A 72,089-nucleotide genomic window follows, 5' to 3' on the forward strand; every position below is an offset into this window, starting at 1 on the left:
TCATGCAGCCTGTTGTATGAGAACATAGCCCACATACCAGCCCTGGGCCCGATGCACCTCAGCCCTGCCCACCAGAAGGTTAACACCCCACTTGGTGACCTTGGACCCCTTAGCCAGCCATCCCAGGATCCATCTTCACCCACCAGCCAGATAATGCAAGCCAGAGACTCTGTGACCTGGCTCTGCCCACCAGTTGGCCAAAACTAGCCTCTGGACCCCCAGCCCAGGATCTGGCCCCAGTTACTGACAGTTGTAGACTGATATAACCTCCAAGACACCTGGACCTCTCAGTCAGCCAAATCTGCATCCAGCGTCACTCACCAGTGGGCCAGCACCGGCTTTTGGACACACTAGATCCCATACGCAGTCATGTCAGGAAGGCTGACACTAGATCCAAGATCCCTCACACCTAAACTCTGCAGATACCCACCCTAGAGCCAAGCTACGCCCACCACTGGGCCAGCACTAGCCTCAGGATCCCCTGCACAGTACCTCTGCTTGCCACCTTCTGACCTGGCACTTCCCACTCACAACTGGCAGGCTCTACACAAGGCAGGGCTTGGCAACCAGCGGGACTGGGGCCTAGTCCTGCAAACCAGACCACCCACAGTAGTCAGCCCACCACAACAGAGGATACATAGTGCCTAGAGGGCAAACCTAGATCATATAGCTCTGATAACCAGGGAGGGGGAATGAACTGCTGGAATGCATAGAAAATCTCTTACCAGAGGTCACTTCTCCAAGGTCAGGAAATATAAATGGTCTGCCAAATACATAGAAATAAAAACAACAAATTAGGCAAAATGAGTTGACAGACAAATATATTCCAAATAAAGGAACAAGATAAAACTGCAAAGCAATATCTAGGTGAAGTGGAGGTAAATTTACCCAATAAAGAGTTCAAGGTAATGACTGTAAGGGGGTTCAAAGAACTTAGGAGAAGATTGTATGGACAAGGAGAAAAGTTAGAGGTTTTAACAAAGAATAAGAAAATAAAACCAATATTCCATTTATAAATATGAGAAGCAGACTCTGTCCTAAGAATACTCTCAGTATTTTATACATAACATTAACCCTCACAACATCCCTAGGAGTTAGGTATGCTTAAGAGCCTCATTCTACAGATAAGGAAGCAGACATACAGAGTGGTTGTGTATGTTACCAAAAGTCTTATTAAACTTCAAATAATTTATTGAAATACATGTTTCAAATTAACATTACATGTCTCCTTTATACTTGTTAATAATGTTAATAGTACTTTTCGTACAGACTTTCAAAACATAAATCTCTTTGATATTACTGTCCTGAAGATCAACCAAAATTGTACAAATAGCCTCCTATAGTTTTAGTACATCATTGAATTACCAAAAATAAAAAATATAATTAATCCAGAATTTATTTTAAAATATGGTATAATATAGAGACAATTTTACTTTACTGAAAGACTATAAATACCATTAAGCTAAATGCACATTTCTCTGCTAACACAATGTCATTTAACTTTCATCACTTTATATCATATTTTTATAAATTAAGAAAATCCTTTTGTTGTTTTTAAAACTGCTTTCCTAATGTTTCTTCTATATTCATGGGCCTGAATGAGTTTTAAAATCAATTTATCAAAATCCATTAAAAATAACAAAACGTTTTTCAATTTAAATTCCTTTTAAGAGTTGGTCACTTTATTATATCGTCATCCTAGTCAAAGACATTATCTCTCCATTTATTTGCCTAATATTTATGTTCATATTGCCCACACTTGGTGAAGCTAGTTCTTAGTTTTATTTTTCCTCTTTTTATTACACACCTGATTTTTAATTAAATGTAAAGTCATTACCAATTTTTAAGAAAGAAAATTAATTTTTGAGAAATTTCTGAGAAATTAAGAAATGTTACTAGCATTGCAGAAAATTATGGTATAAACTCCTATACTCAGACACATTCTGCTGTTCTTTTTTTTCTTTAATTGCTATGTAAATAACAATGATGACTATGGTCTTCCATTTTTCTCTTTGATTTTACGGATTAATACGCTCCGAGTTTTTTGCCACTATGCACCATTTTAGCTCTTGATTTAAGAAAGCATAGGGAAAGGGGCAGCAGGTGCCATTTTAGACCACGATGGTGGCAAGAGGTCCCTGAAGCAGCCCAAAAGCAAGTCAAGGGCATGGGTGACGTAGATAAGGCAATCAAACAGAAACAAATGGAGAAGCACAAGAAACACAGGAACTAAACGCAAAGGCTGTAGAGAGAGATCCCCTAACCATAGGTGGAATTAAGAAGTCTGGCAAAAAGTGAGCTGTTCCTTGCACCTGAGGCAATGATGATCCTTAATTCTATTTCTGATTAAACATCTGGGTCCTCTGCCATAACATCTGTTGCCACCAATAACTAGAATGAAGTGTTGACTTGGAACCTAATATACATTTAAGAGTAAACCTTTGTGAAGAAAAAAAGTCATACAGTGGCTCATCTTGTCATTAGTTCTTCTCTACCTTATCATTATTTCTTTCTGCCTTAGCTATGAGATAGACATAAACACCAACCCGAATCCTGACAATGTGTTCTTAAGTCTTTGATCCATCCTGAATTCTGTATCACCTGGAATGAACCCAACTTATTTGAAAAAGAAAAACAATACATTATTATTCTTTAGTAACATTTATATAAATAAAATGTATATTCTTATATAATAAAATATATTTTATTGGAAAAATGAATGTTATGAAAAGTTTTTGAATCTATTAAAACAATTATATGTTAGTTTTATTTCCATTATGTATAGAACATGTTACATACTTTTGGTAAATGGATTAAAAATGAATTCAAGATAATTTTCTTCCATGATATCAGTGATTATCATTTAAATTTCCTTTGATTTCTTATCCTCCTTTGGGACTAGTATTTCTCTACATCTGAGCATAGATAAAGATCTCTAACTTCTCATCCTAGATGAGACAAGTTTGTTTAAGTCTAGATGCCCTAGACAGACTGAGTGCAAGGACCATATTGATAGCAGAGAGCATTCCCATTTCTCAGTGGACTGGAGATAATAATGAAGTCTGATAAGAGAAGAAGTGGAATAAATGTATCAGTTCAGTTCAGTTGCTCAGTCATGTCCGACTCTTTGCGACCCCATGAACCTCAGCGTGCCAGGCCTCCCTGTCCATCACCAACTCCCACAGGCCACACAACCCATGTCCATTGAGTCAGTGATGCCATCCAACCATCTCATCCTCTGTCATCCCCTTCTCCTCCTGCCCTCAATCTTTCATAGCATCAGGGTCTGTTCAAATTAGTCAACTCTTCGTATGAGGTGGCCAAAGTATTGCAGTTTCAGCTTCAACATCAGTCCTTCCAATGAATATTCAGGACTGATCTCTTTTAGAATGGACTGGTTGGATCTCCTTGCAGTCCAAGGGACTCTCAAGAGTCTTTTCCAATACCACAGTTCAAAGCATCAATTCTTCGGTGCTCAGCTTTCTTTATAGTCCAGCTCTCACATCCATACATGACCACTGGAAAAACCATAACCTTAACTAGAAGGACCTTTGTTGGCAAAATAATGTCTCTGCTTTTTAATATGCTGTCTAGTATGGTCATAACTTTCCTTCCAAGGAACAAGCATCTTTTACTTTCATGGCTCCAATCACCATCTGCAGTGATTTCGGAGCCCAAAAAATAAAGTCAGCCACTGTTTCCACTGTTTCCCATCTATTCCCCATGAACTGATGGGACCAGATGCCATGATCTTAGTTTTCTGAATGTTGAGCTTTTAGCCAATTTTTTTACTCTCCTTTTTCACTTTCGTCAAGAGGCTCTTCAGTTCCTCTTCACTTTCTGCCAATAGGGTGGTGTCATTTGCCTATCTCAAGTTATTGATATTTCTCCCAGCAATCTTGACTTCAGCTTATGCTTCATTCAGCCCAGCATTTCTCATGATGTACTCTTCATAGAAGTTAAATAAGCAGGGTGACAATAGACAGCCTTGACATACTCCTTTTCCTATTTGGAACCAGTCTGTTGTTCCATGTCCAGTTCTAACTGTTGCTTTCTGACCTGCATATAGGTTTCTGAAGAGGCAGGTTAGGTGGTCTGGTATGCCCATCTCTTTCAGAATTTTCCACAGTTTATTGTGATCCACACAGTCAAAGGCTTTGGCATAGTCAATAAAGCAGAAATAGATGTTTTTTCTGGAACTCTCTTGCTTTTTCCATGATCCAGGGGATGTTGGCAATTTGATCTCTGGTTCCTCTGCCTTTCCTCAAACCAACTTGAACATCTGGAAATTCACGGTTCACATATGTATAGTAAGGAACAATAACCACTTATTTTTACTTTTAAATCACTACCATTGCCAATATGGTAGACGTTATAAGCAAATGAATATTTGTTTTTTCATGCTAATTCTTTTTAGATTTAGAACCAAATGACTAAACTTCATTGTTTTTAATAGTTCAGCTGAACCCTGGAAGTCCAGCAACCTCATAGAGTGAAATTTCTGAATTATCTCAGATTCATCAAGACTAGAAGATCTCATTTCTATAATTTCTTTTTAAATTCCATATATAATGGATGTCATACGATAAAGAACGAACTCATGGTTGCTGAGGAGAAAGGATAGTTGGGGAGTTTGGGATAGTCATGTACAAACTGCTATTTTTAAAATGGGTAACTAACAAGGACTTACTATTTAGTACTTAGAACTCTGCTCAGTGTTATGTGGCAGCCAGGATGGGAGTGATGCTTGCAGGAAAATGGTTACATTTATATGTATGACTGAGTACCTTCACTGTAGACCTGAAAACATCACAACATTGCTAATCGTCTATACCCCAACACAAAAAGTTTCTTAAAAAAGACTAGATGATCTCATTACTTATCTAGTCCCCTTTGTGTCACATGTCTTCAAAACAAACAGGCATTTCCACCCAGCTGGAATGTGTCAATTCATAAACAATTGTAAATCTATTGGTATACAAGAAAGTTTCTCTGCTTTATAGGCTCCTCTCTCAGGAAATGTGAGCTGTTTCCTCTGGGGCAGTGTCAGAGAACTGTAAATGACAGCTTACAATCAAAACTTTTTCATGTTAAAATCCATAATATAGAAGAACATTAGTAATAATGGAGGACTTCCCTAATGGCTCAGATCGTAAAGCATCTGCCTACAATGAGGGAGAGCCGGGTTCACTTCCTGGGTCATGAAGATCTCCTGGAGAAGGGAATGGCAACCCTCCAGTATTCTTGCACCCCCCCCCCAATAAAAAGGGGGTCAAAGAAATAATGGAGGGGATGCAACCAAATGTGTGGATTATAATTTCACTGTATATCATTTTACTCTAACCCATATCTTATAAAGCCATTTGAATATCTAACACTTTTTACTCACCTTCTCCACTCTTTCTCATTCCATTTACTGTTATGCTTAATTTTGTGTGTCTAATGCTCTTTCTTCTGCTATTGAATTAAATGGCTTCAAAATGCAGTTCTCTCTATTTCATTCACTACTGCCACTGATTATCTCACAGTGTCTACTACGATTTCTTTTGCTTGTCTGGAATGAAGATTTCTCTCTCCACCAAAGTCTAAATTTTTGTTCATTTCCCAAAGATATGTGAAATATTTCTGTGCTTTATAGACTCTTCTCTCAAGAAATGTGAGCTGTTTCCTCTAGGGCAATGTCAGAGAACTGTAAATGACAGCTTACAATAAAAAGTCTTCCATTTTTAAAACAGTAAATTGGTTTTCCAGGGACAGTTCAGGAACCCTGTCAGTACCTGACGTATGAAAGTATTTTCTTAGTATCTACCTTACTCATGACATCTGCTATCTCTGAATATCTGCTGTAAGCCTTGGAACCTGTCCCCTGCTTCAGGATCTTAATTTCTGTGTCTCAGTCCATAAACATGAGTACTAGTTTTCTTTTGCTATTTTTTTCATTAAACCTAGTCTTCGTGTGTGTATACCATGTATTGGTCCACTAGGATAGCTTCATATTCCCAAAGTGGATTTACCAATTAAACTTCTTCTTTATTACCAATATTTAACCTTCTATTTATCCTGGTACACCTTTGAGTTCATTTCTGCCTTCTACAAGTATTCTAAAGGTACTATATATCCATCAGTAGACTAGGAGGTCCAAAAAAGTAGTATGGTTTGTAGCTTTATCAGAGCCATGGTTAGTTTAATTATGATATGATTTTACTGTTGGAAAAACAAAAAGTTTGGAAATGATATCATCTGAACTTTACAAGAGCACAGAAAATTGTATTTCATTTTACAACGGAAGATTAAAGTAAGCCTCAAAAAATACCCTATATGACCTGCTTTTTGCCTGGAGAATCCCAGGGATGGGAAAGCCTGGTGGGCTGCCGTCTATGGGGTCGCACAGAGTCGGATACGACTAAAGCAACTTAGCAGCAGCATAGTCACACTGTAAGTGAATAAAACAACTAGTGTTTCTCCTCCGGCTTTTTGTCTTTCACTGCTAAGAAATCCAATTCTCAATGTTGATTTTGGGGCATGAGGCATTGTCTTGACTAGTTTACACATGTCTTATTTGAACCTAGATTTTTTTAAACCAATGCATCCTTCTTCCAAACTAATTCCTTCTCTTATATTGTCAATATTCTCCTAGAGATCAGGGAGGTTTAATTTAACCCATTACTATACCCATCTCTACAACACACAGCACATATCCATTTGTCATGACCTAATAATGACTCTGCTGCTGCTGCTGCTGCTAAGTTACTTCAGTCGTGTCTGACTCTGTGCGACCCCATAGACGGCAGCCCACCAGGCTCCCTCATCCCTGAGATTCTCCAGGCAAGAACACTGGAGTGGGGTGCCATTTCCTTCTCCAATAATGACTCTAAACCTAAGTATTTCTTGAATTTATCTTCCAACACAGCAACCTTACTTTCTTTACCCTAGTTCAGAACTCATAACTCTTCATGGAGGTCACTGCAGTGTCTCCCCAACTCACCATCTTATTTCCAGAGATTTCCTCTCCTGTGCAGATCACAGTCAAAGCTTATTAAAATAGATGCAAGATTACCTATGAACTGACTGACCTCTTTCTTCCTCACCAGTCCCATCATGTGATATTCCCTGCCTCATGGTCTATGCTTTTAGAAACCCTGAGTTACGTCTTTTCTGCTCAGGTTACCAAGCTTTCTCTCATCTGTGTTCTCTCATATTCTGCTCCTTAGGTTAGAAATTTATTTTCTTCATCGTCTTCACATGCCTCAGTCCATTTTGTTCATGCATTGTCTTCCTTGTGCAACCTTCACAGATACCTCAGGTATCTCCAGTTATGATGTAAGGGACTCCTTGGTGCTCTTACATTGCCACAATACCCTGTGCATCCAGCTATGACTGTACTTAAAGCAATGCTTGATGAGATTTACATTATCTTTTAATTGACTTACATTATCCATTTATCTCTTTAACTGATAATTAAATATTAATATCAGGTATCTATCTTCTCATATTTTCTCTTCTCTAATTAAATTGCAAGCTTTTAAAGGTGATTGCTGTCACACACTCACTTGGTCCACTACACTATAAAGGAACTTCTTTGTGGAGATAATGCAAAACAACATGTTTATTTATTATTTATCTACCTCGTTAGGTCATTTATGAATAGAAACCATGGTCATTAGTATATATACACATATATCCATGAATATGAATATGCACAGATATGCATATATGTACCTATGCAAACATATACAATGCAGACCTACACGACACACACACACAAAACATACAGATGTATAGGACATACATTTGTCTTTTCTCTCTCTGAGAAAATATATTTTTCCCTGAATTTTGAAGTGCAAAATATTGATTTGTAGAAATGTTATCCGAAATTCAATATCTGTTTCTAAAATTTAAAACCTTCCCTAGGGATATTGCTTGTGTGGGCCAGCAAAGAGGAGCTGACCATAAATTAGGATAGAGAGGGGTGGAGTGAGCTGCATATGTTGCTCAGCTCTTTTGCATTTAGTATAAGTTTGAGGGTTGCTTTGCAGATCCAGCTGTCTACAAGGTGATGTGCTTTCTGTCATCTTACCTGGATTGTTTTATATCTACTAATGCAGGTGAACTTCAGTTCAGTCGCTCAGTCACATCTGACTCTTTGCAACCCCATAAATCGCAGCACGCCAGGCCTCCGTGTCCATCACCAACTCCCGGCGTTCACTCAGATACAAGTCCTTCGAGTCAGTGATGCCATCCAGCCATCTCATCCTCTGTCATCCCCTTCTCCTCCCACTCCCAATCCCTGCCAGCATCAGAGTCTTTTCCAATGAGTCAACTCTTCGCATCAGGAAGCCAAAGTACTGGAGTTTCAGCTTTAGCATCATTCCTTCCAAAGAAATCCCATGGCTGATCTCCTTCAGGAAGGACTGGTTGGATGTCCTTGCAGTCCAAGGGACTCTCAAGAGTCTTTTCCAACACCACAGTTCAAAAGCATCAATTCTTCAGCACTCAGCCTTCTTCACAGTCCAACTCTCACATCCATACATGACCACAGGAAAAATCATAGCCTTGACTAGACGGACCTTAGTTGGCAAAGTAATGTCTCTGCTTTTGAATATACTATCTAGGTTGGTCATAACTTTTCTTCCAAGGAGTAAGTGTCATTTAATTTCAACAACTTGGATAATGGATAAATGGATAATGTAAGTCAATTAAAAGATAATGTAAATCTCATCAACTGCAATCAACACCTGCAGTGATTTTGGAGCCCCCCAAAATAAAGGCTGCAATCAACACCTGCAGTGATTTTGGAGCCCCCCAAAATAAAATCTGACACTGTTTCCACTGTTTCCCCATCTATTTCCCATGAAGGGATGGGACCGGATGCCATGATCTTCGTTTTCTGAATGTTGAGCTTTAACCCAACTTACTCACTCTCCTCTTTCACTTTCATCAAGAGGCTTTTTAGTTCCTCTTCAGTTTCTGCCATAAGGGTGGTGTCATCTGCATATCTGAGGTGATTGATATTTCTCCCGGCAATCTTGATTCCAGCTTGTGTTTCTTCCAGTCCAGCATTTCTCATGATGTACTCTGCATAGAAGTTAAATAAGCAGGGTGACAATATACAGCCTTCACATACTCCTTTTCCTATTGGAACCAGTCTGTTGTTCCATGTCCAGTTCTAACTGTTGCTTCCTGACCTGCATACAGCTTTCTCAAGAGGCAGGTCAGGTGGTCTGGTATTCCCATCTCTTTCAGAATTTTCCACAGTTTATTGTGATCCACACAGTCAAAGGCTTTGGCATAGTCAATAAAGCAGAAATAGATGTTTTTCTGGAATTCTCTTGCTTTTTCCATGATCCAGCAGATGTTGGCAATTTGATCTCTGGTTCCTCTGCCTTTTCTAAAACCAGCTTGAACATCAGGAAGTTCACGGTTCACGTATTGCTGAAAAATTTTGAGCATTCCTTTACTAGCATGTGAGATGAGTGCATTTGTGTGGTAGTTTGAGCATTCTTTGACATTGCCTTTCTTTGGAATTGGAATGAAAACTGACATTTTCCAGTCCTGTGGCCACTGCTGAGTTTTCCAAATTTGCTGGCATATTGACTGCAGCACTTTCACAGCATCATCTTTCAGGATTTGAGACAGCTCAACAGGAACTCCATCACCTTCACTAGCTTTTTTCATAGTGATGATTCCCAAGGCCCACTTGACTTCACATTCCAGGATGTCTGGCTCTAGATTAGCGATCACATCATCATGATTATCTGGGTCATGAAGATCTTTTCTGTACAGTTCTTCCGTGTTTTCTTGCCACCTCTTCTTAATATCTTCTGCTTCTGTTAGGTCCAGAACATTTCTGTCCCTTATCTAGCCCATCTTTGCATGAAATGTTCCCTTGGTATCTCTAATTTTCTTGAAGAGATCTTTAGACTTTCCCATTCTGTTGTTTTCTTCTATTTCTTTGCATTGATCACTGAAGAAGGTTTTCTTATCTCTTCTTGCTCTTCTCTGGAACTCTGCATTCAGATGCTTATATCTTTCCTTTCCTCCTTTGCTTATCACCTCTCTTCTTTTCATAGCTATTTGTAAGGCCTCCCCAGAAGCCATTTTGCTTTTTCACATTGGTTTTCCATGGGGATGGTCTTGATCCCTGTCTCCTGTACGATGTCATGAACCTCCGTCCATAGTTCATCAGGCACTCTATCAATCAGATCTAGGCCCTTAAATCTATTTCTCACTTCCACTGTATAGTCATAAGGGATTTGATTTAGGTTATACCTGAATGGTCTAGTGATTTTCCCTACTTTCTTCAATTTAAGTCTGAATTTGATAATAAGGAGTTCATGATCTGAGCCACAGTCAGCTCCTGGTCTTGTTTTTGCTGACTGTCTAGAGCTTCTCCATCTTTGGCTGCAAAGAATATAATCAATCTGATTTCGGTGTTGACCATCTGGTGATGTCCATGTGTAGAGTCTTCTCCTGTGTTGTTGGAAGAGGGTGTTTGCTATGACCAGTGCATTTTCTTGGCAAAACTCTTAATCTTTGCCCTGGTTCATTCTGTATTCCAAGGCCAAATTTGCCTGTTACTCCAGGTGTTTCTTGACTTCCTACTTTTGCATTCCAGTCCCCTATAATGAAAAGGACATCTTTTTTGGGTGCTAGTTCTAAAAGGTCTTGCAGGTCTTCATAGAACTGTTCAACTTCAGCTTCTTCAGCATTACTGGTTGAGGCATAGACTTGGATTACCATGATATTGAATGGTTTGCCTTGGAGCCATACAGAGATCATTCTGTCATTTTTGAGATTGCATCCAAGTACTGCATTTCAGGCTCTTTTGTTGGCCATGAGGGCTACTCCATTTCTTGAGGGATTCCTGCCTGCAATATTAGATATAACGGTCATCTGAGTTAAATTCACCCATTCCAGTCCATTTTAGTTTGCTGATTCCTAGAATGTCGATGCTCACTCTTGCCATCTCTTGTTTGACCACTTCCAATTTGCCTTGATTCATGGACCTCACATTCCAGGTTCCTATGCAATATTGCTCTTTACAGCATCAGACCTTGCTTCTATCTCCAGTCACATCCACAACTGGGTATTGTTTTTGCTTTGGCTTCATCCCTTCATTCTTTCTGGAGTTATTTCTCCAATGATCTCCAGTAGCATATTGGGCATCTACTGACCAGAAGGAGTTCCTCTTTCAGTATCCTATCATTTTGCCTTTTCATACTGTTCATGCGGTTCTCAAGGCAAGAATACTGAAGTGGTTTGCCATTCCTTTCTCCAGTGGACCACATTCTGTCAGACCTCTCCACCATGACCCGCCTGTCTTGGGTTGCCTTGCGGGCATGGCTTGGTTTCATTGAGTTAGACAAGGCTGTGGTCCTAGTGTGATTAGATTGGCTAGTTTTCTGTGAGTATGGTTTCAGTGTGTCTGCCCTCTGATGCCCTCTTGCAACACCTACCATCTTACTTGGGTTTCTTTTACCTTGGGCGTGGGGTATCTCTTCATGGCTGCTCCAGCATAGTGCAGCCGCTGCTCCTTACATTGGATGAGGGGTATCTCCTGAACTTCAGAAGACTATAAATGGCCAAACTGTTAGAAATATAATCATAAAGTCTGTGCAGTAGAAACTTCTATGCATTGAATCAAAATGCTATTTCTTTCTAGTATTGTAGTGAATTGTTATGTTCTAAACACAAACATATCCACTAGAGTCTCTAGGATACAGATGAAATTGGTAATGGTGTTTCAATACTGAATATACACAAATATTTTGAGAATTGTTAAATAAGAGACTAAATTGAATTTCTTGAAAAATATGTCACACTTTTGGATGGAGTGCCTGAGACATTTGACTCTTGTATATGTATGGACTTCCATGGCTCAGATGGTGAAAATCTACCTGCAATGCAGAAGACTCAAGTTCAATCACTGAGTCAGGAAGATTCCCTGGAGAAAGGAATGGCTACCCACTCCAGTATTGTTGCCTGGAGAATTCCATGGACAAAGGAGCCAGATGGATATGGTCCATGGGGTCGCAGACTCAGACACGACTGAGTGACTGAGCACAAAGCATGATAAACACATGACTATTTTTCTCATTTAAAATAAAAGCATATAGAATTCCACAATCTAAAATTTTACTGACACCTTTTGGTAAAAATCTATGTTTGTACATTCAGAGGAATATGCACACCACACACACACACATAATTGCATACATTATATATGATCATACATATTATAATAGTTCATATATGATCATGCATGTTTACATACATATGTGCATATACATGTGTTTACATATGAATATACAAAATAATATATAATGCACATATGTGTATCATATGAGCCAGAGCTGTATTATAATCCAATTCTTTAATACTATTTTTCTGATTATATGATATGGATGACTTCAGTGCAACTTAACTCCCTACTTATTAAATGAATCTATATTAGAATATTGTTCCAAAATTTCTTTACTTTATATTCTAATCATATATTAGAATGTATATACCAATCATATGTTTCTATCTGTATCAATTTAATCATTTTTGTAGTCTCTTTTAATAACAGCCTCCATCCTATGATCAAAACATCTCCTTTTAAATTATATGTAAAGTATCCAAATACAGTCTTTTTGAGATTATTTAAGGCTGTGGGCTGGGGTATTATGTTTAGGAGAATGAAAGGGTTGATATTTCTTATTGTCTTCTATATATCTGTAGCTGGGACCTACAAAGCCTTCCAGGTTTCTGAAAGGCTAGAATAATGCATATCAAGCACCACTTTCTCCAAGTCAAAATTCTCACTAAATCTGAATGCCAAGCACCTCATCTGCTAATTAACACCATCTGCAAATTCCAAGTCTAGAATTTCCTTTGATTTATTTCATGTTCAGGCTTAAACTATTCTGTAGGGAAGTAAATATCCTCATTTCATCAATCCTAATAAAGCTCAATTTATTCAAATCCCTTGAAAGAACTTGAGCATCTCATATTTAAGACATAGTGATTATTCCTAATCCTTGTTAAGCAAATCACTATAACTGCTATATTGTTGACTTCTACAGAAGCATATTCAGGGCTGAGAGAATTCTTTTTCTCCCACATGACAGTATCATAGTATTGGATGCAACTCTGGATCAGTAGTTCTCGTACTCAACCTATAAGCAGAAGCATCAGAATCACTTGGAGCCCTTATTAAAATGCAAGATGCTGAGCCAAACCCCCCAGGCTGTCAAATTCAGTAAGTCTGGGGTGCAGCCAAAAACGTGTATTTCCAACAAGTTCTTAGGAGATGCTGACCTGCTTTTCTGAGACTGTTCTTTGAGAACAGCTCCTCAAGGTCAAAAATCTGACACTCTTGTCATTCTTTACTGTTTTAAAATTGCTTAAGTTGATCCCTTATTTTCATGGAGCTTCAGGTTTCTCATCAGCACTTGAAATGTAATATATGCTCATTAAAACCATATACTGCCAGGTAGCTAAGAAGGAGTGGACATACAAATGGACAATGATCAAACCATATATAACAACAGGACTCTGGAAAGGACTAAGTGTGTCCCTCTCAAGTTATTGTATTTAAATTTTAACCCTGAAAGGGATGGTAATAGGAGGTGAAGTATTTTGGAGGTAATTAGATCAGGAGGGTGGAACCCTTAGGAATGGGACCGCATGCATGCTAAGTCGCTTCAGTTGTATCCAACTGTTCATGACCCTATGGACTGTAGTCACCAGGCTCCTCTGTCCATGGGATTCTCCAGGCAAGAATACTGGAGTGAGTTGCCATGCTCTCCTCCAGGAGATCTTCCCCACCCAGATATTGAACTCATGTCTCTTATGCCTACCTCATTGGCAAGTGGGTTCTTTACTACTAGTGCCACCTGAGAAGGCCATAAATGGGATTGTGTGTGTGGGCAAAGTTGTTTCAGTCATGTCAGCTCTGTGCAATCCTATGGACCACAGCCCTCCAGGCTCCTCTGTCCATGGGATACTGTAGGCAACAATACTGGAGTGGGTTGTCATGCCCTTCTCCAGGGGATCTTCCCTGGTAAAAAGGAACTCAGTGAACTCTCTCTCCCCCTTCTGCCATGTGAGGACACAGGGAGATGACGGCCTGTGAAGAAGTGGGCCCTCAACAGACAAGAGGTTGTCAGCTTCTTGATCTTGCACTTTTCACCCTCCAGATCTGTGAGAAATAAATGTTTAAGTTACCCAGTCTATGATACTTTTATTGTAGCACCTGAACATATAATGATAAACTTTGACCCAAAACCTCCACAACAATCACCCCAGGAAATCAAATCACAACTTCTGCACCAATTAGTGCCGAATGTCAAGATTCGGAGAAAGCAATGGCCCCCCACTCCAGTACTCTTGCCTGGAAACTCCCATGGACGGAGGAGCCTGGTGGGCTGTAGCCCATGGGGTCGCTAAGAGTCAGACATGACTGAGCGACTTCACTTTCACTTTTCACTTTCACGCATTGGAGAAGGCGATGGCGCCCACTCCAGCACTCTTGCCTGGAAACTCCCATGGACGGAGGAGCCTGGTGGACTGTAGCCCATGGGGTCGCTAAGAGTCAGACATGACTGAGCGACTTCACTTTCACTTTTCACTTTCACGCATTGGAGAAGGCGATGGCGCCCACTCCAGCACTCTTGCCTGGAAACTCCCATGGACGGAGGAGTCTGGTGGGCTGTAGCCCATGGGGTCGCTAAGAGTCAGACATGACTGAGCGACTTCACTTTCACTTTTCACTTTCACGCATTGGAGAAGGCGATGGCGCCCACTCCAGCACTCTTGCCTGGAAACTCCCATGGACGGAGGAGCCTGGTGGGCTGTAGCCCATGGGGTCACTAAGAGTCAGACATGACTGAGCGACTTCACTTTCACTTTTCACTTTCACGCATTAGAGAAAGAAATGGCACCCCACTCCAGTACTCTTGCCTGGAAAATCTCATGGACGGGGAAGCCTGGTGAGCTGCCGTCTATAGGGGTGCATGGAGTCAGACACGACTGAAGCGACTTAGCAGCAGTCAGGACTTGGGGACTTCTCAGATGGCACTAGCGGTAAAGAGCATGCTTGACAATGTGGAAGGCGTAAGAGATGCAGGTTCGTTCCCAGGGTGAGGCAGATTCCTTGGAGGAGGGCTTTGCAATCTATTCCAGTATTCTTGCCTGAAGAATCCCATGGATAGAGGAGCCTAGTAGGCTACCATCCATAGGGTCACAAAGAGTTGGACACGACTGAGCACACATGCATACATGTCAGGACTTGGGCAACAACTCCAAGCTTTGCTATGTTTTGTCCCTGTTTCCACTGCAGGTCTAACTAAAGAAAGATGATCTCCAAACCAATCACAGAAGATGTTTGCTTTCTGCTTAGCCTACTTCAGCTTCCCCATGCCAACAGTCTCCAAACTGCACATAGCTAAAACCTCCTTTATTCTCTATAAAACTTTCCCACTCTTCTGCCTGCCTTTGGGTCTTTGCCAAACACAGTTGGTGGTGGCTGACTCTCCTGCTGTACTAAGCTCTGTATCAATAGTCACTTTTTTCTTCACATTTGGGTGGTCTTCATTTATTTTCACAGCTAGAACTGAACCAATTATACCTCAATAAAAAATTAAAACTTAAAAAAAATGGAGCTACCATATGATATGGCTATTCCATTCTTAGGTCTCCCCACGGAGAAATGAAAGCACATATTCAAGTAAAAATATAAGAATGCTTATAGAATATTTATTTATTCTTTCCCAAAACAGAAATGCTCCTAATGACCTTCAACAAGTGAATGGATAACAAATTGTGCTATCGCTATGAAGCGGAATAATGTTCATAATAAAAAGAAAGAGTCTGAAACATATAACATGGATAGGATAATTATCAGTTGAGTTGCTCAGTCGTGTCTGACTCTTTGCAACCCCATAGACTGCAGCATGCCAGGCTTCCTATCACCAACTCCAGGGAACTCAGGTATAACTACACTGAGTGAAATAAAATCAGAGGGAAGTAAAAGAATACATACTTTTATGTATATGAAATTCCCTGCATATGAAATTCCAGAAAATGCAAAGTAATCTATAGTGACAGAAATTTTACTTGCTATTGTATGGAAACAGAACAGGTTGGAGGTGAAAGACAAGAGGGAGTGATTATATCAGGTACCTAGGAGAACTTTAAGGGTGATATTTTCTTGGTTATGTTGATTGTGGTGATGTTTTCACCTGTGTATACATATGTTAAAAACATAGCAAATTGTGTATTTTAAACATATGAATTTTACTGTTTATAAATTATACCTCAATAAACAAATAATTACAAAACAAAACTAAATATGATGGGGACTCCAGAGACTCTTTCAAATTATTTGTTTGATCTTGACTTGAAACACTTGAACACTATTTTCTCAAATCTATAAAAAATTTCTTGCTACATAGTTCAGTCTTCTGTGTTGTCGTGGGTGTATTTTCCAGGGAGCTTTTGGTAAAATCCCATACGTTACACCCCCCTGCCGCTGGAGAAAGGGAGAAAGGAAAGAAGAGGGCAAGAGACTAATTTAAATATTTGAAATTTACATACATGTGTACAGACAGACTGCTTGAGATATATAGATAGGTAGATGGATAGAGAGATATGAGACATATTTCAGGAGCATGGAGATCAAATAGTGGGACAGAAATTAGCTTCTTATTTTGTAAACTCATTATGGAAAAGTTCAGAATGAAGACAGATATTATCTAGTAATTCATGGTCTTTAACAGGATAAAAATAATTACTCTGATTAATTACAGATATAAAGATATCAATTTACCATAAAACTCCACATAACCTCCCCTTCTCTAAAGTAATGTCTACCATTAAAGCACATATGCTGCTAAGTCACTTCAGTCGTGTCTGACTCTGTGCGACCCCATAGATGGCAGCCCATCAGGCTCCCCTGTCCCTGGGATTCTCCAGGCAAGAACACTGGAGTGGGTTGCCATTTCCTTCTCCAGTGCATGAAAGTGAAAAGTGAAAGGGAAGTCGCTCAGTCATGTCTGACCCTTAGCCACCCCATGGACTGCAGCCCACCAGGCTCCTTCATCCATGGGATTTGTCAGGCAAGAGTACTGGAGTGGGGTGCTATTGCCTTCTCCAAAGCACATATAGAACTGGGTAAATACCAATATATGTTACTTAAAGATGCAGCATGTTTCCCACCATAGAAGCCAATGAACACCATACAGCATTCAAGATTTCCTCCAAGGCTGTTGTTAAAAATTACATCCTGCAGCTTAAGCACTGTAAAGATATCAAATAAAGAAAGGAAGCACAATGTCTCTTTTTCTGAATTCCTCCCTCCCCATCGTGATACTGAGGCCAGTGAAAAGTGTTTTAATTAAGTTGGCTTGTGTGAATAATCAGCCATTCCTTTTCTCTGCCTTCTGCACTGGCACATGAGATGTACTTGTCTCAGAGTGGATTTCAGATTTCTTTTTGTCAACATGACAAAAGATGTAACTTGAAACCTAAGGCTCTTCCATGGAATCAAAAGGTGTAAACCAGTGTGTGGGGAAGGAGACAGAAAATGTTGAGGCTCTAAAACTTATGTTTAAGTCAATGACCTTTTGATACAGATGAGGTTTCCTTCCTGAAGAAGGAAATGACTCCCAAGATCACAGAATACATTAGAGGAAAGTCAGAAATGGAATTTAGGGACTTCCTTGGTAGTAAAGCGGCTAAAACCCTGTGCTCCAATGAAGAAGCCTGGGGTTTGATCCTTGGTTAGGGAACTAGATCCCACACATTGCAACTAAGAGTGTGCATGCCACAACTAAAGATCTGGGACATACATATTAAAAGAGTAAAATAAATGGAATTTATGTTACCTCCTGGAAGGCACCTAACTCAGGTCAGCTAGAAGATGTCTCCTGACAACCTGGCCTCCAGTATTCTCTATCCAGATAAAGTGAAAAAGAAAGCCTAAGAATCAGCTCTTAGCCAACAGTGATACTTTGGCTTATTCAAACAAGCACACGTAGTATAAACTCAGCAGATTTGCCCAGTTTATGAATAAGATGCTTTGAACTCTATCCAAAAATTGGCCGTTCTTGAGAACTGCAAATTGTTAAGAGTCAAAGCTAGGTTTCTCAACCCTGGTATTATTGACATTCTGGACCTGATAATTTGATTTGAGGAACTGTCCTGTGCATTGTGAGACATTTAGCAGCATCCCGGCCTCTACCTTCCACACGACAATAACCTCTCATTTCATTTGTGACAACTAATAATGCCTGCACACATTGCCATATAGCCCCAGAAAAGGCAAAACTGCACCTAGTTGAAAATTAGTGAGATGATGTGTGTGTGTGTGTGTGTGTGTGTGTGTGTATGTGCACACTCAGTGGTGTCCAACTCTTTGCAACCCCATGGACTGTAGCCCACCAGGCCCCTCTGTCCATGGGATTTCCCAGGCAAGAATACTGGAGTGGGTTGCTACTTCCTTCTCCAGGAGGATCTTCCCAACCCAGGGATCAAACCAGGTCTCTTGTGTCTCCTGCCCTGCCAGGCAGATTCGTTACCACTAGTGCCACCCGGGAAGAAGCCCAGACATGAATAATATGTAAGTATTTATTTTTGATATGGCTTATGCCCGTTAGTTTAAGTTCAGAAATATCTTTGCTCGTTTTGAGATCTTATATTTTTTTTCTCATCTATTTTTAAATGACTTGATTTTTTTCTATATATGACTGTAATTCTTTTCATGTACAATTGTCTAAATGCAAATTCACAATTTTGGTATAAATGTAAAATGTTTGTTTCTTTCAATCATTGCTTTCAACTATCTTTGTTGATCACTCCTTTCATGAAGAAGAAAGAGTTACTAATAAAAGCTTAAATCTATTCCACAAGTTTTTGATCATTTTTGAAAAATTATGCCTTTATATTTTAGAGCACATTTAGATTAACAGCAAATTGAAGGGGAGGTATAGAGATGGTCTGTATAACACCTGCCCCTAAAGTCGTAGTCTACATCATTATCAACAATTCCCCACCGGAGTGGTATACTTGGTTCAAGTGAAAAGCCTACACTGATACCTCATAGTAACCCAAAGTTTATAAGAAGCATTAGGGTTCACTCTTGATGTTGTGTAGTCTGTGGACTTGGAAAAAGGGGTAACAGCATTTATTCATCATTATGATATCATATGAAATATTTTCACTGCCTTGAAATTACTCTATGCCCCATCTGTTCATCCCTCCCTTCCCCCAGTCCCTTGCAATCACTGATCTTTTCATGATCTCAATACATTTTCTTTTTCCAGAACATTATTAATTGGATCATACTATAATAATGTACATAACCTTGTCAGACTTGCTTCTTTCACTTAGTACTATGCATTTCAGTTTCCTATGAACCTTTTCATGGCTTGATAGCTGTTAGTGCTGACAAATATCCCATTGTCTGGATGCACTAGAGCTTATTTTGTCATTTACATACTGAAGTACGCCTTGGGTGCTTCCCAGTTTTGGTGATTATGAATAAAGCTGCTGTAAACTTGCATGTGGAGGCTTTTGTGTGGACATGTTTTTAATTCACTGGGGTAAATACCAAGAAATGTAATTGCTGGATCCATCAAATGGTAAGGGTGTGTTTAGTTTTATAAGAAACGGTCAAACTCTCATCCAAACTGTACCATTTTGCATTATCACCCACTAAGAATGAGAGTTCTTTTTGCTCCACATCCACACCAGCATTTTTCATCAGAGTTCTGAAGTTTGGCCATTCTAATGTGTGTAGCAATGCCTCATTGTTGTTTTAATTTGCATTTCCCTAATGATATAATATAAAAAATGGCTCCTTACTTGAAAAAAAAAAGAACTTTCACTTCTCCACAGTTGCCCTAATTTATGTCTCAAAAAGATGGAATGTAAGTCCTTGTGTGGGTCTCTTAATTAAAACAAATTAAGCCATTCCCTTGCCAACATGGGTTTCTTAATTATTAAGTCCTATTTGCTCTCGAACCATAGTTGGCAGTCTAACTTGATAACTAATTTTTGTATTGCTGGTCCTTGTTGCCTTTACAGCAAGTCTGTATTGCACATTTTGACCAATTCTCCATGACTCTCAAATCAGAACTTAAGAGCATAAGATTGATCCACTTTCTAAGAACCACAGAAATTAGAGAATGATCTCTTTTAGGCTGTCTCATCAGGCATCTTTCTTTAACATCTTTCTCTGATCCTCAGAAACATTAGGCATCTGCCAGGTCAATGAATTGCCAAATTTTATATAGAAGATAATTGCAGTCCTTTCTTTGGCAACGAAGAGGCATTGTGTACATTATTAACATAAAAAGTGAGTTTCTTTACTTTTTCTCTCCCCTCATTTTTGGTAGGGGATTTTGATGCTTTGTATTAGAATTCAATATATGTATGTTAATACAAATGGGCTTCCTGGGTGGCAGCAATAAAGAAAAAAAAAAAATCTGCCTGCAATGCAGAAGTGGCTGGAGTCACAGGTTTGATCCCTGGGTTGAGAAGATCCCCTGAGAAGGAAATGAATGGCAACACACTCCAGTGTCTTGCCTGGGGAATCCAATGGACAGAGGAGCCTGGTGGGCTACAGTCCATGGGGTCACAAAAGAGTCAGACACAACTTAGCAACTAAACAACAACAACAACAAAAGTGCTATGTTACATATCAGTAGCTTCTAAATGGGCTTCCCTCGTAGCTCAGTTGGTAAAGAATCTGCTTGCAATGCAGGAGACTTAGGTTCGATTCCTGGGTCAGGAAGATCGCCTGAAGAAGAAAATGGCAATCCACTCCAGTATTCTTGCATGGAGAATCTCACGGACTGAGGAGCCTGGCAGGCTACATGGGGTCGCAAGAATTGGAATTGACTTGGAGACTAAAACACCAGCTATCTAAATGGTAAACAGTACTTGAATTACATTGCTCTTAAATATTTGAAAGTCAAGTAATTTCTTTTATTACCTCTGTGATGACCATGTTTCAAATAATACTTTCAGTTCAGTTCAGTTCAGTCATGCATTTGTGTCCGACTCTTAGAGACCCCCTCTTTGTACTGCAGTACACCAGGCTTCCCTGTCCATCACCAACTCCTGGAGTTTACTCAAACTCATGTCCACTGAGTCAGTGATGTCATTCAACCATCTCATCCTCTGTCATCTCCTTCTCTTCCCACCTTCAATCTTTCCCAGCATCAGGGTCTTTCAAATGAGTCAGTTCTTCGAATTAGGTGACCAAAGTATTGGAGTTTCAGCTTCAGCATCAGTCCTTCCAATAAATATTCAGGACTGATTTCCTTTAGGATGGACTGGTTGGATCTCTGTGCTGTCCAATACTCTATTTGATTATTTTTATAATCTGCCTTTTCTAATATTTTGTGTTTCATGAGGATATTTGAACATCTAGCACCAAACACAATTCCTGGAACATAATATGTCACCAGTTATTGAACAAGTAAATACATGAATAAATGATTGATATAGTCTGTGTATATATATATATGTATGTTATTTGTCTTAAGTTTTGTTTCTATTTCTGATTTTCAAAATAGTACTATAGTGATTTTATGTATTTATTTTAACATATGTTTGGGATTCTCTGGTGGCTTAGCAGTAAAGAATCTGCATGTGATGCAAGAGATACTGTAGAATGAAGGTTCGACCCCTGGGTTGGGACCATACCCTAGAGGCAGGCAAGGCAACCTGCTCCAGTATTCTTGCCAGAATAATCCCATGGACAGAGGAGCCTGGTGGGCCACAGTCTACAGACAAAGAGTGGCAAAGAGTTGCACATGTGCGACTTAGCATGCAAGCAAGCACTATTCTTTTAGAGGTTTATTCCCTCATGAGACTCTATTTTAACATAAATGACATCTTTTTTTCTTGCTGTTTATTTTCTAAGTGATATATTGATTCACTTTATCATGTTATAAAAGTGAATCAAAATAGCAACACAAAGGCAGATAAAAGGTGGAAGTAGTGATAGATTTCCTCTTCTTGGGCTCTAAAATCATCCCGGACAGTCACTGTAGCCATGACATTGGAAGATATTTGCTTCTTGGCAGGAAAACTATGACAAACCTAGACAGTGTGTTGAAAAACAGACTTTGTTGGTTTACTCTGCCAACAAAGGTCCATTTAGTCAAGGCTATGGTCTTCCCAAGTGGACACATAGGGTTGTGAGAGCTGGACTATAAAGAAAGCTGAGCACCAAAGAATTGACACCTTCAAACTGTGGTATGGGAAAGTGGACAGCAAAGAGATCAAAGAAGTCAATTTTAAGGGGAATCAACCATGAATACCCCTTGGAAGAACTGATGCTGAAATTCCTGTATTTTGGTCCTCTGATGCAAACAGCTGACTCATTGGAAAAGTCCCTAATGCTGGGAAAGATTGAGGGAAGAAGGAAAAGAGGACATCAGAGGTTGGGATGGCAGGATGGCATCACTGATGCGATGGACATGAACTTGGGCAAACTTCAGGAGATGATGAGTGACAGAGAGGCCTGGAATGCTGCAGTCCATGGAGTCACAAAGAGTTGGATAGGACTGTGTGACTGAACAACTACAACAGCAAGCCATACCCATAGGGGAAAACAAAATTTTAAACAAAGGGAATCTCGAAGGCAAACCTGTGTGGTGGTGGGAAGGTGCCTGGTGTATTTGAAGGACAGTAACAAGGCCAGAGAGGTTGGAGTTGAAAGAGGGAAAAGGAAATGAGAAACAGGAGAGTCAAATTCCAAGAGTTAACACAGGCTCTAATGGAATGTGTCTTGTAGGCCACGGTAGGGACACTGAAGGCAACCTTTCATTCTGAGAGAGATGGGGTCATTAGAGAATTTACAGCAGAGGACTGAAAGATACACTCTTATATAAATCTTTGATTACATATTTAATTAATTCTTAGAAGAAGTCTCATTATAGTATGATCATTTCTAAGACTCTTAATATATAACATTAAATTAATTTCCAGTATTTGTTAAAGTTACCAAAAAATGCAAAGTTATAATATCCATTGTGTTCCTCATTTTAATTGTGACATCTGTTGCTTTTAACCAGCAAGTAAAATGTTACCTTTTGCTTTATAAGATTGAGAAGAACATTTTTTTCCCTTTCCTAGACATTATCATTAGTGGAATCTTTTATTGCATGGAATTTGTATTGTGTTTTTACTCAAATATTAATCTAATTTGTCAAATTCTTTGTGTTCATACTGAGAAGTAAATCTATTTTTTCAAGGTAGATTATTTTTTAAATACCATGATAATCTATTTTTTAGTGTTACATGTATTAAAATATTTTCATTTATATCCACAAATAATGTTTTTTGTTTTTGTTTAATACTTCCTTTGTCAAGTATAAATGTGCTTCATAAAATAAAGCATACAATATCCCATCATGTTTAATTATCACAGTTTATAGAGCATACAAATTAAACTTTTTAAATAAAAAATTTAAATATCTCACCTGTAAGTTTTCTTAGTTTGCAATATTTAGAAAACATTTCTTTGATAATTTTGGATTTTCTTCTATGGCTTTTATCTATTCATGTTTTGAAATCTGTTTTTGGTTCACTTTTAGTAAGTCTTTTCTCAAAAAAAAAAAGCTGTAATTCCATGAAATTTTCTAAAAACAAGTAGTTGTGCAAAGTATTTTCTCATAGAAAATTAGGCCATGATTTATATTTGTATTTCTTTTCTAGTATAATTTTCCATACTTGTTTTCTTTCTCTCTTAAATTCCCTCTCATCTCCATTTTATATTTCTTTTCAAAGAACCAGCTCTGTTTTCTTTTTCCTTTTCTATTTTTCAAATTCCTGCATTTTTTATTATGACAATTGCATTTATTTTAGTTTTTTGTGATTATTTTTATCTCTTTCCTAAATATGGAACTGAACTTAAAAAAATTACAGACTATTTAAAAATCATAGAGCAATAAATTCTGCTAAGGCCATGGTCATGAGGAAGCATTTTTTGAGTTCATGACTATAATTCTTACACTCTTTTTAAATAAGGAAGTGGAGTATTGCCATTATTGTGTCTGCTTTGTTCTTATTTTGGTGGATTGGGTGTTGAGGATGAAACTTTTAGTAGTGGAGTCCCAAACACGTTTTTTTCCTTCACTCAAAACCTTTGTATATTTTCATGGTTTCTTGTAAATAGGTAGAACACAATTTCAAGTAGATTTATAGATTTATAGACTTTGACCTAAATTATTTGGAAAGATAGGAAATAAATATATGTTTATGTCATCATTACTTAAGAGCTGTCATATCAAAATTGTAGAGAAACAGGAGCTTTACCTTGAAAATTAATGGATATATAATTGAGATTGTTTTATTATCAGAATATATGTGTGTGTACATGAGTATAGATATATTTGTATGTGTATGGATATGAGCTCACAGAGATATGATCTTCCATCTGAAATCTTATGTCATCAAAAACTGGTTGCGGTATCATCTTTATAGCAAAATCAGTTGAGGGATGAATTTCATGCCTTAGCAGTTGTGAGTCCTTGAGAAGATTATTTAACTTCTCTAATTCATGGTTTACATTTCACATGATTAACTGAGGGACTACATTTCAAGGCCTAGCATTTAGCAACTATAAACCAGTGCCTGGTTCATAGTTTTTACTCGATAAATATTGTGAACGAAAGTACCTGGGGATATAGCACCATCCCTAGAGTTGCCCCTCCTCTGTCTCCCACCACCTAAACTCCAGTTTTCTTGTAGGATTGTTCTTGAGTGAAATATGAGGCAGTTACATAGCTCAGTAAGTATTCTGCACTCCAAGTATCCAAGAGCTCCTTTGTTCTGCTTGTTAAGCTATTTCATTTCAGAATTATAATTTAGTACACGTGTTGTATTAGATGAATAATTGGCTTATGTATAATAAACATGATTGTCCTAGTGATTCAAAGCTATAAGGAGGAAAAAGCTATAAAGTTCAAATCCAATAGAGTAGGATTCAAACGCCAACTTCATTAACTCTCTCAGGATATTTAATCTGATTTAAGTTTTCTATCCTTATTTTCAAAATAATGCAATCATAGTGCACAATGGGCTTGTGTGGATTGAATGAGATCATGCAAGCAGAAGCGCCAGGCATGTATGGCACCTAAGAAAAACTTTGGCCTTTCTCCTTTCATGTTGGTCATCTCTCTATTATAACCCACAATCTACTTTGGAAAGGCTGTATGTTTTAAGTGAATAACTCTTCCTACAGATAAGTGACAAGTAGGGTTCAGATTCTTCGTGAGGAGCTGTACTTAATTTCTTAGATTTTAATATTAGAATATAACAATTTATGTATTATGACTATAAATTACTATAATGAATAAAACTATGTTTTAAAAACATATATGTGTATTTCTTCTTTAACATTCATTCGGTGCTTAATTATCATACAGTGGTGTAATGTTAAAGTTATTTAATTTTAAATAGGCTTTTAATTCTTGGATTAAAAGTTCAGCAAATGAGAAAGTACCTTTAAACTGTTACTGCCGAATAATTGCTATCTAAGTTATTTAAATTATGTGAATGACCTTGAGATTCTTTCAACTTATTTCTCAGTTAAAGACGAGAAAAATTAAATTTCTACTTTTTGTATGGTGAACAAAACCATGTATGGATAAGTGGTTATTTTTAATTACCTAAGACAACATAGAACTTTTGAAACATACTCTTTATTGCTAGATCTATCCCTTAATACAGATAATTTGGTCAGTTCTATCATTGACTTCTGTGCACACAGAGCGTCAGAAACTGACTCAGAGACAGATAGTCAGAGGAAGAGACATGAAAGAGATGAGTGAGACTTAGAGAGTTGAAGTACACATACAGAGAGAGAACATTTGAAAGAGTAAAAAGATTTTCCCCACCATTCCATTAAGTGAGGTCTTAGAGTGATGTTTGAAAAATGGTATTTGCTATTCCTTCATTCAATCTCATTCCCTTTGTGCTTTTCTTGCTGTCATTATGGAACCACGCTGAACTTGGTTTCCTAGGGCTGCGATTCAGTTCAGTTCAGTCGCTCAGTCATGTCTGACTCTTTGCGACCCCATGAACCACAGCACGCCAGGCCTGCCTGACCATCACCAACTCTCGGAGTCCACCCAAACCCACGTCCATCGAGTCGGTGATGCCCTCCAACCATCTCATCCTTTGTCATCCCCTTCTCCTCCTGTCTTAAATCTTTCCGGGCATCAGGGTCTTTCCAAATGAGTCAGCTCTTCTCATCAGGTGGCCAAGGTATAGGAGTTTCAGCTTCAACATCAGTCCTTCCAATGAACACACAAGACTGATCTCCTTTAGGATGGACTGGTTGGATCTCCTTGCAGTCCAAGGGACTCTCAAGAGTCTTCTCCAACACCACAGTTCAAAAGCATCAATTCTTCGGTGCTCAGCTTTCTTTATAGTCCAACTCTCACATCCATACATGGGCACAAGAAAAACCATAGCCTTGACTAGACTGACCTTTGTTGACAAAGTAATATCTCTGCTTTTTAATATGCTATCTAGGTTGGTCATAGCTTTCCTTCCAAAGAATAAGCATCTTTTAATTTCATGGCTACAATCACAATCTGCAGTGATTTTGAAGCCCAGAAAATTAAAGTCAGCCACTGTTTCCACCGTTTCCCCAACTATATGCCATGAAATGATGGGACTGGATTCCATGGTCTTAGTTTTCTGAATGTTGAGCTTTAAGCCAACTTTTTCACTCTCCTCTTTCACTTTCATCAAGAGACTCTTCAGTTCCTCTTCACTTTCTGCCATAAAGGTGGTCATTAGCATATCTGAGGTGATTGATATTTCTCCCAGCAATCTTGATTCCAGCTTGTGCTTCCTCCAGCCCAGTGTTTCTCATGATGTACTCTGCATATGAGTCAAATAAGCAGGGTGACAATATACAGCCTCGATGTACCCCATTCCCAATTTGGAACAAGTCTGTTGTTCCATGTCCAGTTCTAACTGTTGCTTCCTAACTTGCATACAGGTTTCTCAAGAGGCGGGTCAGGTGGTCTGGTATTCCTATCTCTTTCAGAATTTTCCACAGTTTATTGTGATCCACACACTCAAATGCTTTGGCATAGTCAATAAAGCAGAAATAGATGTTTTTATGGCATTCTCTTGCTTTTTCTATGATCCAGCAGATGTTGGCAATTTGATCTCTGGTTCCTCTGCCTTTTCTAAAACCAGCTTGAATATCTGGAAGTTCATGGTTCACATATTGCTGAAGCCTGGCTTGGAGAATTTTGAGCATTACTTTACTAGCATGTGAGATGAGTGCAATTGTGTGGTAGTTTGAGCATTCTTTGGCATTGCCTTTCTTTGGAATTGGAATGAAAACTGATCTTTTCCAGTCCTGTGGCCACTGCTGAGTTTTCCAAACTTGCTGGCATATTGAGTACAGCACTTTCACAGCATCATCTTTCAGGATTTGAAACAGCTCAAGTGGAATTCCATCACCTCCACTAACTTTGTTTGTAGTGGTGCTTCCTAAGGCCCACTTGACTTCACATTCCTGGATGTCTGGCTCTAGGTGAGTGATCCCACCATCGTGATTATCTTGGTCATGAAGATAATTTTTGTACAGTTCTTGCGTGTATTCTTGCCACCTCTTCTTAATATCTTCTGGCCACGATTACAGTATAGCACTCCTGAAACTAAAAATACATTTCAAAACGTGAGACATTCTAGGCAACATATAAAGTTGGATAGTAGAGGCTTCCAAAACATTTCGTTGTTCATATGTAAGATAAAGTAACTGGCACTACTTACTTAACATTACCTATGCTTTTCTAGTCAATCTCAAGAGTTGTTCCTAAAAATATTGTTACATTCATTTAAAATATTAACTTCTGTTCCTCAATAGCTTGCATTTCTTATATTGCAATGTTTGTGTTTTGTGGTTTCTCCCATATAGTCTTTTATCTCTTGTGTGTGTGTGTGTGTGTGTGTGTGTGTGTGTGTTTGCCAGTGTTCACCCCAGAGTGTTTCATTTTTGTTTCATAATCTATTTCATCTCTCCTCTGATGTTTCATTCACTTTCTTTCCAGGGTACTTCTGAAATCTCACATATGGTGCAGCCATTTTCCACTTCCTGAAACAGTTAAAGCCTGATTAAACAAATATCTGCTTAAAAGAGCATAAAAATACTTTGATTAAGTACATAAACACTCAGAAATGCATATAGTTCTTATAAACACTTTATGTACAGTATTAATTTTAAAATTGGTGACACATGTTTAATGTCACATTTGAAGAAATTCAAAGCTTAATGTAAAAAAAGATTAAGTAAATAAATGTCAGAAAGGCACTTTTTATAATGCACCAGAATCTGTCACCTGCTAACAACAGTAGTTATAAATTATTGGACAGGATTTGTTTGTGATTACTCATTGATTGCTTGTTATTTGGAAAAGTTTTATAAAGTGTGTCACTAATTCACCTTGGAAAACCTAGCAAGTTCAAAATAAAAAGAAATGTCTGTACTTTATCAAAGGCATTCATTGCTCCTTAAGAAACATCATGGTTAAACATGATATTTTGGAAATAGTCCTATTAAAATTATGCAGAAAGTAAAAATACTCACCATTACCCATATTAATGAACTCCCTGAGCAGTGCAAAATTTTGTATGACAATTGGAAGAGATAAAATTATCATTCATTTTCAGGAAATAGAATTTAATTCATTATAAAATTCAAGATATCTATTAATTACTAACAGCAATACAATGATAGTAAACATGCTGAGGACAAATGAGGGCATAGAGTGTTTCTATGCATCATTAATACCCAATAATAAAGGGGAATAAATTATTACACATAATAGCAAGAGATACCATAAAATATATGAGTAAATATAAAATAATTGAGTACAAAATATTACAAAGAAATTTTAAATTTTAGTAACCCATTAAAAAAAATAAACCATATTAATGTTCCTGAATGACACGACCCAACATCATAAAAATATCATATGACACTAAATTAATCTGTAAAATCAATGCAATTTTAATTGAAATCTTTCTAGGGTTTATTGGAAATTTGACATGTTTATCTCAAAATCCATATGGAATCATAAAGAGTTGAAAATATCTATGATATACTTTAAGAAGAATCAAGTTGGGTAACTGGCTCTTTCATATATCAAAATTATTTTTAAAGTATGTTAATTAAGGCCACATGATATAAAGTCAATAACAGACAAATGGGTTACTAGAACAGAACAGAAAATTTGTAGAGTCCCACACATAGATGTGTGTGTGTGCGCGTGCACACACACACACACACACACACACTCACTCATATAAGGCAGAGGTTGCATTTCAACCAAATGAGGAACAGATATATTGCTCACTAAATACTGAAAGGAACATTGATTTTCTTTGAGTAAAGCAGATTACTGTGTCATACCACGGACAAAAATAAATTCCACATATATTAAAACATAAATATTAAAATGAAACTATCAAACTTTTAGATGATATTTTTAGTATTACATGTAGGAGAATAGCTTTATGGTAATTAGAATGAATTATTCCATAGAAATTAAGAACAACTCATAAAATAAGACTGATAAATATAACAAATAACTTCTGCTAAAAAGACTATATACACAAATTTTAAATACCATCCATAGGCTTTGAGATGATATTTGCAATGTATATTAGACAAAGATTTAGTATCCAGAAAACATAATATCACCCTACTTATTATTATCTATTGAAGGTAAGCACCACCCCTGCACACATACACACAGACAAACACACACAACATGGGCAATTCATATAAATAGATAGTCCACATAATCATAGAAATAAAAAATTGTGTGAACATACAAACCTCACTAATAATTATAGAAAAGTGAGTAAAAAACAATGAAATACTGTCTCACCCATCAAAATTTTAAAAATTAGAGTCTGATGATATCAATGTAGGAGAAAGTATGAGGAAAATGTCTCATCAACTCTAATAATTTATAGATGCATAGATTCTATGTCCCAGTAATTCTACTCCTTAGTTTAATTACTAAGTAAAAGAAATGTAACTACCTGTTTTAGTTTCCTACAGCTGCTGTAACAAATCACCACACATTGGGTGGCTTAAAACAACAGGAATATACTTTTTCATAGTTATGGAGGACTAGGAGTCTGAACTCAAGGAGTTGGCAAGATTGCTACTTTTGTGGAGACTTTGAGGATGAATTTGTCTTGTCTCCCTTCCAGCTAGTGATGGTGGTGGACGTTTCTTGCAGGTCTTTGGGTTGTAGATCACTCTAATGTTTGCATTGTCTTTCTTATGGTACGTGCATGCGTGCTAAGTCCTTTGTAGGTATGTGTGTGTGAATTTCCCTCTTCTAAGGACAAAGTCATTGAATTAAGACCCACCCTAATTCAGTATGGCCTCACCTTAATATGATTACATCTGCCAAAGCCTTGTTTCCAAACAAAGTCTGAGGTTCTAGGTGAACAATCAGAGGACTCTAGCCAATCTAGTACATTTTTTTGTTATTATTGTTCATTTGCTAAGTGGTGTCTGACTCTTTGCAACCCCATGAACTGCAGCATGCCAGGCTTCTCTGTTCTCCACTGTCTTCCAGAGTTAGTCCAAATGCATGTACACTGAGTCGGTGATGCTGTCTAACCATCTCATACTCTGCCACCCACTTCTCCATTTTTGCCTTCAATCTTTCCCAGCATCAGGGTCTTTACCAATGAGTTGGTTCTTTGCATCAGGAAGCCAAAGTATTGAAGCTTCTGTTTCAGCATCAGTCCTTCCAAAGAATAGTCAGAGTTGACTTCCTTTAGTATTGCCTGGTTTGATCTCTTTGCAGTCCAAGGGGCTCTCAAGAATCTTCCCCAGCTCCAAAATTCGAAAGCATCCATTCTTTGATGCTCACTACAGAAGCAGAAATGTATAACAAGAAATTTCATCATAGCATTCTTTGCCATGGGGAATAATTTTAAACAGCAAAATATCCATTAGACTAATTACCCATGAATAATTGTATAGATACACAATGAAGGTTATGCAACTTTAAAACAAATGACTTACACTTATGGATAGCAAAGTTGGGAAATTTTAATAATAACCTCGTGGTGATGGTGGTGTAGTGGCTAAGTCATGTACCAATTGTGACCGCAAGGCTGTAACCCACTGGATTCCTCTATCCATGGGATTTTCCAGGCAAGAATATTAGAGTGTGCTGCCATTTCCTTCTCCTAAGTAATAGTATATCATTGAGTGGAAAAAAGAAAGTTATAGATATCTTATGGTGTGATATCTAATATATAGGTATGATACATATGTAAAACAAAACACAGTCATAGTTTTTTTAATACATATAAAATGTAATCTACAAATATAGGGAGTTACCTTTACATCAGTTTTAGGGTAGTGGTCATCTCTAATGAGGAAAGGTGAAGAAAAAGATCAGAATTAAACAAATGCTTAAAATATATGTAACAGCTTATTATTTACCGGTGGAGGAATTTGGAACAAATGTGGCAAAGTGGCAAAAAAAAAAAAAAAAAAATTCTGATACAGCTAAGTGGTGAATTTAGGAAAATTCTCAACTTCTGTACCATTAGTATACAAGACAATAATCTTTTGTTAGGGAACAGTCCTGCATTGTAGGATATTGAGATATTTAGAAGGCTCTCTGGCCTCTATCCCCTAGATGCCAGTAGCAAACCTCCCAACCCTGCTCCAGCTGTGATAAAATAATGTCAACCATTTTGAATTGAGGGAAAAAAAAAAACTTTGGTTGCAAACCACTGGTATAAAATATTTATTATATCCTTCTACTTATGTTTTCTACTTGCTCAAAATACATTATGATATACCATAAAAAATAAAATCAGTTCAATTCAGTTCAGTTGCCCCATCATGTTTGACTCTTTGCAATCCCATGGACTACAGCTTCCCTGTCCATCACCAACCCAGAGCTTACTCAAACTCATGTCCATCGAGTTGGTGATGCCACCCAACTATCTCATTCTCTGTCATCTGCTTCTCCTCCTACCTTCAATCTTTCCCATCATCAAGGTCTTTTCTAATGGGTCATTTCTTCACATCAGGGGGACAAAGTGTGGGAGTTTCAGCTTCAGCATCAGCCCTTCCAGTGGATATTCAAGACTGATTTCCTTTAGGATGGACTGGTTGGATCTCCTTGCAGTCCAAGGGACTCTCAAGAGTCTTCTCCACCACCACAATTCAAAAGCATCAATTCTTCAGTGCTCAGCTTTCTTTATGGTCCAGCTCTCATATCCATACATGACTACTGGAAAAAACAAAATTTGATTATACAAATCATTGTTGGCAAACTAGTGTCTCTGCTTTTTAATACACTGTCTAGTTTTGTCATAGCTTTTCTTCCAAGGAGCAAGCATCTTTTAATTTCATGGCTGCAGTCACCATCTGCAGTGATTTTGGAGCCCAAGAAAATTAATTCTGTAACTGTTTCCATTGTCTCCCCATCTATTTGCCATGAAGTGATGGGACCAGATGCCATGATCTTAGTTTTTTGAATGTTGAGTTTTAAGCCAGCTTTCTCACTCTCCTATTTCACATTTGTCAAGAGCCCCTTTAGTTCTTCTTCACTTTCTGCCATAAGGGTGGTATCATCTGCATATCTGAGGTTATTGTTATTTCTCCCCACAATCTTAATTCCAGCTTGTGCTTCTTCCAGCCTGGTATTTCAGAAGGTGTACTCTACATAGAAGTTAAATGAACAGGGTGGCAATATACAGCCTTGATTTACTTCATTTGCAGTTTGGTACCAGTCCATTGTTCCATGTCCAGTTCTAACTGTTGCTTCTCACCCTGCATACAGGTTTCTCATGAGGCAGGTAAAGTGGTCTGGTAGTCCCATCTCTTTAAGAATTTTCCACAGTTTGTTATGATCCACACATTCAAAGGCTTTAGCATAGTCAATGAAGCATAAGTAGATTTTTCTGGAATTCTCTTGCTTTCTCTGTGATCCAACAGATGTTGGTAACTGGATCTCTGGTTCCTTTGTCTTTTCTAAATCTGCCCTGAACATCTGGAAGTTCTCAGTTCACATACTGTTGAAGCCTAGCTTGGAGAATTTTGAGCATTACTTTACTAGTGTGTGAGATGAGTGAAATTTTACGATAGTTTGAACATTCTTTGGCATTGCCTTTCTTTGGGATTGAAATGAAAACTAACCTTTTCCAGTCCTGTGACCACTACTGAGTTTTCCAAATTTACTGACTGATTGAGTGCAGCACTTCAACAGCATCATCTTTTAGGATTTGAAATAGCTCAGCTGGAATTCCATCATGTTCACTGGCTTTGTTCATAGTGATGCTTCCTAAGGTCCACTTGACTTTGAATTCCAGGATGTTGTCTAGGTGAGTGATCGCACCATAATGATTATCTGGGTTATGAAGATTTTTTTTGTATAGTTCTGTGTATTCATGCCACCTCTTCTTAATATCTTCTGCTTCTGTTAGGTCCATGCCATTTTTGTCCTTTATTGTACCCATCTTTGCATGAAATGCTCCCTTGGTATCTCTAATGTTCTTGAAGAGACCTCTAGTCTTTCCCATTTTATTGTTTTCCTCTATTTCTTTGCATTGATCGCTTAGGAAAGCTTTTATATTTCTTATAGACTAAGTTTTAGACAAGTCATTTGTCAACACATAATCATAAAATATGCCATGTCATATGTAAGAGGAATTTTAAAGGCATAAGTAACTCATACAATTTGTGATGAATTTTGTCTGAATTGTTCAGGAAAGACTACACCAAAAAAAATTTCCAGTCTCACATTAAAGAATGTAAGATTTTAGTGACAGTATTAAAAATGATGGGATAGCATCAAAAGTAGAAGTAACAGTAAGGATGTCAAACAATTAATAGTTTTATGCAATTCTTCTGTGAAAACAAAAATATAGGTCACAGGTGTCAAATTTAGTGTCTTCAGAATGGTACTCAAATATATGCATGGAGCAAATAGGTATAAAAACACTGAGCATAGCGTGGCCCAGTGCAAAACTGAGGCAGTATCTAGAATAAAGGTATGAGTCTGGCAAATAATGACTAACGTCATCAAAAGATAAAGTCAATATTCCTGTAGAATGTTGATATGCTAAAAATTAAGTTGAGAGATAGACAGCTTCATGGATTGGAAGTTTTTGTATGGTTAACATTTCAATTCTCCACAAATTGATTTTTAGATTAAATGCAGTCCCAAATATAATACCAGCAGGATTTCATGAAAATGCAAAATATGTAGACTCTCCAAAGCAATTTTGTAAAAGAATCAGGTGGGAGAACTTATATTACACATCTTTGTAAGTTGCTACAAAGCTATCTAATCAAGAAATATGGTAGTGACTTAGAGATCAGTAAACAGATCAGCAGAATAGAGTAGAATGCTCAGCAGCAGACTGAGTTCCTCTGTGCTTTGATTTTTACAAAAGATGCCAATGCACTCAGAGTTTATTTTGTCTTTTCAACAAAGCATACTGGAATAAATACATACTATAACTTGTCCTTTGCATCACAGAATATATCAAAATAATTCAGCATGCATCATAAATTGAAACATAAAAGCTGAACACTTAAAGCTTGTGTAGGAAAACATCAGAGCATTGCTTCTAATTTTAGGCTGTGCAAAGGTTTCTTAGACCAGTGACAAAGAAACAATTGTAGTGAAAAAAACAATTGACAGACTAAGACTTCATCAAAAATTAAATACAAGTTTAATTTTTTCTCAATAAGGACATACTTAGGAAAAATAATAAGAATGCCACAGATGCAGAGAAAATATTTACAGAATGGGATATGTGTTCAGAGACTGGTATCCAGGATATATACATAATTTCTATAATAGATTAATAAAAAGACAAACCAATTTTAAAGTGAGCAAAAAATTTGGACACTCCACAAAGCAATCTCTAGGGACAACTAATAGATACTTGAAAATATGCTTATAATCACTGTAATCTATAAAATAACAATTGAAAAAAAAGAAAAATAAGGTATCAGTACACACTCAACAACAATAAGAACAAATGTGGAAGTAAGTGAACCAGTTGGAATTCTCACATTTTATGGGAAAGAGTATGAAAGGATGAAATCACTTTAGAAATATATTTTGTAATTATGTTTTTATTTTTCCAGAACTGTGTTCTTTATTATTAGAGAAAGATTTAAAAAAGAGATCCCAATTTCTGCATCACCATGAATATACTATGTAAAGCATTCAAATACTTCCTCCCACGGTGTTGTATTTACATGCTAGCTTAATGCCTAAGATCCTGCCTATTATAGAATTATGTGCAAGCTTTTAATGTATAACTGAGTTTTCATATAGTTTAAAGAATCTTTCAAGATATGCACAATTTTGATTAAAATTGATTTTTTCTGAGTACACAGCATATTTGTATTATTATTTTTATTCATACATTGTACAGAATTGTTGTTTGATACTATACATGTGTTCTTTATTATATTCATATAGATAATGCAGGATAACTCTTTCTTAACAATGTATGCCTTTCAATAGAATAAAATTTCACGAGGGCAGATATTTTGTCTTGTTCACAGCTTTTCCTCAGTGTCTAGAATAATATGTAGCACATGATAAAAACTCAATGAATATTTGCTGAATAAAGGAATGTGATGGTCAGAGGATAATATTTGCAAGACTATGAATGTTTATGAGCATACAATTTGTGTGTCTTCATAAAATTTGACATTTTAAGAGGCTATGTGACTTGCTGAATATCTACAGTTAATATATATTATTTTACTAGCAATTAAATACTTAAAAAAATCTGAATAGATTTCTTTATGTGCTTTAGAATTTTACTTCAAAATACTCTGTAAAGAATGAGTTTGTATTTATATTTGTAACAACACTTGCTAAATTATAATTTGGGAACACAAAGGCTTATATAAATGCTTGGAGAATTTTATATGTGCACATTTCTTATTCAAATAATTTTCACAGCTCATGGGGCCTTCAGCTAGATGCAATCACTCTTTAGATTTCATGGCTATGGAATAAGATATTCTGAGAGCGGCACATTGTTCCTTTATCAATTAATTTCTCTCATTATAGGTCAGCACTTTTTAATACATTAAGAACTACCTTCTGTCATTGTTGCTGTGTTTTTTATATGTGTCAGTTTCCTTAGTATTATCAGGAATCAGAATATCAGAATCTTTGGTTATTATGTATTTTTTTATTTAGATATTTTTTGGACAGATTAAGTAATTTTTACCTACTAAGTTTTCCTTTGAAAATTTCTACTAGTGAGAGTATTGAACAGTGATTATAGCATTTTCTGAAATTAGATATCCACAGGAATCTAAAATTAGCTATCAGGAAGTTGGTTGTTTTGTCACTTTCTGATGATTATGCACTAACAGAGATTGAATCTCACCTTTAAAAGTCAAATTTTCATTCTGCAGATGTATTTTCCTCTCCCTTTGTGTGATCAGTGAAGGTTTTTAGTAGAAGCCAAGAAAGGAAATGACTGCTTTCATGTTTACAGATAGGAAATCTTTATCTGGATTGAGACGTACCCAATAATGAATCTGCAAATAGCTCTTAGAGTTAGAAAAGAAGAAGGAATTAATCACAGTGTATCACATAAACATACTTCAAAAATGAAATTTTAAAAGTAGCATATTTCTGTTAATTTAACTAAAACATATTCATTATAAAAATAGGGAAATAAAGTGGCATAGAAAAGAGGTAAAAGACCCTAGGTAAATCCACTGTTAACTCTTTGGTCTATATTATCCCTGCTAACTCTCCATTTATCTGGCGAATTAGTATCATATTTATTATGTTGTTATCTGAATATTTTGTCTTCCTTTTACCAATAATTTAGAGTAACTAAATGTTCATCAGAAACTTTATTTTTAATGATATTTTAGTATTCCATTAAGTGGACATAAAAAGCAATCACTACTGAATATTTTAGCTGTTGATTGCAGTTAATATCCATGTCTCTACTTCCATATCTGGCATCCTTTTCATAGGATATTCTGGAGTAAAAATAGCACTTGCCACTAGCTCAAAATATTAACAGGACAAGCTGATAAGAGCGATCGTTGTGATATAATGGAATAAGTATGGTGCGAATCTGGTTCTGATCCAAGTTAGCTAAGTAAATTCCATGTTCTGGACCTCTGTTTCTTCTGTAAAGGATGGACTGGACTCGATAATTACTGATTACCCTTCAAGCCCTTCTATTCTTTTATGGTGTGGATGGTTTCTAAAGGTTTGATAGAATACACTTCCCAAGTATACAACAGGAGACAGGTTGTTTTTCTTTAGGGGGGGCGGTGGTGCTGTGCTGGATTTTCATTGCTGTGTGGGTTTTCTCTAGTTGCACTGAGTGGGGGCCACTCTCCAGTTTCAGTGCGGGGGCTTCTCATTGTGATACTTCTCTTGTTGAGGAACACGGGCTCTAGAGCAGGCGGGCTTCTGAGGTCATGGCTCCCAGCCTCTAGAGCAGCGGCTCAATAGTTGAGGCACATGAGCTTAGTTCCTCTGAGGCATGTGGCATCTTCCCAGACCAGGGTTGAACCTGTGTCCCCAGCATTGGCAGGCTGAGGACCAGTGTGAGCCAGCAGGGAAGCACCAGGAGGCAGTTTTATTCATGATCTTTTGACTATCCACACAGTCTTAACTTACACACAATGCCATACTTTTAATACAAAGATCTCGGCAGAAATGAGTTTTCATCTTTAGATAAAATGAAGAATCATGAATGAAAGTGAATAGTACCAGTCAGTCACATTGTTCTAATCCATACTGGGTCACCAACCCCAAGGACTCCATCTCTTCAACAAGGCATCCCTCAGCAAAGAAAGCAAGGTCTACCTATATATCTTCTTTGCTTTTAAACATTTATATGCCTGGCTTTATTTTCCTCATTTTGGCTTTTCACTTTTTTTTCTTTCCTAAGTTATGTTGATATTTTCTAATAGCCAGTAAGAAGCACTGGGTATAGCAAAGTCACACCATGTAGTAACAGTGTATACTTCACCCAAAGCACAACCTAAAGCAATCTTTGTGGATCTCACAACTGCAGTGTTAGATCTCTCATATATTTGAAAAGCTTGTGTTCAGATGACTTGAGTCTAACTCCTAAATCCCCACAGTCATTTGCTTTAGATGGTATACTTGATTTATTGGAACTGTGATCTTCCTAAACATCTTATATCATCTAGACCTTACAGAAGGTTTTTGCTTAATGTATTTCATGACCACAGATCTTTACACATTTCATAAGCCATTGGGTTTTCAAGGCTGTTTGTGTCAATAACAAAATCAGGATGGCCCTGCCTCTCTGCATGCCTTCTGGGAAGTTTTTCTTAAATTGTCAGGAATTATATTAAGTAACAAAAATATCTAAAAAGAAGAGGCTTTTAAAACCAAGGTTCTCCTTATCTGCAGGACATGGACTTTGGTCATCTGGGGAACTGCTTGTGACAAAAATAAACAACTGAAATGGAGTATTTTAATACAATTGTATTGTACCACTCATCTCCCCAAGGAATGCTGATTATTCTTTCTAAGCAACTTAAGAAAAATAACATTTAACTTAATAATATTCTGAACAGGACTGAACCCTTTGTGTGTATGTGCTAAGTCCCTTCAGTTGTGTCCAACTCTTTGCGACTCGATGGACCATAGCCTGACAGGCTCCTCTGCCCTCTGTCCAAGGGATTCTCCAGGCAAGAATACTGAAGTGGGTTGCCGTGCCTTCCTCCAGATCTTCATTACTTAGGGGTAGAACCTGTGTCTTTATGTCTCCTGCATTGGCAGGCAGGTTCTTTATCACTAATGCTACTTGGGAAACCCAGGACTGAAGCTTTAGGGTATCCTAACTCTTAACCAATTTTACTCCTGTGTCTGGGCTGCTATTAGAACCTACTTTTGTACACATGACCTGAGGGGTCTACAATGTAGACATTTCTATCTCCTAGAAATGCTACATATGTTGTACCATTCAGAGGGGCTAGCTAATCAAAATCAGTTTGAGTCATTCTAATCAAAACAGTGACTTAAGGAGACACTTTTAAGTTCAAAGAATATCCTTTATAACCCCTTCTTTTCATCAACATTTAATGCTGTTATCCATTACTATCTTGTTTTCCTTGTTTGATAAAAAAATTACCGACTCTGTCCTAAACCATGCAGACAAACAAACTTAGAGAAAAGGCGATTCCAGATAGGTTGATCAGGAGGCTTGAGTGAGGAGGTGAGGTTTGGTGGGAGTTATACAGATGTTTGAGAGAGATTGTTCTAAGGATAGGAAAAAGTAAGCAAAGAGATGACTACAATAATCCATGAGAGAGATGTTTGCCGTAAGGAAAGGGTCATATGCAGAGTACATCATGAGAAACGCTGGGCTGGAAGAAGCACAAGCTGGAATCAAGATTGCTGGGAGAGACATCAATCACCTCAGATACGCACATGACACCACCAGAAAGAAAGTGGCAGAAAGTGAGGAGGAACTAAAAAGCCTCTTGATGAAAGTGAAAAAGGAGAATGAAAAAGTTGGCTTAAAACTCAACATACAGAAAACGAAGATCATGGCATCTGGTCCCATCAGTTCATGGGAAATAGATGGGGAAACAGTGGAAACAGTGTCAGACTTTATTTTGGGGGCCTCCCAAATCACTGCAGATGATGATTGCAGCCATGAAATTAAAAGACGCTTACTCCTTGGAAGGAAAGTTATGACCAACCTTGATAGCATATTGAAAGTAGAGACATTACGTTGCCAACAAAGGTCCATCTAGTCAAGGCTATGGTTTTTCCAGTAGTCATGTATGGATGTGAGAGTTGGACTGTGAAGAAGGCTGAGCACCGAAGAATTGATGCTTTTGAACTGTGGTGTTGGAGAAGACTCTTGAGAGTCCCTTGGACTGCAAGGAGATCCAACCAGCCCATTCTAAAGGAGATCAGTCCTGGGTGTTCTTTGGAAGGAATGATGCTAAAGCTGAAACTCCAGTACTTTGGCACCTCATGCGAAGAGTTGACTCATTGGAAAAGACTCTGATGCTGGGAGGGATTGGGGGCAGGAGGAGAAGGGGACGACAGAGGGTGAGATGGCTGGATGGCATTATCGACTCGATGGACGTGAATTTGAGTGAACTCCAGGAGCTGGTGATGGACAGGGAGGCCTGGCATGCTGTAATTTATGGGGTCGCAAAGAGTCGGACATGACTGAGCGACTGAACTGAACTGAACTGAGTCCCATTGCCTGTCTTATTTTTTTCCTGGTACCAATCACATTACTTTAAGGCACACAATACAGCCTTATTACCTCTGAGACATGGGCCTTGGTCAACTCTGGGCAAAAGCTATGACAAAAATACAGATGAGATGAAGTCTCTCAATATTTGGTCTCCTCAAAGAGTACTGATTATTCTTTCCAACTAACTTTAGAAATTATCATTTAACTGAGTAATACTCAAAGTAGTCACTGAACATATCTTAACCATTAAGATAAGAGATTCAATGTGAAATGAACCTCTTATAGATGAAACAATCTAAAATATTATTTTTATTTGCTGAAAACTATTTATCTAGACTCTAGAATATGAGCCAGCTGGATATCACTATTGGGCTTTATGTAAGCTTTTTCATATGGTTATGAGAAAACTAAAAACACTCATATTGCTTTATTCAAGATTTTTTACCTCTATCTCACAGGGGAAAAAAAAAAAAGAATGATGAAGGGTGTTTTGGCCACCACTCATGTCTGCTAATTTCAGGAGGATATCTGTTAAGCTTCCTGGCTCCCTTGACTAAAATTTTCATCTTCCTTCCGGTCTTAATTCAGTTTTATGACAACCTGGACATGATTTGTCTTAACACTCGTATTCTCCCGTCAAGGCAAATGCAGTCTGCTCAAACATATGGGCTCTTTTGGACAATATTTTAACTATAACTTATTCTGCATACCCCTAAGACTTGGCAATCTCTAGGGACCTTGAAGGCCTAGATTTGAGGCAGATCTGATGAAGGTCTTCTTGGACTCAATAGCTAATGTGTGTGTCGAGGGGAGGGTAAATTGCTTACCATTCTTACAGAGACAGCATCATTAATCCAAACTGAAAAATTCATCACCAGCACTTATGGTTCTGAATGATAGCATATGGTGTTAATCTGGGAAAATTTTACCTTTACTATTACTCTGTAGGCCAATGACCTAAATATTATTGAAGTGAAAAAACCTAACTTTTAATTACTAATGGTGTCTCTTTTGTATGAGGACAGAGAAACAGTGTTTCTGAATTTTAATTCTAGGAATATATATCTACATTTTTATTGTAATTTAATCATTTAAAAAGGAGAGCAGGAGGTCTTAAATAAGCGCAGGTACTTTCAAACCCTATCAATGACCCATTATTCATTTTTTTCTCCCCATACTGATTCTGTTTTCTAAGATAAACTGAATAAAGATATATAACACACACATATCTTTGGAGATCACATAAAAGATTTACAATACACTTGGAAATATCACCATTCTATGTTTTATGGACACATATGAATTTTAAAAATAATTGAATAAATACTGAATGGTGTTTGGTGAATCACTAAAGGATCAAACTAGGTGATAGGTATTAACAAATAAATGGTTTTATATAATTTTTTAATGAAAATGACTCCTTAAAATTTATTGAGCTATATCCTAGTCATTAAACACTTTACCAATTAGCGTATTATGAAGTAATGCACTTATACAAATTCAAATTCTGGTCTGTTTAATCGTTTCACTGTAATTTATAGTCACCCTGAATGTTCTTTTAACATTCAGGGATGTCTTCTTAGGATCAATACATGTATTATAATAATAACAGTTAACATATGTTAGCAGTCTTCCTGTACCAGAAAATATTGCTCACATTTTTATAAACATCATTTATTTATTTATTTCAATAAACATCTGTGAATGCTTATTCTAGATCAAACATGTTCTAGGAAATTCAGTTCAATCAATTTAGTTGCTTAGTCATGTCAATGGCAATACATAGTTTCATAAAAATTTGAAAATGCAAGGAAGTGTAAAGGAGAAAGTAATAATCTTTTTATTTTTTCCACATCAGTCTCAGGCTCAGTTCATTAGCTCAGTTATGTCCGACTTTTGCAACCCTATGGACTAATCATGGCAGGCTTCCCTGTCCATCACCAACTCCCAGAGCTTACTCAAACTCAAGTCCATCAAGTCAGTGATGCCATTCAACCATCTCATCCTCTGTCATCCCCTTCTCCTCCTGCCTTCAATCTTTCCCAGCATCAGGGTCTTTTCTAATGAGTCAGCTCTTTGCATCAGGTGGCCAAAGTATTGGAGCTTCCGCTTTAGCATTTGTCATTCTAAGGAATACTCAGAACTGATTTCCTTTAGGACTGACTGGTTTGATCTCCTTGAAGTCCAAGGAACTCTCAAGAGTCTTCTTCGACACTATAAGTTCAAAAGCATCAATTCTTCAGCACTCAGCTTTCTTTATTGTCCAACTCTCATATCCATACATGACTACTGAAAAAGCCATAGCTTTGACTAGATGGACCTTTGTTGGAAAAGTAATGTCTCTGCTCTTTAATATGCTGTCTAGGTTGGTCATAGATTTTCTTCCAAGGGGCAAGCATCTTTTAATTTCATGGCTGCAGTCACCGTCTGCAGTAATTTTGGAGCCCAAGAAAATAAAGTCTGTCATCATTTCTATTGTTTCCCCATCTAATTGCTGTGAAGTGATAGGACCAGATGCTATGATCTTCATTTTTTGAATGCTGAGTTTTAAGCCAGCTTTTTCACTCTTCTCTTTCACTTTCATCAAGAGGCTTTTTAGTTCCTCTTCACTTTCTGCCATAGGGTGGTGTCACCTGCATATCTGTGGTTACTGATATTTCTCCCGGCAATCTTGATTCCAGCTTGTGCTTCATATAGTCTGGCATTTCACATGATGTACTCTGCATATAAGCTAAATAAGCAGGGTGACAATATACCCTCTTGACATACTCCGTTTCCAATTTGTAATAAGTTTTCATTGTTCCATGTCCACTTCTAATTGTTGCTTCTAGTAACTTGGGATACATCAATAAATAAATTAATTAAATAAAGGTTCCTACTACCATAGAGTACTAGAGTGGGGAAAACTAATTAGACTAAGACTGTCATAGGCTAGTTTAGAGTACAGTCTAAATTAGACTAGATTACATTAGATTACTATATTGTTATGGATTGAATTTTGTCCCCTGAAAATTCATGTTGAAACCATAAGCCCCACTATCTTGGAATGTGGTCTTTACAGATATAATCAAGTTAAAGTTAACTTTTAGGATGGGCTCTAGTACAGTATGACTAATGCCCATATAAAAAGGGAAATTTTGGAGACAGATATGCATACAGAGAAGATTCAGTGTGAAGATGAAGGCAGAGATGATAGATTGTTTCCGTAAATCAAGGAACACCAAGGGCTGTCAGGAAGAGGCATGGAACAAGTTCTCTATGAGAGCCCTCAGAAGTAACCAACCTTACCAAAACCTTGAGCTCAGCTTCTAAGTTCCAGAACTGTGAGACAATAAAGTTCTGTTTTCAAGCCATCCATTTGGGTTACTTTGTTATGGCAACCTAGTAATCTAATATAAGTATGTAGGGTCATATGGGAGAATGTCATTTAAACAAGGCCATCAACAAGTCCTATTCTCTCCATTCGTACATTTGACCTCTTTGAAGCAGTTGTAGGCCTGAATAGATCATAAATGCTGACCTCTTATAAGAACGAGAGAATTCTTCCTCCCCAGCTGCCTTCAAGTTGGAACATAGTTTTTTTTTTTTTTCTGCCTTTGAAATTCATCTAAAACATCAGCTTTTCCTGGGTCTTGAGATTACTGGCCTTTAAACTGGAACTACATCATTTCTCCTAAGCCTCTGGCTTGCTGACTGAAAAATCTTGGGGCTTATCCTCCATAATCATGTGAGCCAATTCCTTAAAATAAATCCATAAATAAGTGTCCTTTGATTCTGTTTCTCTGGAAAACTTGACGAATATAGATGGTATTTTTCCATTTCTTATTACTAAAACAAGTTAAAAGTACCTAATGAGGTTGAATAGAATGCCAATGCTTCCATGCTAAAGATAAAATGAAGTTGATATTTGTCTGAAAAAGAAGCTTTGCTTTTGTTACAGATGATGGGTGAATATGACATCTGGAGCTTGGAGAACAATTTTAGAAACTTAGTCTAAAACAACTTTTTAAAAAAGCGAAATAAACTAAACCTCCTGGGAGAGGCTGACTAATATGGATATGGTAGAGAACATTGAAAGTGTTTATGAGACTCATTAAATCCAAATTGAGTTCTCCATCTAGATTTCTTTATAATTTGGAAGACTTAAAAATAATATATTCATGAAAAATTAGAAAAAGAAAACAGCATCAAGAGAAATGAACTATACATAACTACTCACATTAGGTGTCTTGCATTTTTTTGTCATGAATTGTGTTCTTTCCTAACATGATAGCTTTATTTCTAAGTAAAATTGCGTACAAAAGAAATGAATGTTAAGAAAGAATAAAAGGAAATTGTGTAAGGAGTTTTGGATCCTACATAACAAAGAGATATGTCACATTTGATTAAATGAAACACAACCGATAAATAAATGTTCTTTCCTTTGTCCTTCAATCTTCCAGCTATTTCAGTTTCTGCTATTATCTTTTATCTTGACCTTGTAATTTTGATTGTCGTATTGTTCACAATCACCAAAGATAAAACCAAAGTAAAACTACATTAAAGTTTAAAAGAGAGAATAAACAAACAAGAGGAGATGTTATCACAACAATAAACACAAAAATACCTCTGTGCTCCTGTTTTTCTCATGAGAAAATAAAATTATTATTCCCATGTTCCCTGAATCCAGATCTGGATTATATTGTAGCTAATAATAATCTGTGTAAGTCAAGCAATGCTTTCTTATTAGTCAAATCCCAATTATCCTACTCACTCTTTAAAATCTCAAGCTGCAGGAAAAATGCCTCTACTTAAATTGTGCAGCATTTCTCTGAAAAGAGAAGCAGTTTTTCTCCCATACATTTTTAAATGGAATTAGAAAATACATGGTTTGTGTATTTCAGACAGTACTGTTTTCATAAACCGTGTCTTATAGGGTAAAAATAAACAAGCACTTTGTAACAGAGATTCCTCCTTGATGAAAAATTTTGTGAGTTTTGTCTTAAGAGGAAAGCATGTGAGTGATGAAGTAAGAAAAATTTATGTGGTTTTTATTATTTATTTGCTATATGACTTTGGTCATGTTACACCATCTTTATGAATTGACATTTCTCTACATTTACATTTCTCTATTGTCAATAATAATAATAAGACCTAGTGAGAAGAGTTCTGGAATGTTAAATGTAATACATGGAAAATAGCTTAGTTCATCTTGAGCGTTATGATAACATTAGTTGTTATCTATGATACTGTTTTTAATATTATTACCATTATTATTTTCTTCTGACAGGAAGAAACTGTCTTAAAGGACCTGGCGATGCCTTGGGTACCACATGTACACACAGGACCATGATAGAAGCACTAGTTTGCTTGATTCCAAAATTCATACCATCAATATTGTAAAGACTTTCTCTCATTCAAAGAATAAACAGGTTATATAACAAGAGAAATTCCAGACTTGATTTTAACCATGTATTCCATAAGTAATTGGACCATAATAACCCAAATTTCATCTGTATCCTGCTGACCCTGAAAGAGTCACTTATCCTTCTGAACTTCAGTTTCTTCACATGGAAAAAGTAGATAATTATGCTAATTAAATTAATATTCATATTACAAGATTGCTATAGCAACCAATAATACATGTACAGACACATACATGAACACATTTATGTGTTTTATAAATTGTAAAAGCAGTTTTAGGGACTTCCCTGGTGATCCAGTGGTTAAGCCTTTTCTTCTAATACAGAGGTTATGGGTTCTATCCCTGGTCAGGGAGCTAAGACCCCACATACATCACAGGCAAAAAAAACAAAACAACAACTGCAGAAGCAATACTGTAACAAATTCAACAATGACTTTAAAATCGGTCCACATCAAAAAGAAATATATATTTTTTAAAGTTGTTGTGCAAAGCTAATGGAATAATACAGCAACTTAATTGTATATAATATAGGAATTCATATTCAATAAATGAAAATATGAAAATAAATAAATGAAAATATGAAATTAAATAAATGAAACTCATATTCAATAAATGAAATAAATATTCAATATATGAAAGTGGAAAAAGTTTAATAGTATAAACTGAGTTTAATTGGCTATAAATTTATGATTCTTATAAGAAATGAACAGATATTTTCCACACCATTGTTTTTCTGAAAATTGTTTCAGGTAGTACTCTAGCCTTCACATTATGCTTGCAGATGTTTATGTTTCAGTCTATTATAAAATTATATTTCAATCCAGATACATTATTTTGAGAGATTTCCTTTTACCAGCCATGTGTGAAAAGGCTGTGGTATTTTTTCAGCGAGATAATCTTTGCACTCATGAACAATGATAGCTCTTAAAAATGACACTACTGTGACATTGTTACTGGCCAGATACTAATCCTTACCACATGGAAAATTTCAACCTAGCCGAAGATTTTATCATTAGTTACTGTCTTACCAGGGAAAGCCAGATTTGAGAAAAGTATATAAAAATTCTGACACCCATCTAAATAAATTATACATGTATGAGCAAATGTGGAAGCCATTTACTCTAGTACAAAACTCATCATAACTACATCCAGATAGAATTTTATAATCTCTAACCAAAAATGTGCCATATTTCACCTGAATCTCTTTTTTTTAGACATGGCAAAGACTGTTTCTGTAGTCACAGGTAACTTCTTAGTCTAAGCAAATCTGTGTCCCAGTCTTTGAAAGTCACTTTTGGATAAAGTTTGCTTAAAATTTAGCTTGCTCTAACTTAAGATCATGGTTAATTTGATCTAATCATAGTAGTTACTATTAGGAATAAAATAACAAGCTAGTAAAGCAGCCTGAACTGTCCCTTGTATATAGTAAGAACTAAATAAATTAAACTTTTATTATTTTAAACCAAACTATACTGCAAACACTAGAGAGGAAAATTTCCTCACGTCTAACAGGCCTGGATTTTTTTATATCAAAATAATATATATGTAATTAAATATTTATATATATAATATAAGTAATAGCTATGAAACTGAAGCTGTTTTCTTGTATCTTCACAGTGATTCTTGGAAGTATTTACAATGATGCCATTTTTCAAAACAAAAAGAAATTGAGGCTCAAAGAGGATATAAATGTGTTTACCAACCTGGAAGCTTTCTGAACCCTATAATTTAGGGATTTTAATGGAAGTTTCATCACACATGCTGTGCTTAGTCACTCAGTCATGTCCTACTCTTTGTGACCCCATGGACTGTATGTAGCCTGCCAGCCTTCTCTATCCATGGAGATTCTCCAGGCAAGAATACACCAGTGGGTTGCCGTGCCCTCCTCCAGGCGATCCCAAGCAGGGATCGAACCCAGGCCTCCCGCATTGCAGGCGGATGCTTTACCTTCTGAGCCACATCAACTCTACTTCCCACCTCTCTCTCCACCCTGGACAATCATAGGTGGGAGTGAAAGCCTCAAACTTCTAACCATAGCTTGATGTTTCTGGTGACCAGTTTCTATATATGAGTCCAGAAAGAATTGCCTCATTAGAACAAAAGATGTTCCTCTTACCCAGGAAATTTCAAGGGTCTTAGGAGCTCTATGTCAGGACCAGGGATAAATACTATTATTAATAGAAGAAAAATTCTCTTAGCACTCTTACTTACAAGAGTTTTATGAGCTCTGTGTCAGGAACTGGGGCCAGATATATATCTCTTAATTTTCTGATTTCACAGGCAGAAAATACAATAGCTTCTAGCAAGCCTTCAAGTAAATATAAATTTCAGTGAGAAAGGGTAGTGGGGAAGGAATAGAGGTAGTGTGAGTGTGCTCAGTTGTGTCCAGCTCATGGGGACCCCGTGGACTGTAACCCGCCAAGCTTCTCTGTCCATGAGATTTTCCAGGCAAGAAAACTGGAGTGGGTTGCCATTTCCTCCTTCGGAGGATCTTCCCTACCCAGGGATCAAACCAGCGTCTCCTGTGTTTTCTGCACTGCAGGCCGATTCTTCATTGCTGAGCCACCCGGGAAGACCGGGTAGTGGTAGACATAAGGCTTTCATCTTCACAAGCTCCCCAAATATCTCTATTAACTTTATTGGCTTCCACTAGGAAGAGATTGGTTGTCATAAAATACATGCTCTGGAAAATATATATATGAAAGAATAGTCAACAAACTATTCAAATATAACAAACTATTTCTTTTAAAACAAGTGCATTTTAATGGAAAATAAAAGACATTAGTAGTGTGAAAAGCTTTATAAAATATAACAAAAAATATAACTCATTATAATGTTGCAATCTACCTCTGTAGGTCAAATCTTTGCTTCTGTCCTCACCCTAATCTATAATCAGTTTCCCTTATGACTGATCACATCTGCCTCAAATTTTTTATGTTCTTTGCATCCATATATGTAAAGTTTACATTTCTTACATTGGAAAGAAAATCTTTAATGAGCTGTCTCTGATTTACCTGAACCATTTCATTTTTAACTTCTTCCCATGTATATCCTGGGTTTAAATCAGACAGATAATCTCTTGAAAGTGACGTGCTAACTCTCTGGTGTTTCACTGTGATTGTTCCACCTCCCTGGAAGAGCCTTCTTCACCTTATCTAAATAATAAGCTATTCAGATATCAAGACTGCCTATACGGTCTTCTTAACAGTATTTCAACACATTTTGCTTGTTTTTTAAATTATAAGTTTAAAAGGTACTTATTTTAAAAGTTGGAGAAGGCAATGGCAACCCACTCCAGTACTCTTGCCTGACAAATCCCATGGATAGGGGAGCCTGGTAGGCTGCAGTCCATGGGGTCGCTAAGAGTCGGACAAGACTGAGCGACTTCACTTTCACTTTTCACTTTCATGCATTGGAGAAGGAAATGGCAACCCACTCCAGTGTTCTTGCCTGGAGAATCCAGGGACAGGGGAGCTTGGTGGGCTGCCGTCTATGGGGTCGCACAGTCGGACACTACTGAAGCGACTTAGCAGCAACATTTTAAAAGTTAGTTATAGAGATCTATAGGGGAGAAATTTCAAGATTCTGTCACCTCTCTTGACAAATTGAAATTATAATGGAGTAATCAGTTTAGACGTACAAAAATAAAATTGGGCAGATATTGGGGATCTCATCTCAGATATTTCTCTACAGCACTACTTGAATTTTTTTTTAACTCTACCAGATTCAAAGACACTTTCCAAATGCAACCTTAGGGTTCCAAGGTCTCTTTTAGTAACTATGCAACCATTTCAGATCCCAACCAATCCTTACTTCTTGTCAGCTCCAACTGTAATTATTAATAAATAACCATTATCAATGTTTCATTTCGCATTTCCTCTTATAAGGCTCCTGATTTCACCGCTTGCTTTATGACAGCCTGAGGCTTAGTAGGATGCTTCAACATGTACAAAGGCACAAGGATATGTCATAGTCAGGCCTTCTACCAAGGTCTTTCCACAATTTCACACTGCTTCTTTTGACGTTGCTATTGGTCAAAAAAATAAAAATTGAACCATATTAAATGCTCTCAGCTAGTTACCTCTGCTTAGAACAAAAGATAAAATCCACCCTATCTGGGTAAGGGACACATGTAGCTCAACAGATATAGGTGAAATTACCATTCTCCTGGAACATGAATTAAAAGACTTCCACATGTTCCCCTAGAAACATAGGTAGAAAAACTCTTAACACCTAGTGGTTTCTGGCCAGAACTTGGGTGTTACTGGACTCCCAAGAGCATTGTACCTTGGTTATGTCTGAAGATAATATTTTGAAACATCTATTATTTGCATTATTGCATATCCTACCTAACTGAATCACTATTGTGCTTTCGTCTCTGGTACAGTTACTTAGCAAACAGTAAGGACTCAATAAATATGTATTGAATGAGTTTGTTGAATGGATTATGTTTTTCATGAAAATGTGTTAAAGAAATATTTCATTCTATGGTGTTACATGTCTGTACCATACAAATGATTATTTATTTATTTATTTCTTTAATCATTCTTGCGATTCATTAACTGATAACTTTCATGTTGTAGATTCTATACTGACATAGAGCTCATCTTCTGTGTCTTCCATATACTCTTTTTTTTTTTTTTAATTTATTTATTTATTTATTTTTTTAATTAAATTTTAAAATCTTTAATTCTTACATGTGTTCCCAAACATGAAACCCCCTCCCACCTCCCTCCTCATAACATCTCTGTGGGTGATCCCCATGCACCAGCCCCAAGCATGCTGTATCCTGCGTCAGACATAGACTGGCGATTCAATTCTTACATGATAGTATACATGATAGAATGCCATTCTCCCAAATCATCCCGCCCTCTCCCTCTCTCTCTGAGTCCAAAAGTCCATTATACACAGCTGTGTCTTTTTTCCTGTCTTGCATACAGGGTCATCATTGCCATCTTTCTAAATTCCATATATATGTGTTAGTATACTGTATTGGTGTTTTTCTTTCTGGCTTACTTCACTCTGTATAATCGGCTCCAGTTTCATCCATCTCATCAGAACTGATTCAAATGAATTCTTTTTAACGGCTGAGTAATACTCCATTGTGTACATGTACCAAAGCTTTCTTATCCATTCATCTGCTGATGGACATCTAGGTTGTTTCCATGTCCTGGCTATTATAAACAGTGCTGCGATGAACATTGGGGTACATGTGTCTCTTTCAATTCTGGTTTCCTCGGTGTGTATACCCAGCAGTGGGATTGCTGGGTCATAAGGTAGTTCTATTTGCAATTTTTTAAGGAATCTCCACACTGTTCTCCATAGTGGCTGTACTAGTTTGCATTCCCACCAACAGTGTAGGAGGGTTCCCTTTTCTCCACACCCTCTCCAGCATTTGTTGCTTGCAGATTTTTGGATCGCAGCCATTCTGACTGGTGTGAAGTGGTACCTCATTGTGGTTTTGATTTGCATTTCTCTGATAATGAGTGATGTTGAGCATCTTTTCATGTGTTTGTTAGCCATCCGTATGTCTTCTTTGGAGAAATGTCTATTTAGTTCTTTGGCCCATTTTTTGATTGGGTCGTTTATTTTTCTGGAATTGAGCTGCATAAGTTGCTTGTATATTTTTGAGATTAGTTGTTTGTCAGTTGCTTCATTTGCTATTATTTTCTCCCATTCAGAAGGCTGTCTTTTCACCTTGCTTATAGTTTCCTTTGTTGTGCAGAAGCTTTTAATTTTAATTAGATCCCATTTGTTTATTTTTGCTTTTATTTCCAGAATTCTGGGAGGTGGATCATAGAGGATCCTGCTGTGATTTATGTCTGAGAGTGTTTTGCCTATATTCTCCTCTAGGAGTTTTATAGTTTCTGGTCTTACATTTAGATCTTTAATCCATTTTGAGTTTATTTTTGTGTGCGGTGTTAGAAAGTGATTTAGTTTCATTCTTTTACAAGTGGTTGACCAGTTTTCCCAGCACCACTTGTTAAAGAGATTGTCTTTACTCCATTGTATATTCTTGCCTCCTTTGTCAAAGATAAGGTGTCCATATGTGTGTGGATTTATCTCTGGGCTTTCTATTTTGTTCCATTGATCTATATGTCTGTCTTTGTGCCAGTACCATACTGTTTTGATGACTGTGGCTTTGTAGTAGAGCCTGAAGTCAGGCAAGTTGATTCCTCCAGTTCCATTCTTCTTTCTCAAGATTGCTTTGGCTATTCGAGGTTTTTTGTATTTCCATACAAATCTTGAAATTATTTGTTCTAGTTCTGTGAAAAATATGGCTGGTAGCTTGATAGGGATTGCATTGAATTTGTAAATTGCTTTGGGTAGTATACTCATTTTCACTATATTGATTCTTCCAATCCATGAACATGGTATATTTCTCCATCTATTAGTGTCTTCTTTGATTTCTTTCATCAGTGTTTTATAGTTTTCTATATATAGGTCTTTAGTTTCTTTGGGTAGATATATTCCTAAGTATTTTATTCTTTTTGTTGCAATGGTGAATGGAATTGTTTCCTTAATTTCTTTTTCTACTTTCTCATTATTAGTGTATAGGAATGCAAGGGATTTCTGTGTGTTGATTTTATATCCTGCAACTTTACTATATTCATTGATGAGCTCTAGTAATTTTCTGGTGGAGTCTTTAGGATTTTCCATGTAGAGGATCATGTCATCTGCAAACAGTGAGAGTTTTACTTCTTCTTTTCCAATTTGGATTCCTTTTATTTCTTTTTCTGCTCTGATTGCTGTGGCCAAAACTTCCAGAACTATGTTGAATAGTAGCGGTGAAAGTGGACACCCTTGTCTTGTTCCTGACTTTAGGGGAAATGCTTTCAATTTTTCACCATTAAGGATAATGTTTGCTGTAGGTTTGTCATATATAGCTTTTATTATGTTGAGGTATGTTCCTTCTATTCCTGCTTTCTGGAGAGTTTTTATCATAAATGGATGTTGAATTTTGTCAAAGGCTTTCTCTGCATCTATTGAGATAATCATATGGTTTTTATTTTTCAATTTGTTAATGTGGTGAATTACATTGATTGATTTGCGGATATTGAAGAATCCTTGCATCCCTGGGATAAAGCCCACTTGGTCATGGTGTATGATCTTTTTAATATGTTGTTGGATTCTGATTGCTAGAATTTTGTTGAGGATTTTTGCATCTATGTTCATCAGTGATATTGGCCTGTAGTTTTCTTTTTTTGTGACATCTTTGTCAGGTTTTGGTATTAGGGTGATGGTGGCCTCATAGAATGAGTTTGGAAGTTTACCTTCCTCTGCAATTTTCTGGAAGAGTTTGAGTAGGATAGGTGTTAGCTCTTCTCGAAATTTTTGGTAGAATTCAGCTGTGAAGCCGTCTGGACCTGGGCTTTTGTTTGCTGGAAGATTTCTGATTACAGTTTCAATTTCCGTGCTGGTGATGGGTCTGTTAAGATTTTCTATTTCTTCCTGGTTCAGTTTTGGAAAATTGTACTTTTCTAAGAATTTGTCCATTTCTTCCACATTGTCCATTTTATTGGCATACAACTGCTGATAGTAGTCTCTTATGATCTTTTGTATTTCTGTGTCGTCTGTTGTGATCTCTCCATTTTCATTTCTAATTTTATTGATTTGATTTTTCTCTCTTTGCTTCTTGATGAGTCTGGCTAGTGGTTTGTCAATTTTATTTATCCTTTCAAAGAACCAGCTTTTGGCCTTGTTGATTTTTGCTATGGTCTCTTTTGTTTCTTTAGCATTTATTTCTGCCCTAATTTTTAAGATTTCTTTCCTTCTACTAACTCTGGGGTTCTCCAATTCTTCCTTTTCTAGTTGCTTTAGTTGTAGAGTTAGGTTATTTATTTGACTTTTTTCTTGTTTCTTGAGGTATGCCTGTATTGCTATGAACTTTCCTCTTAGCACTGCTTTTATAGTGTCCCACAGGTTTTGGGTTGTTGTGTTTTCATTTTCATTCGTTTCTATGCATATTTTGATTTCTTTTTTGATTTCTTCTGTGATTTGTTGGTTATTCAGAAGTGTGTTGTTCAACCTCCATATGTTGGAATTTTTAGTAGTTTTTCTCCTGTAATTGAGATCTAATCTTAATGCATTATGGTCAGAAAAGATGCTTGGAATGATTTCGATTTTTTTGAATTTATCAAGTTTAGATTTATGGCCCAGGATGTGATCTATCCTGGAGAAGGTTCCATGAGCACTTGAAAAAAAGGTGAAATTCATTGTTTTGGGGTGAAATGTCCTATAGATATCAATTAGGTCTAACTGATCTAATGTATCATTTAAAGTTTGCGTTTCTTTGTTAATTTTCTGTTTAGTTGATCTGTCCATAGGTGTGAGTGGGGTATTAAAGTCTCCCACTATTATTGTGTTATTGTTGATTTCCCCTTTCATACTTGTTAGCATTTGTCTTACATATTGCGGTGCTCCTATATTAGGTGCATATATATTTATAATTGTTATATCTTCTTCTTGGATTGATCCTTTGATCATTATGTAGTGGCCTTCTTTGTCTCTTTTCACAGCCTTTGTTTTAAAGTCTATTTTATCAGATATGAGTATTGCCACTCCTGCTTTCTTTTGGTCTCTATTTGCGTGGTATATCTTATTCCAGCCCTTCACTTTCAGTCTATATGTGTCCCTTGTTTTGAGGTGGGTCTCTTGTAAGCAGCATATAGAGGGGTCTTGTTTTTGTATCCATTCGGCCAGTCTTTGCCTTTTGGTTGGGGCGTTCAACCCATTTACGTTTAAGGTAATTATTGATAAGTATGATCCCGTTACCATTTACTTTATTGTTTTGGGTTCGGGTTTATACACCCTTTTCGGTTTCCTGTCTAGAGAATATCCTTTAGAATTTGTTGGAGAGCTGGTTTGGTGGTGCTGAATTCTCTCAGCTTTTGCTTGTCTGTAAAGCTTTTGATTTCTCCTTCGTATTTGAATGAGATCCTTGCTGGGTACAGTAATCTGGGCTGTAGGTTATTGTCTTTCATCACTTTAAGTATGTCTTGCCATTCCCTCCTGGCCTGAAGAGTTTCTATTGAAAGATCAGCTGTTATCCTTATGGGAATCCCCTTGTGTGTTATTTGTTGTTTTTCCCTTGCTGCTTTTAATATTTGTTCTTTGTGTTTGACCTTTGTTAATTTAATTAATATGTGTCTTGGGGTGTTTCGCCTTGGGTTTATCCTATTTGGAACTCTCTGTGTTTCTTGGACTTGGGTGATTATTTCCTTCCCCATTTTAGGGAAGTTTTCAACTATTATCTCCTCAAGGATTTTCTCATGGTCTTTCTTTTTGTCTTCTTCTTCTGGGACTCCTATAATTCGAATGTTGGAGCGTTTCATATTGTCCTGGAGGTCTCTGAGATTGTCCTCGTTTCTTTTAATTCGTATTTCTTGTTTCCTCTCTGATTCATTTATTTCTACCATTCTATCTTCTATTTCACTAATCCTATCTTCTGCCTCCGTTATTCTACTATTTGTTGCCTCCAGAGTGTTTCTGATCTCATTTATTGCATTATTCATTAAATTTTGACTCTTTTTTATTTCTTCTAGGTCCTTGTTAAACCTTTCTTGCATCTTCTCAATCCTTGTCTCTAGGCTATTTATCTGTGATTCCATTTTGATTTCAAGATTTTGGATCATTTTCACTATCAATATTCGGAATTCCTTCTCAGGTAGATTCCCTACTTCTTCCTCTTTTGTTTGGTTTGGTGGGCAACTCTCCTGTTCCTTTACCTGCTGAGTATTCCTCTGTCTCTTCATCTTGGTTATATTGCTGCGTTTGGGGTGGTCTTTTTATATTCTGGTGATTTGTGGAGTTCTCTTTATTATGGATCTTCCTCACTGTGGGTGGGGTTCTATCAGTGGCTTGTCAAGGTTTCCTGGTTAGGGAGGCTTGTGTTGGAGTTCTGGTGGGTGGAGCTGGGTTTCTTCTCTCTGGAGTGCAGTGGAGTGACCAGTGATGGGTTATGAGACATCAAAGGTTTTGGAATAATTTTGAGCTGCCTGTATATTCAAGCTCAGGGGAGTGTTCCTGTGTTGCTGGAGAATTTGAGTGATATGTCTTGTTTTGGAACTTGTTGGCCCTTGGGTGGAGCTTGGTTTCAGTGTAAGTATGAAGGCATTTGATGAGCTCCTATTGCTTAATGTTCCCTGAATTCAAGAGTTCTCTAATGTTTTCAGGTTTTGTATTTAAGCCTCCTGCTTCTGGTCTTCAGTTTTTACAGTAGCCTCTAGACTTCTCCATCTATACAGCACCGATGATAAAACATCTAGGTTAAAGATGAAAAGTTTCTCCACATTGAGGGACACTCAGAGAGGTTCACTGAGTTACAAGGAGAAGAGAAGATGGAGGGGGTAGTTAGAGGTAACTGGAATGAGATGCGGTGAGATCAAAAGAGGAGAGAGCAAGCTAGGCAGTAGTCACTTCCTTATGTGCGCTCTATAGTCTGGCCCGCTCAGGTATTTACGGAGTTATACAGGGAAGAGGAGAGGGAGGAAGTAGACAGAGGTGACCAGGAGGATAAGAGAGAGGAATGAGAAGGAGAGAGACAAATCCTGCCAGTAACCAGTTCCTTAGGTGTTCTCCACTGTCTGGAACACACAGAGATTCACAGAGTTGGATAGAGAAGAGATGGGGGAGAAAAGAGACAGAGGCCACCTGGTGGAGAAAAAGGAGAGTCTATAGGAGAAGAGAGTGGTCAAGCCAGTAATCTCGCTCTCAGGTAAACTTGGGTAGTGAAGTTTGGGTTTTTAAATGAACATAATTGACAACAAAAACCTAAGAGCAAAGGTTAAAAATCTAGAGTAGAGGTTGGATTTTCAAAAATACAATATTAAAGAAAAGAAGCAGAAGGAAAAAGCAGGAAAGAAAGAAAGAAAAAAAAACCAAGAATTATTAAAAAAAAAACAAGCAAACAAAAAACAAACAAACAAACAAACAAACAAAAACCCCACCAACAACCATCCAAAGGCTATATATGGTGTTTGCCTTAAAAAAAAAAAAAAAAAAAGTCTTTTTTTTTTTTTTTTTAATAGTAATAATAGGTTATAGTAATAAAAATTAGAGGAGAAATAGAAGATTTAACAATTAAAAAAAAAGGTTAGAAAAAAAAAAAGAAGAGAAAAAAAAAGAAAAAAAAAAAAAAGGAATGATTTTTAAAATAGTAAAAATATATCTGGCTCTTCTCTGATGTTTTGGGCCGTGTGGGATCACTTCCAAGGTGGTTCCCTCTGTTTAACTTCTTCCGTTTGCTGGTTTTTCAGGCTCACTAGTTCAGTCGCACTGTGGGGAGGGGGGATGCCGCAAACAAATAGCGCTGTCGTGTGCTCACAGTGTCACAGCCCCGCTTGACCTGTCCCTTCTCGCGGCGCACAAACCGCTCCGGCTCTACGATGCTCAGCCGGGAACCGTCTGGGGCTGGCCCTAGGCTGCGTGCACTTCCCGGTCCAAGCCGCTCATGTTTGGCGCTCAGGCAGCCCTCAGAGGCACAGATTCGGCTGGGACTGCGCTTTGTGCCCTTCCCAGGTCCGAGTAGCTCAGGAGTTTGGCGAGCGTGATCGCCGCGGCTTGTCACCTTTTCTGTCGCTGCTGCTCAACTTTCTGGGTGGACCGCTGGCGTCCCCCGTGAGGCAGATTGTGACTGTCCAGCACCCCCAGAAGTCTTAGCAAAGAAGCCCGCTTGCAGTTAGGTAAGTAAAGTCTCTCCGGGTCTGCAATTGCCCCTTTCCAGTCCTTACGGCTCTGGCTGCCTGTCCCCGGCGGGGGATGGTCTGCAGCCGGCTTTTTCCGTTCCGTCCTTTGTTCTGTGCTCGGTCCTGGCGGCGTCTTATGTTCGAGCTTTTCGTGCTGTAGCTATCCCACAGTCTGTTTTGCTAGCGCAAGTTAGATCGTTCTGGTTGCGTGTGGGGCGTTCCTGCCCGATTCTTACAAAGCACTGCAGCCCGCGCCTCCCGCGCGTCCCTGCCCTGCCCCCACTTCCCAATGGCGGATGCAGGCGTCTGTGCTGCTTTTCTGCTGGGGGAGTTACTGTTGGGCTTGTAATCTCTTGGTTTTAATTATTTCTTTATTTTTCCTTCCTGTTATGTTGCCCTCTGGGTTTCCAAGACTCGCCACAGACTCGGCAGGGAGAGTGTTTCCTGGTGTTTGGAAACCTCTCTTCTTAAAATTCCCTTCCCGGGACGGGCTTCCCTTCCCGGGACGGAGTTCCCTCCCCACCTCCTTTGTCTCCTTTTTCGTCGTTTATATTTTTTCCTACCTGTTTTTGAAGACAATGGTCTGCTTTTCTGGTTGCCTGCTGTCCTCTGCCAGCCTACAGAGGTTGTTTTGTGGAGTTTGCTCAGCGTTGAAATGTTCTTTTGAGGAATTTGTGAGGGAGAAAGTGGTCTTCCCGTCCTATTCCTCCGCCATCTTTTCCCATATACTCTTAAAATTATCTAGTTCATTGTCATCCACAAGTCTACCATGTTTATGTTTTTTTCCATTATACCAGTGCATTTTGATTAATCAACCCATTTTAACTCAATAATTTAATTCAGTTATTTTATCACAACTTTCACATGGTAATTAATTCTTTCCAATACATAAAATTAAAATAAATATATTATTGATATAAATACTCATTAATTTATTACTTGAAACTATTGCACAAAACCCTTATAGGTTTAAGTGCATGGTTTGGAAAATCCTGCTCTAGATTTATCCCATACATACAGAGATAAGACAATAAAGACTGTGGTGAAGAACTGACATAATGAAGGTCAAAGAGGTGGTTCATGGCAGTAAACGCCAAAACATTGTGATGAATAACAATGCCATAAGCACCTCATTTTAAATTAAAATATCATAATGTATCTTCCATTTCTCTCATTTCAGCACACTATTTATAGAAACTGTTTTATTTATCTTTTCTTCCAGTTTTATTGAGAAATAACTGACACACAGAATGGTATCTGTTTAAAACATGTGTCATAATGATTTGACTTCTATATATCATGAAATGATTACCAGAATAAATTCAGTGAATATCTGTTATCTCATGTAGATTAAAAAAACAAAATATGTTTTGTTGTGATGACAACTCCAAGGATTTACTCTCCTAACCAGTTTTTTTTAAATATATAACATACAGCAGTGTTAATTATATTTAGTATATTATAAATTACATCTCTAGTAATTCTCTATCTTGTAACTGGAAGTTTGTACTTTTGGCTACCTTTATCCAATTCCCCTTCCTCCCAGCTACTCACCTCTGATAACCACAAATCTGATCTTCTTTTCTATGAGTTTGCTTGTTTTTGAATTATAAATGACATACAACATTATGTTTCTTCTTAGTGCACAACATAGTGATTTTATATTTCTATACATTTGAAAATGATCAACATGATATCTAGTTACCCTGTCACTATACAAAGATGTTACATTATTATTGACTATATTGCCTACATTGTATATTTTTAGGTACCTCATTTATTTTATAACTGTAAGTTTGCACTTCTTAATTTCCCTCAACTATTTATCTTGTCCCTAATTTATTTCACATAGCTTTTTAATGTATTTAATGAACTATAACCTTTATTTTTTATTATTGTTTTTTTACAATATTGTATTGGTTTTGCCATGCATCAACATGAATCCACCACAGGTATACACATGTTCCCCAGACTGAACTCCCCTTCCTCCTCCCTCCCCGTACCATCCTTCTGGGTCATCTCAGTGCACCAGTCCCAAGCATCTAGTATCATGCATTTAGAAAGATGGTAATGATAACCCTGTATGCAAGACAGCAAAAGAGACACAGATGTATAGAACAGTCTTTCACATAGCTTAATACCCTCTGGGTTCATCCATGTTGTCACGAATGTCAAGATTTCATTCTTTTTTTTTTATAACTAATATTCATCTTTATTCATCTATCAGGGGGCACGTAGGTTGATTCCATCTTGACTATTGGAAATAATGCTGCATACATCTTCTTGAATTAGTGTTTTAATTTTCTTCAGATATGGGGTGGGAAGTGGGAGGAGGGTTCAGGATTGGGAACTCATGTACACCCGTGGCAGATTCATGTCAATGTATGGCAAAACCAATACAGTATTGTAAAGCAAAATAAAGTAAAAATTAAAATTAAACAAAAATTTTCTTCAGATAAATATCCAAAAGTAAAATCGGTGGCTTGTTCCCTGGTTCTATTTTTTTATATTATTATTTTTTAGAGACCTCCACATTGTTTTCTGGGCTTCCCAGTGGCTCAGTGGTAAAGAATCCACCTGCAATGCAAGAGATAAAGAAACACGGATTCCACCTCTGGACTGGGAAAATCCCCTAAGGAAATAAGAGGAAACCCACTTCAGTATTCTTACCTGGAAAATCCCAGACAGAGGAACCTGGTGGACCACAGTCCGTGCGGTCACAGAGAGTTAGACATGATTGAACAACTGAACATTCATGCTGACACATTGTTTTCCATAGTGACCGCTCCGATTTGCATTCATACCAACAGTGCACAAGGGTTCCTTCTTCTCCATATCCTTGCCAGCACTTCTTATTTCTTCTCATTTGGTAATAGCCATTCTGACAGGTGTGAAGTGATATCTCACTGTGGTTTTGACTTGCACTTCTTGGTGATTAGTGATGTCAATTTACACTTTCTTGATGATTAATGATATTGGGCATTTTTCATGTGCCTCTTAGTCATCCTTATGTCTTCTTTGGAAAAATGTCTATTCAGGCCCTGTGCCCAGTTTTTTAATTGGGTTGTTTGGTTTTTCTTAGGAACTGTTTTAGAAACCATTAAATTTTCTAGGGACTTCCTTGAATTTATGCTATACTATGCTAAACTATTGTACACTATACTGTATTTATTATATATACTACTATAAAGCAAATTCTCTGCAGTTTTAAATTTTTTTGGGGGGATATAGACATAAGTGTTTACCAACTGTGGGTTCTATAGTCTGCTTATATTCAAATTTTTTATCTACTACTTACCAACTTCTTAATATTTGAAAATTAATTTAACTTTCCTAAACGTCCTTGTCTTCATCTATAAAAAGAGATAATAATACCTATCTAGAGGCAGAGCTGTGGTCAACAAATAAGATAATTGATGCTGGGTGTTTCAACCTGGCACATAGCAACAGGATATTTTGAGTATTAAATTTATGATAATTGAATATTTTGATGAATAATATAGATCTTCTTCCCTGAAAGCTATTTATTTGTACATAAAGTCAAAATATTGAATACAAAAGTGTCAGTATTTTTTCAGAAGTCTGAAAACTTATCCTTCTAGCTTAAGTGAAAGATCTACTGATATTTTTAAAGGTTCCAGTATTAAAGGAAAAAGAATTACACTATTTCTAATCTTGGTTATTAAAAGCAAATCAGCCATCAATTTGCTAAGTAAGTAAATGCAACAGAATTTGAAGAAAAAGTATATGCTGAGCAGCAGAAATCTTCCTATAGGAATCTTAATAATGTATGGCATAACCAAACTTTTAAAATAAATGGTGCAAGTATATTGTTGCTAAAAGAAAATATATTTACCTGGATTATTGAGGACAAAAATATGGAATATAATAGAGGTAGAGAATGCTACTGAACGTGAATATAGCATCTCCTTGGGTTAAGGGACTTGTTAGATGGAGAAAATGACCTTAGTTTTCTGAAGCTCCAGTATTTCCTTGTTTAGTTACAGTGCTTGCCTCATTGTTGAAATGATTTAGAAAATAATAGGTAGAGTGAATGTAGGTAACTGGATTATGAAGCCAATCAGTTCAGTTTGGTTCAGTCGCTCAGTCGTGTCCGACTCTCTGCGACCCCATGAATCGCAGCATGCCAGGCCTCCCTGTCCATCACCAACTCCCAGAGTTCACTCAGACTCACGTTTATCGAGTCCGTGATGCCATCCAGCCATTTCATCCTGGGCCGTCTCCTTCTCCTACTGCCCCCAATCCCTCCCAGCATCAGAGTCTTTTCCAATGCGTCAACTCTTCGCATGAGGTGGCCAAAGTACTGGAGCTTCAGCTTTAGCATCATTCCTTCCAAAGAAATCCCAGGGTTAATCTCCTTCAGAATGGACTGGTTGGATCTCCTTGCACTCCAAGGGACCCTCAAGAGTCTTCTCCATCACCACAGTTCAAAAGCATCAATTCTTCGGCGCTCAGCCTTCTTCACAGTCCAACTCTCACATCCATACATGACCACAGGAAAAACTATAGCCTTGACTAGACAGACCTTAGTCGGCAACTTTTCTTCCAAGGAGTAAGTGTCTTTTAATTTCATGGCTGCAGTCACCATCTGCAGTGATTTTGGAGCACAAAAAAAAAATAAAGTCTGACACTGTTTCCACTGTTTCCCCATCTATTTCCCATGAAGTGATGGGACCAGATGCCATGATCTTCATTTTCTGAATGTTGAGCTTTAAGCCAACTCTTTCACTCTCCTCTTTCACTTTCATCAAGAAGCTGTTTAGTTCCTCTTCACTTTCTGCCATAAGGGTGGTGTCATCTGCATATCTGAGGTTATTGATATTTCTCCTGGCAATCTTGATTCCAGCTTGTGTTTCTTCCAGCCCAGCGTTTCTCATGATGTACTCTGCATAGAAGTTAAATAAGCAGGGTGACAATATACAGCCTTGGTGTCCTCCTTTTCCTACTTGGAACCAGTCTGTTGTTCCATGTCCAGTTCTAACTGTTGCTTCCTGACCTGCATACAGATTTCTCAAGAGGCAGATCAGGTGGTCTGGGATTCCTATCTCTTTCAGAATTTTCCACAGTTGATTGTGATCCACACAGTCAAAGGCTTTGGCATAGTCAATAAAGCAGAAATAGATTTTTTCTGGAACTCTCTTGCTTTTTCCATGATCCAGTGGATGTTGCCAATTTGATCTCTGGTTCCTCTGCCTTTTCTAAAACCAGCTTGAACATCAAGAAGTTCACATTTCACGTATCACTGAAACCTGGCTTGGAGAATTTTGAGCACTACTTTACTAGCATGTGAGATGAGTGCAATTGTGCAGTAGTTCGAGCATTCTTTGGCATTGCCTTTCTTGGAATTGGAATGAAAACTACCAACATTCATAGATATGACACTACACTGATAAAGGCATTTATCTGCTGATGATAGGAGAGGGACAGAAAAGAAATAGTAATAAAAGTTTTCATAGGTCACAGTCTTATTGTGGGGGAGAGGCTTGTGTAACTAAATGAAGCTATGAGTCATGCTGGGGAGGGCCACTGAAAATGGATGGGTTGTAGTGAAGGGTTCTGCCAAAACCTGAGCTGCTGGAGGAGGAAATGTCAACCCACTCCAGTGTTCTTGCCTCTAGAACCCCATGAACAGTATGAAAAGGCTAAAAGACATAATGCCAGAAAATGAGCCCCCCAGGTCAGAAAGTGTCCAGTGTGCTAGTGGGGAAGAGCAGAAGGCAATTAAGTGAAAAAAGAAAAAGAAAAATGAAATGTTGGGCCAAAGCAAAACAACACTCAGTTGTGGATGTGATATCTGGTGATGAAAGTAAAGACTGATGCTGTAAAGAAGATACTGCATAGGAATCTTGGGTCCACAAATCAAGGTAAAATGGACATTGCCAAGCTGGAGATGGAAGGAGTGAGGATCAACATCTCAGGAATCAGTGAACTAAAATGGTCAAGAATGTGTGAATTTAATTAAGATGGCAATTATATCTACTGCTATGAGCAAGAATCGCTTTGAAGAAATGGAGTAGCCTTCATAGTCAACAAAAAAGTCTATAATACAGTACTTGGGTGCAACCTCAAAAAAGTGACAGAATGATCTTGGTTCATTTCCAAGGCAAACCACTCAACATCACAGTAATCCAAGTCCATGCTTTAACTACTGATACTGAAGAAGCCAAAGTAGACCCATTCTAAGAAGACTTACAAAAGTTTCTAGAGCTAACATCAAAAAAGATGCCCCTTTTCATCATAGAGGATTGGAATGCAAAGTAGGAAGCCAAGACATACCTGGAGTAACAGGTAAGTTTGGTCTTGGAGAACAAAATGAAGCAGGGCAAAATCTAACAGAGTTTTGTCGAGGAAACTTGCTATTCATATCACCCAACCTTTTCCAACAAACCAAGAAATGACTCTGCACATGGACATCACCAGATGGTCAATAGCAATTAAGTTCTTTGCAGCCTAAGATGGAAAAGCACTATATAATTGGCAAAAATATCTGTTGGTGACTAGTATGCAGATCTTGAGCTCCTTATTGAAAAATCCAGGCTTAAATTAAAGAAAGTAGGGAAAACCACCAGGCCATTCAAGTATGACCTAAATCAAATCCCTTATGATTATACAGTGGAGGTGACAAATAGATCCAAATAATTAGATCTGGTAGACAGAGTGCCTGAAGAACTATGAATGGAAATTCATAACATTGTACAGGATCCAGTGACCAAAATCATCCCAAAGAAAAAGGAAAACAAGAAGGCAAAGTGGTTGTCTGAGGAGGTTTTACAAAGAGCTGAGGAAAGAAGAGAAGTGAAAAGCAGAGGAGAAAGGGAAAAATATACCCAACTGAATGCAGTGTTCCAGAGAATAGCAAGGAGAGATAGGAAAGCTTTCCTAAATGAACAGTGCAAAGAAACAAGGGAAAACAATAGAATGGGAGAGCCTAGAGATCTCTTCAAGAAAATTAGAGATACCAAGGGAAACTTTCATACACAGATGGGCAAGATAAAGGACAGAAATGGTAATCACCTAGTAGAAGCAGATGAGATTAAAAAGACATGGTAAGAATACACAGAATAACTATGTGAAAAAAAGGTCTTTATGACCCAGTTAAAAAAAGATGGTGTGGTCACTCACCTAGGGTAGCATCCTGTATGATATCAATGCTTAGCAAGCAATACAACAAACAGAGCTAGTGTAGATGACAGAATTCCAGCTGAGCTTCTTAAAATCCTAAAAGATGATGCTGTAAAAGTGCTGCACTCAATATGCCAGCAAATTAGGAAAAATCAGCAGTGGCCACAGGACTGGGAACCGTCAGTTTTTATCCAATCCCAAAGAACAGTGATGCGAAAGAATCTTCAAACTACCATAAAATTGTTCTCATTTCATATGCTAGCAAGTTAATGCACAAAATCCTTCAAGCTAGGCTTCAGCGATATGTGAACCAAGAACTTCCAGATGTACCATTGGATTTAGAAAAGGCAGAGGAACCAGAAATCAAATTGCCAACATTTATTAGATCATGAAGAAAGCCAAAGAATTCCAGAAAAATATCTACTTCAGCTTCATTGACTAGGCCAAATCCTTTGTTTGTGTGAATCACAGCAAACTGTGGAAAATTCTTAAAGAGATGGGAATATCAGATCACCATCTCTGTCTCTTGAGAAACCTATATGTGCGTCAAAAAGCAACAGTTAGAACCAGATATGGAAAAATGGACTGATTCCAAATTGGGAAAGCAGTACAAAAAGGCTGTATATTGTCTCTGTGCTTATTTAACTTATGTGCAGAGTACATCATGCAAAATGCTGGCCTGGATGACTCACAAGCTGGAATCAAGATTGCTGGGAGAAATATCAAGTTGCAGGTACACAGATGATACCACTCCAATGGCAGAAAGCAAAGAGGAACTAAAGAGCCTCTTGTGTCTGTTAGTCACTTAGTCATGTCCGACTCTTTGTGACCCATGGACTGTAGTCTGCCAAGATCCTTTGCCCATGGAACTCTCTAAGCAAGAATACTGGAGTGTGTTGCCATTCCCTTCTCCAAGGATAAGAGCTTCTTCATGAGGGTGAAAAAAGAGAGTGAAAAGCTATCCTAAAACTCAACATTAAAACAGCTAAGACCATAGCATCCAGTCCCATCACTTCATGGCAAATAGATGGGAAAAAATAAAAATAGTGGCATATTTTATTTTCTTTGGCTCCCACATCAGTGAGGAGAGTAACTGCAGCCTTGAAATTAAAAGTCATCTGCTCCTTGAAAGGAAAGGTGTGACAAAAGTAGACAGTGTATTAATAAAGCAGAGACATTATTTTGCCAATAATGGTCCCTATAGTCAAAGTGTGGTTTTTCCAGTAGTCATGTACGGATGTGAGAGTTGGCCCGTAAAGAAGGCTGAGGGTTGAAAAATTGTTTCTTTTGAATTTTGGTGCTGGAGAAGACTCTTGAGAGTCCTTTGGAAAGCAAGGAGATCAAACTAGTCAATCCTAAAGGAAATCAGTCCTGAATATTCTCTGGAAGTACTGATGCTGAAGCTGAAGCACCAATAATTTGGCCACCTGAGTGAAGAACTGACTCTGATACTGAAATGTCAAATTTCATTTGAAATGACCCTAATACTGGAAAGATTGAAGACAAATGCAGAAGGGGGAGGCAGAGCAGAGGAGACTATTAGATAGAATCACTGACTCAATGGGCATGAATTTGAGCAAACTCCAGGAGACAGTGGAGGACAGAGGAGCCTGGCATTCTGCAGTACATGGGTTTGCAAAGTGTCAGACAAAACTTAGCAACTGAACGACAACAATAAAAGTTGATACGTTACATGGTGAAAGAAAAAACAAAAACAAAGAGAAGCCCTGTCTAGACTGTTAACATGCTGAGGACAGGGAAATACAAGTAGAAATAGGAGACAGCTTTGGAATGACTATATAGTGGGAAGAAAAGAACAAATCAGAAAGAAAAGAATCTAGGAAGTTCTCAGGGTACTTTGACTTAGCCACAAGTAATCCATAGATATAAAGGAAATGAACTTTAAGTGAATGCAGAATAATTTAGCTTGATAATCACTATCATCTGTTAGAACATAAACACCGGTATGAGCTTTAGTTAGATTATCAGATGCAAAGTTCTAAACTGGGAATGGAGTACTGGTGTATAGATTGTCCAAATGAGAAAAGAAAACATTAAGAATAAATCTAAACTGGAACTAAAAGTACAAGCAACATAATTGCAAATTTGTTTAAATATTTTAAAAAAACATAAAGTTAATATTGAATTTTAAAATGCATCCAAAAATTAACTGGTTGACCATGAAATAGAAGAAAAATGTACCAAGATAACTCTCTAAAAGAAAATAGATATGTGTGTGCTCAGAAAATAGAGAAATCAAATCACAGAATACAGAAATATCTTTTTTTGTCTTCAAATATTGTTGATATATGTGCTCTCCATGCTTTCCATTAAAATAAACTCAGTGATACAGTAATGCTTTCTCAACAATAAATTTCCTTTTTGTGGATAAACCATAAGATACTGGAAAGGTTGGGGAGCAAATATGACAATTTAATTTCCTTTATACGTAAGATGTACTTTGGCCACCTCATGAGAAGAGTTGACTCATTGGAAAAGACCCTGATGCTGGGAGGGATTGGGGGCAGGAGGAGAAGGGGACGACAGAAGAGGAGATGGCTGGATGGCATCACTGACTTGATGGACATGAGCCTGGGTGGGCTCCGGGAGTTGGTGATGGACAGGGAGGCCTGGTGTGCTGCGATTCATGGGGTCGCAAAGAGCTGGACACGACTGAGCGACTGAACTGAACTGAACTGAACTGATACCTAAGATGTGGTCTTTGCCTCTTTGGAGTAATTGTTGTTCAGTTGCTAAGCCGTGTCCAACCCTTTAGGACACTATGCACTATAGCACACCAGGCTTCCTTGTCCTGCACTATCTCAGAGTTTGCTCAAATTCATGTCCCTTGAGTCAGTGGTACCATCCAGCCATCTCATCCTCTGTCACCTCCTTCTCCTTCTGCCCTAAATCTTTCCCAGCATCAGGGTCTTTTCTAATGTGTCCTGGGAGTATGAAAGGGAGCTAAGCAGAGGAAGGCTAAAGTGGACACTGTTGCAGTTCTTAATGGAAGAAGAAAAGTAGCGGGAGACGGTAAGCTCAGCTTTGAACTACACAGACTCAGCTGCTCAGAGAGAGGGGGAAAGTGTCAATATGAGAGACCTAATAGGCAAAACCTTTTCCTGTATCTCAGGAACTCCCAAACGATGGGAGGTCAATGTCCATAAGCATAATAATCAGAAAGCAGTGGAATTTGGGATGGACAACCAGATGTAGAAAAAGAATGCCTTGTAATTCAGTGATATTGATGACAAAGCTCAATGATTTGCAAGCAACTTATTGCAGCTGTGTAAAAGAAGAGCCTGCAATTGTCATTAAGAGAAAAATAATGGGAATTAAGGAAACAGTCTCAGTTTATTGATTAAAAAATACAAGGTATAATTGATACTGTGTTTACTTATTGTACTGTTTAGCGTCATTGAATAATTTAGATATGTCAGGGACTGGGTTAGGTAATTTTGATACATTGTCTCTTAATTAGGCGGGAAGAGAAGGGGATGACAGAGGATGAGATGACTGGATGGCATCATCAACACAAGGGACGTGAGTTTGAGCAAACTGCCAGAGATAGTGAAGACAGGAAAGCCTGGCATGCTGCAGTTCATGGGATACCAAAGAGTCGGACATAACCTAGTAACTGAAAAACAATAACAACAACTACAAGGTAACAATCTCTGATAAATTAAGTGAACGTATTAAAATCATAACCTGACTAGTGACAAATCCAAAACTGACAATAACCATTCAAATTAATTGAAGTAATACTGCATGCCTGATACTGAGATACGCTGGTAATTCATATTATCTCATTTAATCCTTATACTAACCCTGTAAGAAAAATATTAACATTCACATTTTATAATTAAGGAAATTGAGGCTCATAAAAAACTTGCAAGTATAACACAACCAGTAAATGGCAAAGTCTGTATTTAGACACATGCCAACAAAAGATATAATTTCAACTTTAATGTTTTAGTTAGTGCATCAGTCAGGTTTCAATCAGAAAAGCAAAATCACTAAGAGTGATAAATAATAAGGGGTTTATTGGGTGACTATACTGTATAAAATTTTTGGAGGAGTGTTTGAGTCTATCTTTTGTATTTTGGTGTTGGTGGATATGGACAATTCATAGGATGGCTGGGCCAGTAGATGGAAGGAAGAAATCAAGTGGAGAAACCCATGAGGACGAATAGGAGCCCACATATGTCTCTTACTTTCTCCCACCTTGATAGTACAGGTGACCTGAGGAGAATCTGTTGTATTGTACCACAGAACTTGATCATGCATCTGACCCAGGATGTGGAGAATTTGCTGGGAGAGACCTCTGCTGGTTGGGAGAAACTGTGGGTCTTTCAGGGTTATCTGGCCAATCAGGTGACCCAGCCCATCAAGAGAATGCCTGTAAAACGCCATGAAGCCAAGGCCCCAGTACCTGCCTTCAGAATGTAACACCGACCCGTGTTTCAGTTCTTTTTAAAGCTCTTGCAGATCTCATGTATAGCCCTCCATTATTTGGAACCACAGTTCAGTTCAGTCACTCAGTCATGTCCAACTCTTTGTGACCCCATGACTGGAAGCACACCAGGCCTCCCTGTCCATCACCAACTCCCAGAGTTCACTCAGACTCACGTCCATTGAGTCCGTGATGCCATCCAGCCATCTCATCCTCTGTCGTTCCCTTCTCCTCCTGCCCCCAATCCCTCCCAGCATCACAGTCTTTTCCAATGAGTCAGCTCTTCACATGAGGTGGCCAAAGTACTGGAGCTTCAGCTTTAGCATCATTCCTTCCAGAGAAATCCCAGGGTTAATCTCCTTCAGAATGGACTGGTTGGATCTCCTGGCAGTCCAAGGGACTCTCAAGAGTCTTCTCCAACATCACAGTTCAAAAGCATCAATTCTTCGGCACTCAGCATTCTTCACAGTCCAACTCTCACATCCACACATGACCACAGAAAAAACTATAGCCTTGACTAGATGGACCTTAGTCAGCAAAATAATGTCTCTGCTTTTGAATATACTATCTAGGTTGGTCATAACTTTTCTTCCAAGGAGTAAGTGTCATTTAATTTCATGGCTGAAGTCACCATCTGCAGTGATTTTGGAGGCCAAAAAAATAAAGTCTGACACTGTTTCCACTGTTTCCCCATCTATTTCCCATGAAGTGATGGGACTGGATGCCATGATCTTCGTTTTCTGAATGTTGAGCTTTAAGCCAACTTACTCACTCTCCTCTTTCACTTTCATCAAGAGGCTTTTTAGTTCCTCTTCACTTTCTGCCATAAGGGTGGTGTCATCTGCATATCTGAGGTTATTGATATTTCTCCCGGCAATCTTGATTCCAGCTTGTGTTTCTTCCAGTCCAGCGTTTCTCCTGATGTACTCTGCATAGAAGTTAAATAAGCAGGGTGACAATATACAGCCTTGACATGGTCCTTTTCCTATTTGGAACCAGTCTGTTGTTCCATGTCCAGTTCTAACTGTTGCTTCCTGACCTGCATACAGATTTCTCAAGAGGCAGGTCAAGTGGTCTGGTATTCCCATCTCTTGAAGAGTTTTCCACAGTTGATTGTGATTCACACAGTCAAAGGCTTTGGCATAGTCAATAAAGCAGAAATATATTTTTTCTGGAACTCTCTTGCTTTTTCCATGATCCAGCGGATGTTGGCAATTTGATCTCTGGTTCCTCTGCCTTTTCTAAAACCAGCTTGATCATCAGGGAGTTCACGGTTCACGTATTGCTAAAGCCTGGCTTGGAGAATTTTGAGCATTACTTTACTAGCATGTGAGATGAGTGCAATTGTGTGGTAGTTTGAGCATTCTTTGACATTGCCTTTCTTCGGCATTGGAATGAAAACTGACCTTTTCCAGTCCTGTGGCCACTGCTGAGTTTTCCAAATTTGCTGGCACATTGAGTGCAGCACTTTCACAGCATCGTCTTTCAAGATTTGAAATAGCTCAACTGGAATTCCATCACCTCCACCTGCTTTGTTCGTAGTGATGCTTTCTAAGGCCCACTTGACTTCACATTCCAAGATGTCTGGCTCTAGATTAGTGATCACATCATCATGATTATCTGGGTCATGAAGATCTTTTTTGTACAGTTCTTCCATGTATTCTTGCCACCTCTTCTTAATATCTTCTGCTTCTCTTAGGTCCATACCATTTCTTCCTTTATCGAGCCCATCTTTGCATGAAATGTTCCCTTGGTATCTCTAATTTCTTGAAGACATCTCTAGTCTCCCATTCTGTTCTTTTCCTCTATTTCTTTACATTGATCACTGAAGAAGGCTTTCTTATCTCTTTTTGCTATTCTCTGGAACTCTGCATTCAGATGCTTATATTTTTCCTTTTCTCCTTTGCTTTTCACCTCTCTTATTTTCACAGCTATTTGTAAGGCCTCCCTAGATAGCCATTTTGCTTTTTTGCATTTATTTTCCATGGGGATGGTCTTGATCCCTGTCTCCTGTACAATGTCACAAACCTCCGTCCATACTTCATCAGGCACTCTATCTATCAGATCTAGGCCCTTAAATCTAATTCTCACTTCCACTGTATAATCATAAGGGATTTGATTTAGGTCATACATAAATGGTCTAGCAGTTTTCCCTATTTTCTTCAATTTGAGTCTGAATTTGGTAATAAGGAGTTCATGATCTGAGCCACAGTCAGCTCCTGGTCTTGTTTTTGCTGACTGTATAGAGCTTCTCCATCTTTGGCTGCAAAGAATATAATCAATCTGATTTCGGTGTTGACCATCTGGTGATGTCCATGTGTAGAGTCTTCTCTTGTGTTGTTGGAAGAGGATGTTTGCTATGACCAGTGCATTTTCTTGGCAAAACTCTATTAGTCTTTGCCCTGCTTCATTCCGTGGAATTTACAGGAAAAGTAATTCAGTTGAAATGACTTCCCACTAAGTCTAAACAGTTAAAAATCACATCAGGACAGGTGCCTAGAATGTGTTAGATACACACTTACACACACACTCACACTTAGGCGTATGTGTGCTCATATATGTTTGTATGTTCAGCCACCTCAGACATTGGCCATATTGCTTTTTCCCCATTAGTTATGAACTTCATTCTCACGTTCTTCAATTCTGTTATAGAGGTTTTCAGAAATTCATGATTAAAGTGAGATTACTAAATATAATATTTCCTATAAAAGCCAGGTAGTCATAATAACATTTCTTGGTGGTGGTTTAGTTGCTAAGTTGTGTCTGATTCTTGCAATCTCATGGAGCCCACCAGGCTCCTCTGTCCATGAGATTTCCCAGGCAAGAGTACTGGAGTAGGTTGCCATTTCCTTTTCCAATAACATTTAAAATATTTCAAATGTTTCAGCAACCAAGAGTCATTATTATTATTAAATTGCCCAAGACAAATCTCTAACCCTAATAATAAAAAATAAAATCATTATGTAGTTTTAGCATAGATCCCATGTGTGAAATGTGACATATTAAGTACAAGCTCAATCAATCCGTAGTGACGGCTGAACGTATTACCTCAAGACAACTTCCAGGAAGCACTGAGCTCAGTGGGCTTAAGGGTCATGATACCTTAATAATGTGCTAGGTG

Source organism: Capricornis sumatraensis, chromosome 7 (assembly GCF_032405125.1).
Source record: "Capricornis sumatraensis isolate serow.1 chromosome 7, serow.2, whole genome shotgun sequence".
NCBI classification, from domain to species: Eukaryota; Metazoa; Chordata; class Mammalia; order Artiodactyla; family Bovidae; genus Capricornis; species Capricornis sumatraensis.